General features: G+C 39.2%; 4 protein-coding genes across 9 annotated transcripts in view; 3 read left to right on the top strand and 1 right to left on the bottom strand.

Annotated features, from left to right (window-relative positions):
- The window catches only part of casp10 (caspase 10, apoptosis-related cysteine peptidase), a 13,044-nt gene extending 8,976 nt beyond the window's left edge, over positions 1–4,068 (top strand). Inside the window, exons 6-12 of one of the 2 annotated variants that reach the window (XM_015055162.1) lie at positions 128–170; positions 378–394; positions 491–521; positions 738–805; positions 2,062–2,179; positions 2,332–2,830; positions 3,164–4,068. In XM_015055162.1, coding sequence (XP_014910648.1) covers positions 128–170; positions 378–394; positions 491–521; positions 738–805; positions 2,062–2,179; positions 2,332–2,830; positions 3,164–3,344 — 957 coding nt within the window. In that variant the 3' untranslated portion in view covers positions 3,345–4,068. Of the gene's footprint in view, positions 1–127; positions 171–377; positions 395–487; positions 522–737; positions 806–2,061; positions 2,180–2,331; positions 2,831–3,163 lie in introns of both variants that reach the window. The other variant, XM_015055161.1, reaches the window with a different exon arrangement.
- A 227-nt stretch (positions 4,069–4,295) lies between these two features.
- prkra (protein kinase, interferon-inducible double stranded RNA dependent activator) lies at positions 4,296–9,164 on the top strand. Of its 2 annotated transcripts, none has more exons than XM_015055163.1 (9): positions 4,296–4,568; positions 5,412–5,491; positions 5,981–6,156; positions 6,930–7,011; positions 7,478–7,547; positions 7,683–7,800; positions 7,910–8,004; positions 8,175–8,337; positions 8,857–9,164. In XM_015055163.1, exons 2-9 carry the CDS (start codon positions 5,448–5,450, stop codon positions 9,012–9,014), a joined length of 906 nt encoding a protein of 301 aa, XP_014910649.1. In that variant the 5' UTR covers positions 4,296–4,568; positions 5,412–5,447; the 3' UTR covers positions 9,015–9,164. The 2 variants fall into 2 exon arrangements, with proteins under 2 accessions (XP_014910649.1, XP_014910650.1); XM_015055164.1 differs by lacking the exon at positions 4,296–4,568 and adding an exon at positions 4,575–4,683.
- A 4,352-nt stretch (positions 9,165–13,516) lies between these two features.
- Positions 13,517–53,175, bottom strand: osbpl6 (oxysterol binding protein-like 6). Of its 4 annotated transcripts, none has more exons than XM_015055157.1 (23): positions 52,815–53,175; positions 43,223–43,468; positions 35,339–35,461; positions 35,080–35,133; positions 33,459–33,572; positions 33,197–33,367; positions 30,408–30,549; positions 30,171–30,274; positions 28,585–28,677; positions 27,608–27,776; positions 25,908–26,038; positions 24,549–24,656; positions 23,994–24,125; positions 22,282–22,369; positions 20,754–21,007; positions 20,415–20,552; positions 20,099–20,162; positions 19,879–19,957; positions 19,073–19,217; positions 18,841–18,985; positions 18,603–18,729; positions 17,563–17,685; positions 13,517–14,702 (listed from the first exon to the last, which is right to left on the bottom strand). In XM_015055157.1, exons 2-23 carry the CDS (start codon positions 43,367–43,369, stop codon positions 14,591–14,593), a joined length of 2,763 nt encoding a protein of 920 aa, XP_014910643.1. In that variant the 5' UTR covers positions 43,370–43,468; positions 52,815–53,175; the 3' UTR covers positions 13,517–14,590. The 4 variants fall into 4 exon arrangements, with proteins under 4 accessions (XP_014910643.1, XP_014910642.1, XP_014910645.1 ...); XM_015055156.1 differs by having other exon boundaries at positions 30,408–30,552; positions 52,815–53,174; XM_015055159.1 differs by lacking the exon at positions 28,585–28,677.
- A 1,498-nt stretch (positions 53,176–54,673) lies between these two features.
- Positions 54,674–56,070, top strand: LOC106961421 (cytochrome c-b). The gene is made up of 3 exons (XM_015055150.1): positions 54,674–54,840; positions 55,326–55,502; positions 55,598–56,070. The coding sequence occupies exons 2-3, from the start codon at positions 55,331–55,333 to the stop codon at positions 55,741–55,743; spliced, it is 318 nt and encodes a 105-aa protein (XP_014910636.1). The 5' UTR covers positions 54,674–54,840; positions 55,326–55,330; the 3' UTR covers positions 55,744–56,070.
- The last annotated feature ends 565 nt before the right edge of the window (positions 56,071–56,635 follow it).

Here is a 56,635-nt window from a genome sequence, read left to right as displayed (position 1 = left end):
GAAAATCTTTCCATGATTGATTTATGTTAACTCAAAGTCTTTTTCTTAAGACATATATATATATATATATATATATATATATATATATATATATATAATTTTTTTTTTTTTTTTTTTCATTTATTAGAACCCGAAACCTTTCTACAGGAATGACTTCCGGGAAGATAAGAGTAAGTCATCTTATCATCTGGTTTATTTTCTAAATTGTTGCTATTACTTAATCATTTTGTGACACTTAAGTCAACAACAATTTAGATAATTTTGTTTTTTCTAAGATAAATGGCAGCAAGGCCATTTATCTAACTTATATCACATGGCAATTTTACTTTTTTTTAACCTTCCTATTTTGATCATAAATCTTTTTTTTTTTTTTTAAGGTCCACAACTTCCTCCGGTAAGTTACCAGAAAGCTTCTGAGTTACTAGACAGTAAATATATATCAATTTTTCTTTCATTCATTAAATTTTATTTCAATGTCATTTTTCAGCAGCCTTCCATAAATCCATCCAAGTCCCCAAATGGTATCTATTTATTTATTCATTCATTCTTTTTTTATATACATACAATCAGTTTTTCCAGTGCTACTTTATTAAAACTGATGCATTTTAATTAGTTTTCCTGAACTCTTATCTATCTATCTTATCTACTTCTATATCCTAGATATTAGCCAAGGTAGAAGACAGTTTCTAACAGTCTTTACTAACATTTACTTCTGTTCCACACTTTTTTCACAAAAGGGGAAATGGCTTCTTTGGATACAGTGAATCCAGAAAAGAACAACCCAGAGTCTCAGGAAAATGATGAGGTTTGAACATTTATTCTTCCTTTACCCTCTAAAATAAACGCTCAAACAGGGTCCTGGTCAATCTGGAGAGGGCTGAAGTTTGGTTAAAGTATTTTCCAAAGTTTACAATTTTATGTCCTGTCCTACAGTCTAAAATGTTACTTTCCTTACTTCCTTTCTCTTCGTCCTTCCATCACTCTGTGTTCAAAATCACAAGTTACCATACAGAGTGTTTACTGTTTCTTTAAAAAATGAGTGAAAGACCAGATGATGAGGTCATGACTTTGGAAATTTCTGATTTGGTGAGCTGAGAGGAGGCACCCCTATGGATGTATTTTAAGGAAACACCTTGAACACACTTTGGCACAATGGAAAAGTCAAAATATCAGGAAGAGAATTGTAGTCTGGTTGTCTGGTTCACCCTTGAGAGCAAATGTCTCATATAATTGTTGGTTGATCACTTATCTCCCAAAATTCAGGAAACTGGGGTTGATTTATTGGCCGGCCAATTGTTTTTGATGCTCCCCTAATTCAAACAGTTATGTGGAAGTAGAGACCTGATGGAAATGTCCAACCATCATAACGCTCAGGTTGATCTGTGCGTTTTGGCCCAAAATGCACAGATCAACCCCAGAACAAAAGCCAAAGATGTTGTGCAGTCGCTGATTGAAGCTGGTAAAAGTGTCATTATCCACAGTGAAATGTGACCTGTACTGACATGGGCTGAAAGGCCACTCGGCGAGAAGCTAAGACACATTACTCTAAAAGAAACATAAAAAAGTCAGATTTGCACTGGAGACATGTCCTGTATTCTGATGAAACTAAAGTGGAACTTTTTGGCCAAAATGACAATCGTTGCATTTGGAAGAAAAATGGGGATGCTTGTACCATCCTAACTGTGAAGTATGGAAATCCAAAACATTTGATTAAGTCATACCGTTCAAATGGAAAGCTACCAAATATGGATGAAATGCATGGAAACTTGTGATTTTGAAGACATTAAGAAATAAGTCTCAGACCTTCTCTTTTCGACGTTATTGTGACATTTTACAAATATAAATGCTTTAGGTAATTCAAAATGACTTAAAACAATAGATGTTTGGTCTGATTAAACTTCAGACTGTGAGAAAAAATGTGTTGCATATCTGTTTGCAGTTCTGTAATTTGATTACATTTGGGTTTTTTTTGTCTGTTGTTTTTTTTTTTTCAAATGTAAAATGTTGTACTGTAAAGTGCCTTGAAGTTAGTTTTTATTCTTTGTGGATTTCTCCTTGTAGGTTCTGTTTGATTACCCAATGACTGGGAACAGAGGGATCTGTTTGATAGTGGACAACTTTGATTTCTCTAAATCACGCCAGAATTTAAATAATAGAGAGGGAACCATGGTTGATAGAGGTAAGTTTATGGGTGATTACCTTCTAATGAAATCCCGTGTGTGTGTGTGTGTTTGTGTGTGTGTGTGTTTGTGTGTTTGTTTTCCCCCAGACTCTCCTCTGGGAGTAATCACTGTATTTACAATCATTTTCATCTATTTGTATTCCTTTCAGATGCTCTGAAAGAAGTGTTTGAATGGTTGGGCTATGATGTGTACATATACCTAGACCGTAATGCGGCTCAAATAAAAGATTTGTTTGCCTACATTGGCCAACGGGACCACAGCAGGTACGACAGCCTGGTGTGCTGTATTCTCAGTCATGGCATGGAGGGTGGAGTATATGGTGTAGATGGCAACTTTGTTGAGATCAAATTGCTGATAGAGTGCATCAATGGGGAGAAGTGCCCGTCTTTAATCGAAAAACCCAAGATGCTTTTCATCCAGGCCTGTCAAGGCTGCAAACAACAGTATCCAGTCAAACCAGACGGCATTGAAGACGAAACAACCCAAGTTTCTGCTGATGCGAAAGTTGTAGATCTGAGGAGCCCAGTCATCGCTGACTTGCTGGTGGGCATGTCCACGGTTCCTGATCACGTCTCCTTCAGAGATAAATTCTCTGGCACCTGGTATATACAGTCATTGTGCAAAAACCTCATCAAGTATGTGCCAAGGTTAGTAATGCATGTTGACATCTGCTGCTAATGATTTAGTGGTGGAGAGAACTCGCTTGCAAGTGCATTTCAAAACTATGATTGTAATTGAAAAGTTAATTTATTTTACTAATTTGATTCAAAAGAGAGAGTCATAGTTTATTATGTACACAGCGACGTGAAGTGCTCATTTCTGCTGTCATTTGTCAAGTCTCTAGAAAATAAACGTTTAACTTGAACAATTGAATTATCATTAGTGGTGATAACCACAGACAGTAACAGCTCTCACCCCAAGCTGTTCTTTGAGGACTTTTTACTTTTTAAATCTAACCGAAGACTCTCATGTTTTCCCAGGAGGGTTGACCTTGTCTCCATTCTCACAAAAGTGAACTTCGATGTTAGCAGCATGACCGATTACAGTCGGCTGAAAAAGCAAATGCCTCAGCCAGCCTTCTCTCTCCGAAAAAGGGTGGTCTTCCCTGTCCCTGAGAAACCCCCACCCAAAATTGGAGCGTCGACCAAAGACAATCCCTGAGAGACACTGGATTTTTTTTAATGCTTTTTTGTTTCACTGACAGTTTGCAATTTTAAATCAGATCCAGAGTTTTGAGGAATCAGGTTTATCCGTTCTTTTGTAGGGATCCCTTTTGAGTTATAGCTCTTCAAATGATATTAATAAAGTCCTACTCTCAACCTTTTATTCAGACTCTCAATATAAGCATTTTATCATATTTTCTGTGCTCTTGTAATCAGTTTAGATCTTGTGATTTGTATCTTTTATTTGTGTTTATCGTAATGTATATAAACTTCTTTTTTGTTTTATCATTTACAATACATTCTATTCTGTTTTTCAGCAACTTGTATAAAAATTAACATTATATTGAAAGTATCACAAAAAGCCAGCATATCAGTGCTACAACCTTATTCTTTAATTTTCTGTTTGTTCTTGGCTAGATCTCCTCCCATTTACCTCAGGGATGTTGCATTTTTATAAACTTTAGCTCCAAAGTGTGATTGGAGTTCCCCACCACAAATGTTTACACAATTACAGACATGATTTATTCTAACACAAGTACTTTTGCTAATTTAATACACTTTTTCATGGGCTATATTAGTAGACAAGGTTCCTGCTGCGTTTCTTGTGAATATTATGACGGTTCATTTGAATTATAAATGGCCATGTAAAGCATTCTAAAACATCTGTAGCACAATAAAAGAACTGAGCTAAATGAATGTGAAATAAAATGTTCTTAAAGAAAGTAGCCAGTTACTTTTTTTGGTGTCCATTAAAAAAAAAAAGAAATTATACAGCCGTAATGCTTTTTCTGCTTGTCTTCTGAATTTGTCATCACAAATAAACAAAAAAAAAAAAAGACAATAAATGGATCTCTGTTCATGCCTGACATGATTGTAAGGGCCTCATGAACCCTAGGTAAGTTTCAGTGGCACTAGTGGGATTTTCCCAAGGTTTGCTTTGAGGAAATGCGATTCCAACAAAACCAAGTCTCTACCTGCAGGGGGCGATACCCATTTTTCAAACCATTTTGTGGTTGCAGTTGACCCGGATGTTGATACGATTTGTATTTTCCCCCATACTGTTGGACTCCTTAGTTGTCAGCTATCATCGTCTGGCGATCTAACTAGTGATGTAAGAAAAATAAAAAACAAATGTCTAAGAAACAGCAGAGGGACCTTTAGGTTGTAGTTTCTCCTACAACATCGCTGCGCTGGCCCTTTAAGAAAGCCGGGGATCAAAGAGGTAGCGCAACCCGTCAGAAAGCCGCATCCTTTTTCAGTCTCAATGCTATTTTAGTGTTTTTAGTATACATTTTTTTTTCATTTAATCCCAATTAAATCCGGAAGCGTGCATGCATGTCAGTTACAGTTATTATTGTACTTTTGAAAACGTCCTAAATCTATCATATTAGGCTTTTCCTTTTTCGCTATTCATGGAAACCATTTTATTCGCTTTTCTGCGACATTCTCAACATTCTGGTTGTTGGTCGGGTTGTCCAGGCGCAGGTCACCGAGTAAAATGTAATCAATTTCGTGTGAGGGTATCGATATTTTCAACAAGCCCTAAAATACCCCCAACTCGTTGCTTTCATCGTCAAAAAAATGATTTCCCTCATCACTCCACCTGGACATCTCGCTGTATTAATATCCGTTTCTTTAGCAATGATCTGATCTGATTCCTAACAGTTACTTAGACGAAAGCGATGATGGCTGCAGGTTTTTCTTTGGAGGAAACTGCTGCAGACAATAAATCTTCCTGCTAACTAAACGGTGGCTGGTTTTCAGCTGGACACCTACAGCATTTTACAGCTTAGCCTGTAAAATTCTGAGTAGCTGTTCGCTGATCATTTTCAGCAAATGTTGCAGATATTAGCTTTTTTTTTTTTTTTTTCTTGTTGTCAAGTATGGGTTATAATGAGACTTTTCGCAATCAAGTATTTGGATGTGTTAACTTTGTGCAGTGTTCTTGATTATCATAATGTGACATGTCAGGTTCAAAAACTTACGGGCATTTCAAAGGCATTTATTGACGAGCTGAAACAGGACCATCAACAACTAAAATCCAATTTGTAATTCTGTTTCATAGTGCTTCTGATCAGCAGAACAAGCTTACACCATAAATATGTCTGAACAAGGATATCAGTCACCAGCTACTTCTGACAGACGGTGAGTGTTTTATTTTATTTTATTTTTTTTATTACTTTTAAACATGAACTTGTCTTACAAATTTAAAAGATCTAGGTTCTCAATTCAAAATAGTTTCTATGTTCGACTGTTTTCCTGCAAAGCCGTTTTTCATGACCTGGTTTATAGATAGTGTTTTGGAGAAGGATATGCATATGTGGCAGTCCCTGATAAGCAAGTAGCAACCAAGCCAACCAGCTGCACCTGCAGAAGGCCTCTCTCCAAACCATTAATGAAAAAAACAGCAAAACTAAATAGGCACTGACGTTGCCAAATCCCTTCCATGTGTAATAAGAAAATGGCAAAAATCATCACGAAGCAATATAGAGAAGCAGTATTAAGTTTTAACTCAGTTTCAGATCCCAAAACAAGACAACTGAGCTCTGCCGATGACTGCTTCTTCATTTTTATTTTTTTTCATTCATTTCTTGCAAAGTCAAAGCCGATGATTTTTGTTTCCGTGTTGAACAGCCTGAGCACACCAGAACCACAGAGGATGGGCTCCTGGAAGACACCCATACAAATCCTGTATGAATATGGCGTCGTTAGCGGAGACCTCCCCGTGTTTGTGATGGAGAAAGCAGAAGGAGAGGCTCACCAGCCCAGCTTCGTCTTCAGCGTGACAATAGGAGGCGTTAAATGTACAGGTGTGCAGCAGCAGTAAGCGCTTAGAGTGACTCGCCAACGTACCCTTATAGATTTGTTCATGTTGGGAATTAATGTAATTGACTAAAGCAGAAGTAATGCATAATTGTGAGGGAAATAAATGTATGGTTTTTAAGCTGATGCTGCAATTAGACCTTCAGGTTTTCAAAGTTAGGTGTGTACTTTCTATTAGATTTTTTTTTTTTAAATGAGTCTTCTTTTTTTTCCCAAGTTAATGACGTAACCAAGAATCAAGAACCAGGTCATATACTTTACATCATATTTTCCCCATATGGTTCTTGGGCATCAAAATAAAGTATTTAAACCCAGTATATCTGAATTAAGATATCGCGGATCACAAATTATGCTGTTAAGAATCAGTATTTATTACAGATATGTCCAGTGCAGTATTGAAAAGCTCTAAATAATTTTTTTAAACAAAGTGAAATTTATATAACCCTCTACTGTACTGTAATTTTTTTTTTTTTTATCCTAGTTTAAGGGACCTCAATCTATAAAAATAGTTGAATCTAGAAAAGGGATGGACATCATAGCATCCTGGGTAGTTGGAAAAATGTGAAACATTAATAAAAAGTAATAGAAGTGGAACTGCACACCAAGTAGAGCTTTCTACATAGAGAATGTTCTCACTGCAAAGTTTTCTTTTAGGCCTGTATTTTGGTCCTTAAAGGGTTGAAGTTGACATTATGTGAAACTGTGTTTTTAAATCTGTTCTGTCATTTGTGCAACATAATAAATGTTTCTGCTTTTACAGGTCAGGGACCCAGTAAAAAGGCAGCTAAGCAGCAGGCTGCAGAGGCCGCACTGAAAATTTTGAACATCGACTCTGAAAGTGGGTGAGTAGAGCTCGACAAACCGTGAACTAATTGATATTTATCTAAAGAATAAAGGGCTTTCCAACTGAAATAAACTTAAGAAAAAATGGAAATGAAATATACTTACTGGGTCTAGAATGTGGAATTAGCAAAATGTTTTGAAGTAAAATAAAGATTAGTATATTTGAATTGTGTTTTTACTGACTCATCTACAAACTATTAATCTGAGAACATTATTTTGCATCTATAGACTGTCGGATTTGTCGTTTACACAAAGTCTCAACACTTGATTTTCAAATCTGGTTTGTAAAACACTTGAAAATAAATTCATCTCTTACCGCAGTAGCTGATTCTCAGACTTAAAAATGTCGGTAAAGTCAAACCTTCAATTTCAGTACATTTATAAACCCAGTAATACGATTAATTAAACGTGGGGTGTTAATTTGTCGGACTGATGTCACGATGTCTGCGATGTTGCGTCCAACAGGGCCGTTCCTGGGAGGTCCAACACTAATGGCATCATAGCAGAACCAAACAACCCCGTGGGCCTGCTGCAGGTGTGCTTTTACAAGGATCTCAGATTTTTGCATGCATATGTCAATTTACGAATGTGTAAAAAACCTTGCGTGACTTATGATCTGAACATGATATTGAATTAACCATGGATTTTTTTTTTTTTTTTTTTGTTTCAGGCCTTGGCGTTGCAGAGAAGATGGCATGTTCCTGAGTACATTATTTTAACAGAGAGCGGCCCGCCGCACCGAAAAGAGTTCACAATAATCTGTAGACTGGAGTCGCTCACAGAACAGGGTGTGCTGTTTTTGCTGTTGTTTATTTCTATTTCAAACACAATTTAACTTTTTTTTTTTTTTTCACATGTTTGATGGGATTCTTCTGAGGTTTAGGTTTTACGTTGCAGGGGTTGGAAACACCAAAAAAGCAGCAAAAAAGGAAGCGGCAGAGAAAATGGTGGCGAAACTTCAGAGATTATCGGGATCCCCTGAGATCACATGGGTCTGCTATAGTTTTATTTATTTATATATATATATATATATATATATATATATATATATATATATATATATAATTTATTTTTTTTGTTTGTTTTGTTTTGACATACATGTTTGTCAAAATTGAAATCAATTTAAACTTTCTTTTTTTTTATTTGGACCTCATGTTTTTAGACTCCTAATCCGAGCGTTTGCTTTGAGAACATCAGGAACTCCTCAGCAGAGAAGATCTCTCTACTCAGGAGAAACCCTCTGAGCATTCCCAACACTGACTACATACAGATGCTGCTAGATCTCTCCAAAGAGCAAGGCTTTGAGGTCACATACTTTGACATAGGTGGGATATCTACATCTAAACTGGTCTATAAGAAAATCTCTTTAATTTCCTTCCATCTCTATCCCATTCCCTCTGACTTTATTCTTTATTCCCAGAATAAAAAAATATATAATTTCACGTTTTCCTAGAATGAAATGTTCTTTATTCTAGGAGTTCTTGAAGATGGAAAATCTATTTAATTTGAAAAACAGAAAAAATGAAATGTTCCCCGATCTCTCCTTTTTGAGCCAACAATTTTTATTCTATATACGCGAGTATGAGACAATCCCCATTGTCTAAGTGTGTCTATGTTTCTTTTCTTCCTCTCTTCATCATGTCTTTCCCTCCTTTCTTCCTTGCTTCCTTATGTAAATGCAACAGAGTTTGTTGTTAGGTGTGTCTAAATTTGAAAAAGTTAAAGCATATGAATACCTTTGCACGCCTTTGTGCACACAGTTTGATTCCAGGTAGCATCTGATGACTCCTGATGACAGAAGACACAATCGGCTCTCCTTTGTCAACGTGTCTGTTGTTTTGCAGATGAGCTGACGGTGAACGGTCAGTACCAGTGCCTGGCAGAGCTGTCCACCAATCCCGTCACCGTGTGCCACGGCACCGGCATCTCCTGCAGCAACGCCCACAACGACGCCGCGCACAGCGCCCTCCAGTACATGAAGATCATGGCTTCCAGCAAATAAAAATCCCACCAGCACCTGCAGAGTCTCTGCCTGACCCCCGTCATCTGTACTCATCTGTGTCACAGAGCAGCTCCACTTGATTTCTGCTGGTTTTATTGTAACTGATGAGGAGATTAAAAGATCCAAAACTTTTAGCATAAGCAGGTTTATTATGGTGCTTTTAAGAGGCTTCGACTATCCAGAATATTTAAGCAAATGTTAAGTAAGAGCAATGAATTAGTTTTTTAACTTACCTTGAACTAATCATGCTTTGCTCATTTATATTTTACACTGCTGGCGGTAACACTTTATTTGAAGGGGGTTGAATAAGACTGTCATGACACTGTCATGAACATGAATAAGCCTTCATGAATATTCATGACTGTTGTCATAAAGCGTCATTCGGTAAATTATGACACTTTTAATACAAAGTTGACATTATTCAAAATGTCTTTGTTATGACAACTTGACATTAACCAGGAAATCATTACTGTTTAAACTTTACCTTTAATAACATAAATTTACCTGATTTTTAAAGTGCAATCAGTAATACTTTTATAACAAATTTATATCAGTAATGATTTCTTGGTTAATGTCAAGTTGTCATAACAAAGACATTTTGTCATAATTTACCGAATGACGCTTTATGACAACAGTCATAAATATTCATGAAGGCTTATTCATGTTCATAACAGGTGTCATGTCATGTTTAAGACAGTGTCATGACAGTCTTATTCAACCCCCTTTCAAGTAAAGTGTTACCCTGCTGGCTCGGTTCTTTCACTTGATTTACAGTCAGGAGGCAAGTTACTTCAATTTCCAGTTATTTTTTATTTTTTACTGGCATCACAAAACATTATATATCAGGAGAAGTAATAGTTTGACTGCTAGAAATGTTATCCATTTAAATCCACCCTCAGTTTGTAAACAGAGGATCCAGAAAGTGTTCACAGTGCTTCACGTTTTCCACATTTTACGTTACAAACTTATTCCATATTGTTTTAATCTCCTTCCTCAAGACAATTCTTTTGATTTCATTCTTTGTGTTTGACCTCTGACCTGCACTGTTAACTGTGATAGACCTGCTTATGCTAACCAGCCTCTGTTTGTTTTGAAACCAGCAAATAAACCCAATCAAACTCCTGAGTTATGGTTCCTCACTGTCAGGCTGATGGTTGTTGATTGTTGCAGTTATTGCTGGAGATAATTCTCCGAGGAGCTGTCCGACAGGCGGCCGTCAATTTGTTTGGGCCACGCGTCTTCCAGTTCTGGTCCGTCTGTGGTCCACATGTGGATTCAGTTTTGATTTTTTTAGCTTAATACTAGTAGTAATGAAGAACGCCCAGTGTAGAAAACGATGAGATAGTTATTCACTGACCATACAGATGGTTTTTATTTCTAAACTTTTGGAAAATGCAACACATTTTTATGATAAATTTCAGTTTTTTTTGTTTTTTTTTGTGTTTTTTTATGGATTTAGTTCAGTAGCCAAACATATGAACTATTTTAAATGTGGTCAAGTGCTGAAGTTGAGACCAGATGGTTGCATACATTAGAAAACAAGGTTTTGTTTTCATTCTTCTTTTAAATAGAGAATCACTGTTTAAAGTTAAATTAGACTAAATTCATCCTTTTTTTTGTTTTTGCTCAGTTCAGATTACTTCAGTTATTTCTGTTTACTAAATGCTACAATGATGACATGCAAAAATATATTTCTCATCAGTTTCTTTGTGTTCAGAAGTTTACATACACTTTTTTAGTTCTTGGAAGAATGGCTTGTTGCTGAAATGTGCTATACATGTAGACTTACCTTGCCTCATCTGCTCTCAATTAGCGTTTTTTCCCCCCCCCCCTTTCATCTTGACTGAAAGCCTTCTGATGTTCAGTTTTGCCCCAAACCTTCAACCACAACTGCAGTTTCTCCAGGATGTAAAAACACACCCACTCCTCTGCTTGTCGTTTGCCATTTTATTAGAACAAGCACTATGCAGCAGCAGTGTACAGTGTCCATGGAAAGATATGTACTTAGTTAAAATTGCACTTTAGAAGGTATCCACTAGGGAGTAGATCTGAATAAAACCAAGCTGACTTTTAGTGCTTTGTGATCCGTGTCAGTCCACAAGGAGGATTGGGTCCAAGTTAGAAAATAATAATCTTTCTCTGTAAGGCATCAAAGACATTCATTGGCAAGCTAAAGTTGTCTAGACATGCAGGTGGAGCGATGGGTGTAGAAAGCTTCAGGTCATCTTTTTTTTTTTTCTCTCTCTCTCTCTCCTGATTCTATGATACAAGGACTACGAGAAGCACTGCTATGAGCTGCTGGGACTCGGTCACTGAAGCCGGCGGGGCGAAAGGAAATCAGGGGCGAAAGGAAATCGGCTTCAGTGGTGAAGAACGTCTTTAAAACCGCCAGCATGATGCAGTCGGAACAAAAATACATTAAATCTAAACTATTCTGTCCAGAGGGAAAGCCTCGGTGTGTGTAATCGTCTGCAGGTAGATGGAAAGTGTGACTTTCTTTAATGGCATACCTTCTTCTCGACGTGGTGTTCCTGTCAGGTGTGTGTGTGTGTGTGTGTGTGTGTGTGTGTGAGACGCATTGATAAATGCATTAAGGCACAGCAAGTGAAACTGAAGAGTTTTAGCATTGAGATTGTGATCCAGAATTTTTTTCTTCCTTCTTTTAAATAGAGAATCACATAGATGCAAAGCAGATCTACTTTTTTTTTTTTGTTTATAATCTTCACTCTGGCTTTATGTATATATATATATATATATATGTTCCTCCCTCATCTTGCAGTCCAGAAGTATAGGAAGTAGTTTAAATGTAGGACAGTGTGCGAGTTCTCAAATGTGTTGGAGGGCTATTTTAAAAGGATATTAGTTGGAAGAAGAAAATAAAAAATAGGGAGAGCTACTCAAAACCTTAAAGCTTCTCTGTTTTGCAGTAAATATACAAACTTTATATAACTATCTTGTTTTTTTTTTTTGTTTTGTTTTTTTGCAGAAGCAAAAGACGTAGCAGTAAGTTTTCTGGGGAATCCTACGTGAATCTAGTTAAAAAAAAATAGCCTGCTGCTCTTTTACGTGGCAACCTGTAGGTGTCGCTGCTGCTTCATAATTTATATAGTCTGCTGCCTCGGAGATTTAAAATAATAGCTTTAATAACTCATTAGAAGGGTCAGTAATTTGTTATCAAGGAAATAAACAAAAATGTGAAAAATTAGAAATTAAAGTGATTTGCATGTTAAAAGACTTCACAATCTCTACCACACTTGCTTCATCTTTTCTCAAACTGACACTGCAAAACATTTACACTGCCTCTCAAAATTATTCACACCCCTTAAATTTATTTCACATATTTTCACAGCCACAAAACTTAATGGCTTTCTAATGAGATTGTATGTGAAAGACCAACACAGTGTGAAGTAGGAGTATAAAGACGCCGTTTACATTTTCTACAAATACATATCTGAAAAGTGAGGCATGTATTTATATCCAGTCCCCTTTACTATGAGGCATCCTTATTAGCAGATGAAGTACACCTGCGTGTAATCTCATATAGATGGAGATGAATTCAGGGCAGACATGGAAGAAAACTTCCTAAAGGCAGCAAATGATTTGAGACTGGGGTATTCATGGATTACAGTGGCCCTGTCAAAGTCCAGATCTATATCCAAATGAGAATCTGAAGCAAGATTTGAAATATTTCAGTGTCTAGACATCTAAAGATGTTTAAGACATACTCCAAAAGACATGCAAGGGTTACTGAATAAGAATTTACACATTCTAGATTTTTATTAGCAAAAGTATATGCTTGTTCCCTTTTCTTTCCACTTCACAGCTATGCTCCACTATCGCCTAAAATCCCAACAAAACACATTTAGGTTTCGTGGTTGTGACTTGACAAAATGCGAAGGAGTTTGCGAAAATAAATACTCTTGCGGGGCAACGTATCGGCGCCACCTGCAGACAGGAAAAACTCATTTCTAATGTATTCTTGCAGCACATTCTGACCCTAAGCAAGTCTTTGAGGTTTTGTGTAATTTAGAAGAGTTGATTTCATGGAAAATAATAAATCATGACAATGTTTTAAGTATTCATCATCTCTTCTATTTATATTCTAAAGCTAACCCACCGTATTTTCCGTACTATAAGGCGCACCTAAAAACCTTCAATTTCCTCAAAAGCCGACAGGGCACCTTATAATCCGGTGCGTCTTATATGTGGACCAATATTGAGCCACAACAGGTCTAGCAACTACGGTAAGCTGCCGTCGACTTCATTTTCGCCCGCAGAAGAAGAAGCGCGCGGTGCATGCTGGGATAGTTGTCAGAACGCTGGTTTGTTAATAAAGTTTGACTGACCTATCTACCTACCGACCGTCTAAATCAGGTCATCTACAGGTCATTTATCACCACGTTCTTCACGAACATGCTGTGCGCAACCGGAGAAGGGTGACCATCGTCCGGCCACGCCCCGGCCCAGCTCTCCTCCCTGACCGGAGTCAGACTGTTTTGTTGACATTCTTTATGTCAACAAAGTGGCTTTAGACATTCATCCGGGGTGCTTCGACTAGGGTTGCCAAGGGACCAGCCCCTATACGTTTAAAGCTGGGGGAAGAGAGACAGAGACTGCGGCAGCAGCGTGTCGGTTGGTCTGTGTTACCCAGAAAGCAGTTGGGCACAATATCGCAACACCGGACACCGTGAGTGAAACAATGACTGGGGCAGCCGACTATATAAAGTACTCGGGGATTACCCATCCACATTTGTAGACTACGGAACAAATAGCGTCCCGTATAGGTTCAATACGGGATGGATGGCAACCCTAACTGTATCGTCTATTCTATGCGGTGCGCCTTATATATGAAAAAAGTTTTAAAATAGGCCATTCATTGAAGGTGCCTTATAGTGCGGAAAATACAGTACATGGTTTATATTGTTTACTCCTGTAAACGTGTTAGTAATGTGATCTCTCTTCACTGTTTCTGTTAATTGAGTGTGAGTCGATTCCCCAGAGAAGATTCTGCCACCTAACAGATTCATTAGTATTAAAAAACAAAAAATAAATAAAAATCTGCCAATTCAAATAATTCTTTCACACAAGATATTCTTTTTTATATATATATATATATAAAAATACTTCTTTTTTTTCTCTACAATATTTGATGATATAGTAAATACGACTTTATGCCGATGAAAGCTGCTCTCTAAGCATGCACATATCGGTAGGTATTCAAAATGTCTACTCCATAGACTAGTCTAAGCCAAACTGCTGTCTGGAAACGAAATGGCTTCAACTAAAAGGCGCCTAATCCTTCGACTCGTATGGGGGTCTTTTTAAGGCAAGGACAAACTGGGAAAGTCAGAAGAGCTGAGGAGAGATCTACGTAGTAGTGGCGACCCGGTTTCCACAAGCAGGATGAGGATGTTTCCACGGATGGGTGACCATGTAGCAGCCCCTCGACGTCGTTCTCAGCTCCGCAGTCCTTCTTGTCCATGCGCACAGGCGTCGCCGGGTGTTCCTGTCCAACACCCCGCTGTGCATAGGTAAGAGCTTCCTGGTCCGCAGCGATGGAGGCGGGGCTCCGTGTGCTACCACAGGCTGACGGTGGGCTCCATGTTGATGAAGCCGGGGTTTTTGCGGAGCTCCCAGTACATGTTGTTGGAGACCCACCTCTCCCTGTGGTTGGCGTCCACCACTTTTCTGCACAAAAAGGGCAAAAATTATGCATGATTTTTAGCATATTTTTTTTTAATAAGAGAATATTTTTCTAATGATTTCCTCATGATTTATTTTTGTTATATTTATATAAAGGAAGCACCCATTTATATACAAGAGTATAAAAGTGGTATTATTAGTAAAAAGATTAGCTAAACCTTGGATTTACACCTTTACACATCAACATTTCTTCATTGATTTTGCCTCTTTATGCATTACAAAGTTTTTGTACCTTTTTTTTAAAATAAGAAAGACACGCCTTGTAGTTGCCAGGTAACTTTTCTTCTCTTACTAGCAGGATTTCCAAAATGAAACCATCATAAAAATCTTTCAAATAATTGCTGTAGTTCAGTGGCATCCAAACATTTTTATGTTCCAATTTGAAGGAACATTAAAAAAAAAAAGGAGCATGCATTGTTATTTAGAAAACCAAAATGATTTGGTACTTAATTCTTATTTTTAGCAGACCAACAACAAACTAAACACGCAATATTTTAAAACACAAACAGGGTCTCTCACGTTGTCCATTTTAAAAGAAAAGGATAAAGTTTTGCAATTGTCTTTGTAATTTGTTGACCTTGAAACTGTTAATTGTATGTTCATCAGTAAGAACACAGAATATACCTACTGACTTTATCCAAGCTTTTTGCATGGGTAGGAGACTACGTCTCTTTACTATGAAATCAAAATTAAAGGAGAAGAACATGCTTTACCTCAAATTTTACTGAGATTCTAATTCAGCTATAAAAAATATATATTTTAAAAGTTTCTATTTTCTTTAACTGTGCGTGCAGTTAAAAAAAAAAAAAATCATTCCAAGGGCTGCAAATGGGCCCCAAGCTGCACTGTGGAAACTGTTCTCAGCTCAGTTGCAAAGCCACCAAAAGATGATTTCCAATTTATTTCTAATAAAAAGTAGAAACTAGCTCAGATTGTTCTCAATCTTAATGTTCACAGCTATCGCAAAAATAAGATCGTGTCATTTTAACGGGTGCAGACAGGACTTCAGATCATCAATCACATTTGAGTATCAAGCAAAGACAATCTGACTAAATACAAATAGCATTTATTTAAGGGGGACAAAAAGGAAGCAATTCATGCCCATTTGGTCCTTTGTTTCTAAGCAGACGCCTCCTTATCCTGAAAACTGCTAGTACAACCCGTAGCAGCAATTACTGCCAGCAAGTGTTTGCAATAACTTGCGATCTGAATACTTTTACGCATCAGCGCATGATGATTGTAACGGCAACAATCACCATGGCAGCCTGCGCTGAAACGTGGGACTCAGCAGGTGAACGTCAGATAATTATCTGCTTCTCTCTCCTGTTTACTACACACTTTGATTCAGCTTCAGCATCGAGGCAACAAGAAAAAAAAATCAGGTCTTTGTAGAACTGCCACAAGTTTCATCTGCTTATAGTGTTTTTTTTTTAATTTTTTTTATTTTAAATTCAATAACCATTTACGGTGATGTTTTATAAGAAGAGTGATGGTTCCTCAGTTATGCTTTTACCTAAAACAGCAGGTCTTGATCATTTTAGAACATGCATAAAACACTAAAGTTAGAAAATTACACAGCCACTAAACTCTATTTTACTTTAATTATCTCTCTTTCTAATTATTTAATTATGCCTCTCGCCAAATGACTGCAGGAGACAGACAGCAGCTCCTCCGCAACCCTGCTAAGTTTAAGCGGGAATAGATGACGACTTATCATTTTTATGCAAATTTTGAGATGAAAATGATGGTTATGTTGCTAATTTCCTCTATGAACTGAGTTATCACAGCAGGTTTTGGTGGCAAGTGATGAAGCTGAGCTCCTACTTGTTACCGCAGCAACATAGCGTCAAATATAAGATTCAGGTTGTCTACATATCCAACATGAATCACTGTGAGAAAAAGTTTGGTTAAGTTTGCTCTATAAACTGACAAGATTAGAATCACTGAGTTAGAAAATACTCTTTGCTCAGTGATTCTGTTAACTGAGTCTCTTTGCTGGACAGAAATTAACTCTGCGATTACTCGAATAACAGCTGACAAAAACTTTCTGTACTTCCCTATTCTATTTATAGATAATACTCTTGGCTGAGTGCTTCTAGGTTTGACTGTACATCTTTGCTGCACCAAAGGAATTGGTGCAGCTACTGTAACTTTCTGTACCCTCCATCTTTCCAGAGAAAGTGCTTCTGGCTCAGAGTTGAGCTGTGTCTCTGAAATATTGAGCCACTGACCAAGCAATTGCTGCCGCTACCTTTCTCTACTTTGTCATAGAAAGGACTTGATACTATGACACTACTTCTGCAATTAACTCTGTGCACTCGTTATTTTTTGTTTCCCATAGAAAACAATCCTGGAGCTTTTCTTGTGTTTTTTCTCGCTTCCTCCCTGCCCTCTGACCCCCCCTGGCGGTTGCAACAGACGGCTCCTCAAGCCCAGCCTGGTTCCACTGAAGTTTTTCTTCAGTTAAAATGATTTCACTCCACTGTCGCCACATGCTTAATCAGGAGGCGGGATTACAGCGATCAGAAGCAACTGACTGACCTTCTTTAGACCGATACCAGATGGCGCTTCATGATTAACTATTTTTGTCAGTAATGTGTAATAATTTGGCTTAAATTGTACTCTGAGATCATACGCTACATATAACTTTGTATCACTTTGTGTTGCAGGTTTCTGCATGAGTCACGTCTGTAATTGTTTAAAATGCGTCAGTGAACGGTCATGCATCACATGGGAGGCACTTCAGCGGCACGTTTTACAGGCCAAGTGTTTTGGATTACAAAGTCAATAAAATCAGCATCATCTGGGTGAAAAGGCGTGTTTTCAACATGAGGATTGTCCTTACTTAAAGAAGCGAGGCTCGTGTTTGATGTTGTTCTCCTCGTTCCACTTCCTCCGGGCTCTCTGGGCGTCTTCGATGCGCTGCTTCTCAGAGCCGGCCATCTCCACGTTTCCTTCCTCCAGATATCTGCGGCAGCAAAAAGACAGATAGCATACTAGGAACAAAAAAAAAAAAAACTCCTCCAGAGAACATGTTAAAGAACACCATTTAAAGCCATTGATTTTTTTTTTCTTTTCTCGATTTTGTCAAGTTTGCCATGTTTGCTGTTACAGCCGCAAGCACCAGTGTAGTTCATTGGACAGTTGTGCTCAATTGTGAAGTGGAAGGAAAAGGATGCATTGTTTTCAAGATTTGTCACACACAAAACTCTCAAAAGTAAAAAGTGGATTTATATTCGGCCCCTCTGACCTTTGGCTAACAATAACAGCTGTGGGTTTTGGGGGTACGTCTCTAAGTTTTGCCCCCGTTCTTCTTTGCAAAATAGCTGAAGCTCAGTCAGACTGGCGTTTCTGTTTATATCAATTTTGAAGTTACATCAAAGATTCCTAAATGGATTTAAGTCTAGATCCCACAGCATGATCATACCACCGCCTTGTTTCATCATGTGGATGATGACTTGTAGGAGTAAGTACTCTACCGCACGTAGCATACGGGACAAAATTATTCAACTGCAGTCTCACCTGAACAGAGATTCTTCTTCATGCTTTTAAACTTTGTGCTTTTCTTTCAAGCTTTTGTCTTGACACTCTTTCACACATCCAAGGTGTTGTGTTTGTTCATGTGTGTTCTCTGACAGGCCTACTGGGTCTTTATAACGCAGCTTTATTCATACGCACAGCTGGACCGGATCACTTCTGAAGACGATGTGTGAGCACAATTAAATGGCACTTTGTGTTGGTCTGTTGCATAAAATCCCAATAAATTATATTGGAGTTGGTGGTTGTAATATGACAAAAACGTTGAACTGCTATGAATAACTTTTGCAAGACGTCATTGATCTAAACACATTTCCTTAGCTGAGAATGGCTGTCGGGGGTCTGCACCTTTGATCGGGCCTGAATCGAGCATCTGTCCGCGGCAGGGCGTCTTTCAGCTCGGGGCACAGCTCATTCAGTTCGATGGCGAATCTGGTGAAGCCGTAGTACAGCTCGTAGTCTGTCGGCATGGAGCCTGAGGAGGAAAAGCGATCCGGGTTCCTTTTTAGCTCAGAGATCAGGATGAGATTGGCTTTTTATGCAGCCAGTATTAGTCGAGGTCCAGCTGCACGTGAAAGGATGGTACCTGGCCTCCAGACGCATTTGGCAGACGGCGGGATGCCGCAGTAAAGACCTTCGTGCCATTTCCCAAAAAGCCTGTGGATCACTTTTCCCTCTTGGTCCATCACAAATCCCTGGACCTCGTTTACGTTGGAGCTCCAGTAATTTCCCTACGAGAAACAGCCTCTGATAAATCAGCTAATAAAATCAAATCAGATACTTACAACGTCATAAAGAGATAATTTTTTTTTTCTTACCTTAACAAAGGTAAGTTTGCAAAGACAAGCGCTGCTCTTCGTGTTTCTGATGGTGATCTCCCCGTAATGTTCGATCCACCGCCGTCCACTGAGGATGTTGTGCACACAGGTGGTGACTTTGTTCCATTCATAATGATCTCCAAACCTGCAAAGAAACACACGCAGCTGACACAGCCAGGCAAAGACATTTGAAATTCACAGCATCACTCTTTTTCTGAGATGGGCACACGTGATGTCAGAAGTTTACATGCACTTATCGTTGGCATGAATATCAGATTTCTTTCAGGGCCTTAACTGATTTATTTGAACCCCGTCTTTCTCAGGATGCCCGGATCATACAACATTTTTTTTTTTAAACAAGAGTTAGGTGCAAAAATGTTAATTTGTTTTGGATTTTCTTTAATTCACATAAGGTTACAGTTATGTTTTTTTTTATTCCACAAATCAAAAACAATACTGAGCTGAAGCTTCTTCTGATTCAGCTCTATTTCGTTTGTAGACTTAAAGTAATAAAGTAAAAGGGTATTTTAATATTCAGTGTTCTAAAATCTGCTATTTCCAGTTTAATCTTTAATAGCAGCTTTGTTTGATAGATATGTTTACATGGATTTTATAGTCATTTTACATTATTATGCATGGTGCAGCTCATTAATTGCTCCAAGACCTGACCAGTTGAACCGAATCACAAAGACAGTTTACCATTTAGAACTCAGCGGGACGATGGATCTGAAAACCTGCTGGGTTGAAGTAATTAAACCACTTTCCGTTAAGAACAAACTGTTGCTAAGCGCTGGGGTGGAAGTTACCTGGGAATTGTGAGATTCACAGACCCGACTGGTAAAATCTCCATAGATTTTCCCCAGAATTTGTTTTTCCATCTCACATCTAGAAAACAAAACAGCAGACAAACATTGGAAATCGAGTCAGAAAAAGCTGTTATTAACAAGAGAGTTTAGTCCTGATGTTTCCTATCTGCTAAGCCAGACTCTCTCCCTGGAGCCTCTCGCTAATCAGGCAGAAGGTCACCTTGCCAGAAGGTGAAGTTCTTGGACTCGCAGTGGCAGGCGGAGACGGGAGGGTGGTGGCTCACCTGAGAGGAAGGATCGAACACAAAGAGTCACATTTCTCATAACATTCGCACTTATGTTTATATATTTATGTTCCATCAAGTTTTTTTTTTTTTTAGTTTTTTTTTTTTTTTTTAGAGAATAATGCAAATATAGGAATGTAATAAAGCAGGTCTAAAAAGACTTCATTTGGAACAAAGACACACATTTTACCACGTTGCTCCATCAAACACGCCTAAATGCATTTCGACATTAATCATCTTTGGCAGACTTACCTGCTCAGAGAAAAAGCAGAAGCCCTTGTCTTCCCGGATACATTCGTAAGTCTCTCCGAGCAGAGGGTTGAATGGCTTACTTCCTGCTCTGTAGTAAGTGGAGGAGTAGCCCGAGACGGCGAAAGCGGCGACGAGAACCTGTGATGGAGTCGGAGCGACAGGAAGGAGAAGGGATTGAGCGGCTCGTTGTAACGCCGGGGGATTCGAACCCGATCCGAAGGTTAAAAGCAATTAGCACCGGACGGACAAGCCCTCCAGTAACAGCTGAGTGAGATTTAAACGCAACACTTTCATTTGCAGGTTTGAGATCAGATGACCTCAAACTCTGTGCTTGTTTACCATGCGCTCAAAGGGATCCTCGGTCTCCGCAGCCTTGTCCAGCAGCTCGCTGTACTCCAGCTCCTCACACATGCGCTGCAGCGTGTTGAGCGGCTCGTTGAGCTCCACGGGCATGGACACTTTGGACAGGTCTTTGCCGATGTTGTTCCTCAGGATGTTCCACAGGTTGATGTTGCTGGTGTCCGGGCAGGGAGCCGGCAGACAGATGCGCCGCCCGTTACGGAAAGCGCTGCCAGCAAAGTCCCCGTTGGCCACTGAGGAAAACAAACAACAGTGCGAGTCTGATGATATTGAGAGGATAGTGACCAATGTTTAGCTAAAAATATTCCATGTTAAGAAATAGTTTCTGGTGGATTTTGTCTCTCCTTTGATTTGGGGTTTTATGTTTCAGATTATTAAAATCACACAGGTGATTTTACTTTTTTTTTTTTTTGTATATTCATTTATTTATATGCCAGACTGCTTGGTATGTAGATGGCATCTGATGGTCGTTAGGGATGTTTTTTTTTTTTTTTACATTTTCAACTTGTTGCTTTAACTCCAGATATAAAATGTGCACATTGTATGGCTTTACACCTCTCTGTGGAATGACATTCATTCTCTTGTCTTCCCCATTTTGAAGAATGGCTAATCTGTGGGCATCTGTGTCACTTCTGTTTCCTCAGACATACATAAGATTGCCAATGTGTGATAAATCATAAAGATTTTTAAAAAGTAAATTAGAAATTAAACTATTCTTTAGTGAAACTGACTTCATAAGATATGGTTGAGGTTCCATAAATAATCAGCACTATTATTTATTAAAAAAATAAAAAATAAAAATAAAAAGTTCCTTAAATATTTTTTCTTGCTGGCTTTGTAAAATAAAATGGTAACAAATTTACCAAAAACAAAATAAAGATGCAGCAGACACATAAGTTAAAAAGTTATAAATAATTTCTGGACACTAAATAATTAAAATAGCACTAACTGGTCTTTGTAATCAGCTGAAACAAGGAGTGAAACTGGAAGGTGAAGTAGTGAACTGGTCAGGATTGTACTACGATGGAGTGTTGTTTCCTGAGAGAATAGTGTCCTTTTTTCCCCCCCAGACTATTAAACAGATACTAAACGTTGGCGGCTCTAATAATGTATCAAACCCCTCGAAATATTATTGCCAATATGAGAACCTCATTTAGTAGGAACACAGAGTATTTTCTCTTTTCCTGCACGCTTTATTGCCTCCTCTCCTCCTCTGTGTGGGACGTGACAGAGACGAAGGAGGGAGATCCCTTCCCGACTGCTTCATAAAGCCCGAGAAAAGCCCTTGGCACAGAGCAGCACTGCAAAGTCAACTGCCTCTGCAACACTGATAAATGGTTTCGCCAGTGAAAGCGTGCGTCTGTCAGTTTGTGCGTGGCACTGAAGGGAGCGGCACAGCTTATGGGACATGTAGGAATTCCCTGCTTGACTCGTTTTCTTTTTTTTTTTTTTTTGGTCTCTCTTTCGAGACTGCGGATGCTGGTGGTGGCGCAGAAACCGGACCTACTTTGTCGGGAGACGTTGTCGGTCACGCTGGCGTTATCCTCAGAAATGTTATCGCTGACGTCGCTGACGTATGACTCATCGTCTGAGCCCTGCGAGAGGGACAGGTGGAGAGCGAGGAAAGAGGCGGTGCGTTACTGACTGATCAGAGCACGGTGCAGATTAGCCTTACACACAAAACGTAGTTTGCCTTTGGCTGAAAAACTGCAGCAGCAACTATATGTGTTACTGCGGTAATAGTAGTGGGAGACACTGCAGCATTTTCATACTATATGGGAACACAAAGAGGTCAGCGAAGGCATCAGAAAGGAGGGCATTGCAGCTACTTCCCAAGCAAAAGTATTTACACCCCCAATTTCTTTTTCATATTTTGTGACCTTGACATACACTTCAATATATTTAATTTGAATTATTTGTAACAGAGGAAAAACAAAGAGTCGAGTGGAAGATAAAAGATAAGTGTAGCATGCAGAGGGACTTATTTATGGTCCGTATATTAAACCCTGTGCATCCACTGCCTTAGGGTCATGGTTTATTTTATCATTAACATGAAAAGCCACCAAGAGCCTCATGGTAACTCTGGAGAAGCTGCAGAGAGCCACAGCTCAGGTGGGATAATCTGTTGCCTTAAAAACTACACTATAAGCCAAAACCGTTGGAAGCACAGTCAGATTTGTAGAAGGTCATTCTTTCAGTGGTATACACTAGAGCAAAAAAATAATGAATAAATAAATATGATTATGGCATAAAAAGCCACTTATTCTAATGCATTTTTACAGCAACTATCAGGCATTTAGCCGTGTTTAGATTTGTCCTCTCCAAATTGTTCAAGGAAAACTCGGCTACTCGCAGATATTCTTGTATCTGCATATTTAAAATACGAAGACGCAAGAAAATACAACTTCAGAAGCTGAAATATCAAGGAGCAATGCAACTTTGACGCGGTACTAAAAGCAACCAATCCAGGAACACTATTTATTATCCTTGCAGCTGATTGGTTGTACCTCCGAGAGTGACTGATTCTGCAGATTCCACTGAGCACATTAAAGCATATTAAGGTATAGTTTGTTGTTTTGAACTGCTAAAAAATAGGCAGCAATAAACAATTTTAGAGGAGATCTCAAGTATTTGGAAATGCCAGCCATTCATACTGGCGGTCCACTGTACCTCTGGTTTAGATTACAGCAATATGTACATCTATTTCACTACTTTTACACTGAAGTTGTGACTTCTGTACATCTTCCCAACCTTAAACGAAGCCCTTCTTTTCTTTGGTTAACATGTATTCAACAACTGGTAACATCAACGTACACTTAAGGGTAAATTAAAGAAAATGGCGAGTCGCTACAGCTAACGGTGGTTCTGCAAAACTCAAAGCCAAATTTTGCTTCCACTTCACAAATAAGCATCATCATCGCTGCTGTGTTGGTCATTTAAGTAAAATTCAAATAAAATACATAGACGTTGGTGGATATAGTGCAACAGTCTGCTTTTAAAAAAAGGGGGACAGAGAAGAAAAAGCTGTTTTAAAGTGTCTGAGCTTTAAACCTTCTGCTCAAAATCTAATTTTCAAGCTGCTCTCGTTAACCACCGTCTGATTACAGCTCTTTGGTTTTCCAGCACAAGAGCCAATTTAACCCATCTCTTAATTTACCCCAGTCACAACACACACCTGCCAGGCTCTAAACATCTTCACTCCCCCTTGTCTGTTTGTACCTCGTTCTCCGACGAGCTGGCCGACAGAAGCACTTCCTGCGCATCAAAGAACTCGGAGACAGACTCCGACATGGAGAGTCGGCTTTCATTAGAGGCCTGCTGAGTCAGAGGGATCCCCATCTGCTCCACGGCCTGCAGGCAAACACAAGCAAAAGCGGCGTTTGTTCACCCTTTCTCAACGTGACGACAGCCGAGCGGACCTGAGCAAACAGGAACAGAAGCAGCACCCGAGGGAGCAACGGCGAGCTCATATCACAACATGTGTTTCGTCGCCACGGGACGCGCTCCCCGTCCTTTTTGAATTAGTCATCTTTTCTATTAACCTTGGTGTCAGGGTTCTGCATCAAATGGTGTTCATTTAAGCTTACTCGCCAGGGTGCGTCGAAAAAAAAGCATAAATCTTTGGGACAGGAATCAATAACGCCACAGACAAACTCAATAAGCAAGCGCTGCAAGAACCTGGACGTCCCCTGGCAGATGTGATCTTATTGATATCGACACGGGAAACTGGCTCCGTCAGAGAGAGAGAGAGAGAGACCGACAGCGGTGACCTACCTCATCAGGCGTGGCGATGATGTTCACGCTGACAACTTGTTCCGTCAGGATAGATTCAGAGTGGATGCGGTTGAGGCGGCTTCGGAGCTCCGCGTTCTGGGCTAGAGCCTGAAAGATAAGAAGCGTGACGCAAACGTTTTCAGTAAAGACGCACCAATTAATCGATCGGCCAGATATCCAAATCAGACAAAGAGTCTAGAGCCGAGATGCCAAACTGTAACCCTCGATGGTCAGTGTCCTGCAGCTTTTAGGTTTGTCCTTGTGTAAACAAGACTAAATGAATAACTAAACTGTGTAGCTTACAGTCAATTTGGCCAGTTAGGATGTCAGGCTTTGTTGGTTTAGGTTTGAGACCCTTGATGTCGAGGCAACAAAAGCAGTGAAATGATAATTTAGGGATTTATCTATTTAAAAGCCATCAGCTGAGAAAAACTGAACATTTGAATATTAAAACTAAAAGACATAATTTATGTAGAAATCAATGTAAAACGACTCGTTTCTAAAATTTAGAATTGTACCTTTCAGATGATGACATAAGGGACAGAATCTGGAAATGTAGACGTTTTTCATGCTCAGTTTTCATTTTTCCATACAAGAGCGGATTTTTTTAAATTTTTTTTATTTAGCATTAATGCTTTGTGAAAAATGGATTAGGTCTCGTCCCTGGTTAGAGACAAGGCATCAAGAAGCAAACTATTGTGAGATGTAGCAAACGAGCCAAATGTGTTAAGTGGTTATTAAAATAAGTAAAAGAAGAAACGTGTGGTGAACTAAATATAGATCCTCCCATTGAAGCTCCAGGTACTAAAACTGCTGTATCTATGGCAACTACTAACCACAGATTATCAACCTCCCACAGAGCTTTGCTGGGAAATCCGACCTGCAGCCTGAGAGAGCCATGTCACATACTAACAGCCAATTAAGGAAATAACAGAGATAAAGCAGCGAGTGAAACATTTCACTAAAATTATGCCAACAGTTAGAAGGAGGAACAGTCCAATTAAATCGCTGGAGTAAAGAGACAGCCCTCAGGAGTTTGGTTAATGAACTGCGCTGCACATCTCCCTCCATCACCAATTAAACTGGGAAAAGATGATTGGGCTTTCATGACTCGCTCGACTCTGCTTTCATCTGCACAAGTCATCTTTTCCTAATTGTGCTGTCTGAGACTCTTAAGAACGCACATTGGGTTGTGTGATTTCTTCAAACGTAAATTGAGGTAACAAGAAAACAAAATATTTGTGTCATTTCCCATTCCAAAATGATGATCCTTTACGGCACAAAAGTAGCCACATTTGCCTGCAAAGAGTTCAGATTACAGGTGAGGAGGAGAAAAAATAAATAAAAAATGAAATATACCAGCGACAGAGACTTCCTGATAGAGATGATCTGGGATGACTGGTCAGACTGCTCCTGCTCAGAGAGAACCTGCTTGATCTTCTCTTTCTCTATGGCCACGGTGTTGAAGGCCGACTTCAGGAGAGAGTGGACTGTGGGGAAGCAAGAAAGAAGCAGAAAACTGTTCACAATCGGAGTAAGAAAGCACATCCTCCCTTGAGTTATTCGACATATTAAAAGATGGAAAAGTTTCGCAAAGGTTAAAACTCAATGCGTGCAAGTCTGCAAATGTACAGATTCACATCAAAGCTCATTCAAATTACATTAATTTCGCCATTTTGTTTCACCTTGCAGTAATGAAACTCGCAGACAGTGACATTGTCCGCAGTAAAACAGGACCAAAATGCATACCGGGACAAAGACCTTCATTCTGGAGACAAAATGCAGTCATGCAGATTAAAAAGATGAAGTTATATTGGCGGTTTTACAAAAAAAACTAACTTGGTTGCCACATTAGGTAGAACTGCATCTTCTACTGAGGTCTGTCTCTTTGCTTGTAGATGTTCTTTTGAATTGAGGATTCATGGATTCAAGGATTTTTTTATTGTCATACCACCTTGCTTGTTTGTGGTACGAAATTCAAACTCAGGTCCCAAATTAACTAATTTACTACACAGGAGCCCAATCTGCCTTTACACCGAGGTTCAGAATTAAAACACTTTTCTAACCTGCAGGGATCTTTTTTTAAATTTGCACCTGAGAGCAAAATTCCTAAATCTTTGTTCCCTCAACAAACTACAACACCAATATCATTGCTGCTTTTATTGAATTTCATCAATATTTAATGTGGAATGATCCCAATTTGTGCTGAGCTGCATCTGTGCTTTGACCTTTATTGTGCCATTTGTAGTTTGAAGTGCTTTCCAGACTTGCAGGACAAAATGTTTTATTATAGCAGGTACAGTTGTATTCAGTTACGCACTTGATCGGCCGGAGTGACAATAATTCATCAAAAAGCAATGGAAATGAACAAGCCCTCAGGTGATTCATATCACTCCGAGGTGCATCAGTCAACATGTTCACTGCTTCGAGATGATACATTTTTAAGCAGTAGATTACTGAAATGCAATTATAGCAACAAAAAAAAAGAGCAATGAAATGAAGAGGCATACATTTAGGCGACATGTTATTGTTTTTTTTTAACAAGCTTATGAAGCTAATGATTCATGTTTTCCTAAGCAGACAGGCTGAACCCAGATAATTTAAGTTATATATGTTTAAAGAAGAAGCACAAGTTGTGCAGTCTTGAAATTGAAGAGAGAACAAAATCAGTCACGCAAAAAGACGGCAAGAAAGCTGCTGCTGAAAGAATCAAGACGTTTGACTCAAGCCGAACAGCAAACATGTGGAAGAGGGCGATATTTTCAATCGACAAACATTCACGCAAACATTATGGGTTTATTAGAAACCTACAACATTGTCCCAAACGTGGCACTGTCACCATTATGATGAGTCAGAAGTTGACGGAAGGATTGATGGACCTAACTTGCTGAACTTTGCTTTGACGTATCACATCAAATCGCAACAAAAATAAACTGAAGTTTGTGGTTTTAATGTGAGAAAAAGTGTGGAAAAAGTCAAAGAGATGTAAATGTTGCTTTGCATTGTTTGCATAGGAATACCAATAAAACAAATTAACCGCTCAGCAGCCGCCTGCTTACCTTTCTGGGCAATGGTGCAGAATTCCTCCTGAAGTTTAAAGTAGTCGCTGGCATACTCCACACTGTCTGACAGGCGAGAAACTGGGGGCTGGTAGTCCCCGAGTTCAGCACACAGGTTTGGATTGGAGGAGTGGAGGCGGACAGGCGACATGCTGGCAGACAGAGGAACCTGGAGAGATCACAACCGCAGAGAACTACTGTCAGGAACACCACAGTGCTGCGCTTTTCTTTGTCTTACAATCAGAACCAGCTGCCAAGCCGGAAACCAAATGTTCATCTATTAAACTCAATCTGTTCAATTAATCTGACAAAAATATTTGTTTTTTATGTTTTTTCAGTGGAAGTTAAATCAAAGGAATATTCCTTTGAAAAAAAAAAAAATATTCTGTTTAGTGCGTCTTTTCTAATTATAAAAATCAAAGTGAAAGGTCAAAATAACAGAAATGTTTCGCCATCCTTTAGTTTTTTTTTTTTCTGGAAACATGCAAAAAGGGTTATTTACAGGATTTAACCTTAATTTTAGAGTTGACGTTAGGATTTTATGCAAAAAGTCGAAACCCTATTAGTTGTGTCAGCAAACAGCATATATATTTATACATTAAGCAAAAAAAAAAAAAAACAAAAGGGTGTATCAGCGAAAAGTGTTCAAGCCATGACATACAGGTTCCTGTGAGCGGCAGTGCAGACGAGCTATTTATTTTTATTATGGTGAGATAATTATTTCCTGATTAAAAGGAGAAAAATAAAAGAACAATATTTGGGTGTTAACTGGGTTAAAGTCTCACAATGAATCAGATACTGCGACTTTATGAGACATGATTGTTGTAGCATTTTGAAGCACGAGCTGCTCCTATTTTAGAAAATGCCTTAGACTTCTTCACAACACCCTCTCAGTTTTTGGGCATCCCTGATAAAGATGTGCAAAAAGCATTAAGCCTAACCCACTGATATTGTTTGCTAGTGTGCATGTGTGTTACCTGCAGTTGGAATTTCGCATCTTTGCCGACACTTTTTGTTCTCCATCTTCTGTTCAAGCGCTTTTCTTTCTTTGACAGTTCTACACAATTGGCCTTTGAGGCACATGTGGATCGAGCAGTGCAAAGGGAGGTTAACAGGACAAACACGTCACACAAAAGAAGCAAGAGTTAGCCGGACATAGACTGGAGTGAAATGGCATAAAAGAACAGCTTTTTTTTTTTCTTTTTTTCTTTTTTTAAAAAAAGAAAAAGAAAATTAGGCCGCAAACAAAACGATGGTGTGTTGTTTCATTTGTGAATTTGAGCCAAACACTTATAATACACAACAAATGAATAGATAATGATAGGTTATATGTGCTGGATGTGTCAGGTGACAGTGTAGCATGTGTGTTGCGAAATCTTATACACCTTTTAGTTTGGTTCACAAACTAAATGGATTAAAGCTTAAATACACAGTGGCTGCATACTTTAAATCTCACTCAGACTCTTTTCAGCAACAATCATGAATGCAATTCAATTGTTATAATCTTTTACTGTTGCTGGTTTCATATACTTCGTAAAATAATTCAGTTCACAACCAGTCAAGCGTCGCACGTTAATTTCTTAAACGGTTAACCGCCCACTGACGGCCATTGCCACAGGCATTGTTATTCTGTGTATGCAGCGCTGCAACGCAAAGGTCAGCAGCCACAGTGCAGCTGTGGAGCAACACACATGCCATGCAAATGGTGAGAGAGGAATGAAATGTCGGCAACTAATGGGACACATTTCTCACTCCAGCTAACAAAAGACCTAATCGTCTCCATTTTTACCTGAAGATTCCTCTCTGTCTGTATCTCATATATACACACATAACGCTGCTGGTGAGACGTACACTCATCAAGGGCATGAATAAATATATTTTTTTCAACGTAGAGATTTTAAAGGTGCAAATATTATTCAAAAGCTGAAACTTGGGACACATTTGGGAGTTCCAACAGGACAATGATCATCAGCAGCCATCAAAACTGGTTTTTGCAATTGATATAGCAGGTTTTTCGTAAGTTTTTAAAGGTATTTGTGCCAGGAAACCAAGCAATTTAAATAAGATTTACCTATGTGGATAAGAAGAATGATTATATGCAGCAATAATTATTTAAAGTTTATTTAATATATCACCATTTAACAGGTAAAAACCACAAGATGCTTCAGGAAAAAAAGAACAAAAATACACAAATTAATGAAAATCATAATAAGAGAAAAAAAAACACATCTAAAAATTATATTATTGCTATTTTTTTAGAACCAGTGTGTATGATTTCGACTCTGTGGTTAAGCTTGTCCACCTAATTCTGTTTTTAAAATAGCAGACACTATCTACTGTACAGCTGTTGCACCTTCACAGATAAACAGATTAAGTCTGTCTTTAAAAGCTCAAAATGAACAAGATCTTCATGCCAATGAATAACGTATGCAAACTTCTCACCAGCAGCAAACCTTCCAGTTGAAAAAAAAAAAAAAAAGTTTTAATGAAGTGCTGACTAGAATTTCATCCTCGACACCGCTATGCGTGTGTTTCTGTATTTGCTCTCGGCTGTGCGTTTTACCTGCATATCTGTGAAGTTGGGCGCTGACTGGGTCCTCTGCAGGATCTCCAGGCTCTGCAACAACCGGCTTAACTCGGTCAGGTTAGACTGGCAACGTGCGAGCTCTGGAAATGAAATTCACACCCACCAACTCATTACGTGTTATGGCACAGTCACATCCGAGATTGATTTAATCTACTGTTTTGTAAAATCTACTTTTTTGTGAAATCCCAAATTGTGGCCTTTCGTCTCGCTCACCCTCTGCACACTTGTCCATCTCCTCTGACTCTTGAAGCCAGGCGGCCACCCTGCTCTGACCGTTGCTGTAGGAGGCCTGCAGGCTGCTGTTGCTGCTGCTGCTGGGCGCCGCCGGCTGCCACGGCAAGCTGCTGGACTTGGCCTGCTGAGGTGAGGTGATGACAGACAGGGTCAGACGGGCTGATCTGTCCGAGGCACCGCGTCAGATTCTATTGCACACAAGTTAGGCCAGACCACTGGCTAGCTATGATACCCAGGAAATATTCTGGATAAAAGCAGAAGGGATTCACTTAGAGATTATTTTATAAGAAACAAGTTTAATATTAGATCAACTAAAGCAGTTTTATAAAAACAATGCAGCGAGATGGTGATTAAAATTAGATGTTTTTTTGTTGTTGTTTTTTTTTGGACTAAGAAGAAAAGCTCAGTTTTTCTGTGTAATTGATAACCTTTTAATTTATTTGGCCTAGTAATGAAGCATGTGGGGAAAAAAAATTGTTGGAAACCAGGAAATGAATCAACAAATTAAAATCCGTTTTAGTTTTTCAATTTGCTACTGGGTCGAAATTACATAAATCAGATTCAAAAATGCGTACTATGAATCACTCCACCATTAATCTGTTACAGGAAATACTCTGCACTTTACCGTCCGCCTCTGGTTTTGCCTGCACTTGTGTGCCAACATGACAAAAAAGAGGAAAACATAGGCAGTAAAGAAGGAAGGCAGTTTCCTTCCTCGGAAACAATATTTAAATAATGGGAAATTAAATCCATTTTCTTTCTTCTTTTTTCTCTGGGGAGAACAACCCAGGAAGCCAAACATAAACTAGAAGATGAGCTAAATGCTCTCAGTAGAGAGTTTCTTATGGTCAGACAAGATCAAGTTTGAGCTATTTGGATCAGTGATCGGGAGAGCTGAGGAGAAGCTCTTAAACCTATAGCCGCAGTTCCAAATGTAATACATGGTGGTGACAGCATCATGCTGAGGGCCTGTTTGGCTGCTAGTTGAAACTTGAGACAGAAAATGATGCCACACTCATCGAAACAGGTTTTGGAAAGCATAAACCAGGTTAACACTGAGCTTATGTAGTGCTCAGTGAACTGAATCTTGTTTAAAATGCAAGAATTATGTTTTTAACATGGACTCCACTCATTTTGGCGTCATCAAATATCTTGCAAAGAATCATACAAGAAGCTTGTTGATGGTAACAGTGTGGTCTAGGTGCAACTTGCAAGGGAGCATTTACCTAAATATTACTGCAGGTGTATCTGAGCTTGTATGTAAAAAAAAAAAAATGCTTCAGAATTACTTGTCGAGTTTCCTGCAGAGCACTTAAAACAAAGCAAACAAAACAAACACAACTTTGTGGGAAACAGACGCATCCAAATGAATTTTTGAAGGATTTTAGCAGCAGATTATGTTGGATTGTGGACGTAAGACTTGTTGTGAGCTAACTATTTTTATTGGAGTACGTTAATTTCACTCTTCTGGATGCGAAAGGTCTGTTTTTGTTCAAAAGGGCTCTGTGCTGTCAATTATATGAGACTTCATCCAGTGTATGTCCAGTGAACTGGACGTTATTTTGAATTTCGATGTGGTTTGATAAAACCACTTACTGCTTCTACAGTTATGATTGGCATCCGTCATTTTAATCTCAGGAATCCCAACTTTCCAATGATGTATAATATGTATATGTGCATGGAAAGGGCGTCGCAACACCCCCTCCCCCCCTTCCCCCCCAAAAAAAAAACAAAAAAAAAAAAAAACATATGTCCTACTGATGATCATGAAAACCCCACAATGGAGCATTAATGCTGATGACGAGAACATAAAAACGTATGACTGCTCATCAAAGTTGGATCAATTTTACACAGAACCCATCGGGAAACTGAACACCGACCCTACACTTTGTCCTCAACCAGCACTTCTACAAAAGCTGCTGTAGAAATGAGCTATTATACTGAGCTTGAATAAATGCTGCCACTCTGAACCCGTCTTTGTTCCAGGCTTCCAGCAGTGTTTGATGCAGCAGATAATTCTGACTCCAGGACCGAAGCCTTCCATTTGAGCCAATCTTCAGGGAGAGCTCATCGTGCTGCAGCCGGCTGCTCAGGATCCAAATCCTACTGATCACCTCTAATGGCCTCCATGTGACTCAGCAGCACTCCCAGGAGGAACTGCTCTGGCCCTGTGCTCACATTTACTCACACTTCAAGCGCTCTTACAGAGAATGGGCAACCCGTTTTGTTATCTTAATGGTCTGGATACAGTTTCATGTCTTGCTTTATTATGTTAGGCAGATATATGTCCATAATCCACAGGGTTTCTATGCATTTCCATGTTGAAATTCTGATAGTAATAATAATAATAATAAAAAAACTTCGCAGGGAATTTAAGGCAGAATTTTCTCCAGAGGTCAAGTTTTAAATATGAAACCAGCAAGAATCAAAAAATCGCCTTTGAGGAAAGAAGGATACAACTTATTGACATTAATGATGAACAAAATCTGGAAATAAAAATACTTTCCAGTGTTTATCCAGAACTGGAATGACTTTTGCAAATGATGCAAGTAATTCTCTCGTTGGTTTAGGAATTGTGATGAAGATATCAGAATAATGGCAGTGATTAAACCAAGGAGCCAATTTAGCCCCTGAACAGAACTTCCTCTTTTCACTTTCATCATGTGTTTACATACGTACAAAAAAAAAGAGTAGATAAATGTTAACATGTAAATGTTGTTTCCCCCATATTTTAGTTTTAACAGAGGAATAGAGGAATAGAAGCTCACCTTTGTTTCATTTACTACAATTGGGGAGGGTTGGGGCGTCTCCATGGCAGCCGGAGGAGGAAACGTTCGCATCGTGGGCTCCCGGGGAGAGCGCACTATCTCATTCTGTCGATAGAGTCGGTGGTGGCGCAGCTTCGACACCCAGGCGTCAAAGATGTCTTGAGACTTGACCTGGACAGGAAGCAGATGACCAACGCTGACCTCTGTCACTTACCCAGCTGCTGTTTTTCACCTTGATACAGTGAGTCATCTCGAGTGTTACCTTCAGATGATAAATATGCTCCTCGGTGTCCAGGTCGATGCGACGCGCCCTCTTTTTGATGGACATGACAGAGAGGCCGACGTCGATGCTGCCATGAAGCTTTCCCCTTTGAATCTGTGGACGTTTGGCAAAAACATCCAGGCCTCCTCATAATTTAAACACACCATCAGTATCTCTGACACAGATTTGGGACTCAAAGATTTATCTGAACAGTTCTTTTTATTTAAATGATCATATGAGAGACGACTTCAAAAACAAGCCTGGAGTCAATATGAGATTCATGACCAAGATTAGAGTTGGTCATGAAAAGCATCTTTCGTATTTAGTAAACCATCCTTTTGCTGGTACGACCTGTGGACAACATGACTGACTGCAAAACATCAGCTGGATTCATGAGGAATCTTAACCCATCGTGGTCAAAGGTCTCCAGTTCACTAACGCTCTTTTGTCTTCAATTATATAAAGGCTACAAGGGTTTATTTTTGATTTAAGGGCAACAGAATTGTTCAATAAAGTGCAAAGCGGAAGTCCTTCAGCCCCAATAAAACTTGGACTCTCAGTACCTGCCTGTTACTCAGTGCTCCACGTTTTTTACTGTGCGACAACAGTCTAAAGGGGAAAACAAAAAAGCACATGCCACATCTTGCCCACTGCACTTCGATGGTGACAAAACGTTGATGCTCTTAAGATTTCCAGGCTGCAAGCGCCTTTTTCAAATGCCACGATTTTAAAGATTTCAAGTCAGGGTAAAACTCCCTCCTCTTTATTACCTATTAACACATCTTCTGAAACCAAACCCTTGTGGACTTTGAGATATCCTTTGGATTATTGTTGTCTGAAGGCCTGAACACCCAAGCTTCAGCTTGACATTGGTTTACGATAAGATATTTCTCCCAGGATGTCCTGATGACACCTTCACATGTATCTCGAGTTAGATTCAGGGTCTCTGCCATCTTTTTGTACAGTTTTCCTTGTTTGTGCCAGGCAACGTTCTCTAAACATTTTGGACAGCCATCTTTCCAACATGCAGTAAAATGCAATTATTGAAGCCCTCGATTGGTTACATCACGAGTCCCTGAGAATGCATTCGATCTGTAAATCTGTGTGCAGTGATGAATTCAGGAGGTTGAATCATGAGTGCAGTAATCAGTGAAAGAAAGTTTTAGTGAAAGATTTGGTTATAATCCATGTAATATTAGTTTTATGTCGCTGCTTAAACAGCTCTCGTTTAATTTGCTTACCGCAAAGACTTAAAAGGCTTCAAATGTTGACAATAAACCTAAAGATTTCTAGGAGCAACTGTTTGGACAACACAGCTTATCTTCTTAGTATGTAAAATTTCTGTGGTTTCTGCACGCGTTACATTTTACGTTTTCCTAATAGGTTCATAACAAATGTTGATCGCGGTGTTGCCACTGCAGACACGAGAATCCAAAATGTGTGAGACTAAAATGTTTTTGTCACCATCATGCATCGCGTCTCCACTCTGTCGGACAGTTTTGCTTTTCGTGCAGACGCAACACGCTGCAGATGTCTCAGCTGACTCACTGTCTCTCCTAGCACAGGTCAGGGCCGGGCAGCTCTGTTTCTGCCTGCAGGGACGACGGTCAGGATTACTTACATCAATAGGGGTCTTGGAGTACTTCAGAATGCCGTTGTCCAGAACAAAGAAACGCTGCAGAATAAAAGGAAAAAAAAAAAAAAAACAAGAGTACCAATTTGTTGTTAAATAAGAAGAAAGCCATAAAAATGATAAAGAGAACGACTTCAAAGAAGCGCCCTTTTAATATTCAGCACACAGTTTGGTGATGGATGAATCTGAGAGTGCATTCTCTGTAGAAGAGAAAGCTTTTGTGTCTGGCCTGGCCCCTGGATCGTACCTTGTGCCACCCTTTCAGGGGCCATTTCCTTTTCTTCAACATAAAACCTTCATGTTTGTCGGGCCTCTGGACGTTGCTCTGACCGATTTTCAGTCCCTCGATTATTTCCCAGCTGTCTGCCTCCTGGAAGAGGAAGAAAAATACCACAGCCGTGTCAGAACTAATCCACTCACTCCTCTGGTGTGATACACAAACAGGACACGCGCAGGCTGTAATAAAAAGAAAATATGGCCTTGTCATAGGAAAAACAGGAACACGTGTAGTGCTTCTCTTAAGCCAGCTTTAAAATAACAAAACACAGTCCCCCTGTGCTCTCTCAGCATTTCCACCTCATTAGCTTTCTCCTGACTACGCTCTTTCAGCTCTGAGAGGGTCTGTAAATCAAAATGATGCCTCTGGGGGAGGAACGGTGGGCAGGTCATGCAGGGACAGGTGACATCCAACCTTTGTCCCTCAGGAGGAGACAGGCAGGAGGACAAGGTCACTGATTTGATAGCAGCAATATGACCAGTAACAGAGTAAGAAACATGATCCTGTTTTCTGTCTCTCTGCGGAACCATCAGTTTCACTAAAGAAAATGCTGTTGCTCTTCACGGACTAAAGGAAGAAAATAATTATGGGGGTCGCTGCCAATACATACCTGCAAATTAATGCAGTTAATAGTTTTTATTGGTCAGGATTGGTATCTCTATCGCTGTCATGTAATTTGAAACTTTCAAATATGTATTTCAACAGTACTTCTTTCCAGACATAAATGATGATGCAACAAAATTTCAGTGGATTCAAAAAATACACATTGGACATTTCAGGTTTGAATATATTGTAGTATATTGTAGATTCTGATATTCATGCAAATATACTGCATGCTGCATGCTTTTGTAAGCCAACATCACCGGCCCGGCATATTCCTGTCTTGGCATTTAATCTTTCTACTTATTAAATTTTGGCATAATTAATCTAAATCGGTTGGTTTCCTGACATGAATGATACTCAAGGACAGTTCAGAGGCCTGTGTTCAAGGTTTAACCTCACTGTAAAAAAAAAAAAAAGTCTGTATTTTACCTTAAATTAAAGACATTTTTGTTCTCCCAGTGTTTCTAGTTGGTGGTTTGAGTTGACGCAATGGATTTTGGAGACAGCTTGAAAGTGTTGATTTCGGAGCAGGGAAATCTTCCTTGATTGTCACTCCCCGAGACCATGCTGACATTAAACTGTTTCCACAATAAGTTGCCGTATCACCATCTAGTCATTGAACCTGGTGGTTCATGACATGTTCCTGAAAATGTGACCCAGGTCAGTTTCAGCAGAGGTAGCGCTTTGCTGGTACAACGATCCGAAACACATTACATTTGGTTCTGGAATGGATAAAGTAAGATTAAGTTGCCGGAATGGCCCAAACCTCAACGCTTTTAAAAATGTATGGACTCTGCTTAGAAGCCGGGTCAGTGCCAAGAAATCGTCCAACGTAAATGAGCCCGACCGATTCTGGTAAGAGTTGTTTAGTATCCAGTCTGTGTTTGGCTCTCTGCAATTTACTAAGGCACATTTAACCAAACATGAGAGTATGTATGCACATTTTTGAGTTTGTATGTATATTTCTGATCCTGTGTGAATTAGAGCGTCAGCAGTAAATTCACAACCTGTTTCTAAAAATGAATTAGAAACAACTGTTTGAAATTAGGGTTCCACGATATTAGAAAAAGACGCATCCGACGTGACGTTAATATTGAAAATCAAATAGTGAATTAATCAGTCTGCTCTCTTTTCAGCCATCATAATGTGTTAACACCTTTCTGTCAGCGATGGCATCTACAGTCGCTAAAATATATATCAATTATGTCTATAGCAAGCAGTCAAACTCCATGCAACTGGCCAAATAAACTATTGACAAGCAGAACACGAATGCATGATGCTAGAAAAATGTTAGCCTTTTAGATACTGCACTCAAGCACTTCTTTAAATTTGCAGTATTGCACATATTGATATCTCTGTAACAGCTGAAAATCAATTTATTTGTGCAATTTTACACAGGGGGTAAACATTACATACTAAAGAGAACTGGTCTAAGCATGGAGCCCTAAACACAAGAAAGCAGAGTAACAGTTCCTTGTCACGGCTTGTGGCTGAGACAGATGACCTGATAAAATTAACAAAGTACAGAAAAATGTAAGACACATTAAATGTCAAAGTGAATATTGTGATTAATAATGTACGTACTGTATTAAAAACCAAGTAATCAATGACCTTTTAAAGGATCTGAAGGCAAAAAAAAAAAAAAAAATCACACCAGAAGATGCAAATGAAGGAAAATTATAAAAGCAAATTGTTTTATTTTAGGTCAGCTTTAGCCAAATTGATCAAATCTTTAAATAAGATGCACTTAATGCATTTGATTAGATTTTGAATTCGACACTTGGATCAACAGCATTGCAGCTTCTGAAACAAAAAAGTCAACTTAGTATGCACAAGCTTCACTTCTCGAGCAACAAACAGCCTGTGGCTTCTCGCTGCACCATGTGACGCTACAACCTTCAAGATGTCTCGCCAGGCGTGCATGATGACACCTACCCTTGGTTTGCAGGACATTTAACAAAGGAGGACAACAGCTTGCTTAATCTAACAAGTCGGCAAACAGATCTGGGTGGTAATGAGGTCATATTCCTCCACTCACTGCGGGGGCAAATGCCTTGTGAAAATGGGGAAGTGGAGGACATGAAAATATACACCACCGCTACAAGTCAGCTGTTACCTGCAAAAAAGGTTATACTGCAATGCCTCTTCATTTAACACACAACAGCTGCAGCTTACTGTATACACGTAATGCCGTATAGGGCGACAATGAAACATTTGTCATGGAGGAAAGCCTCAGGCAAACTTCCCGTCTGTTATCAGACTTTTAAATGAGTCTGAACTGATAAATCAATGGTACACTATATAAAGAATTGCTTGTGTTGCAAATATTTAAATACACTGCCCTTCCCAAACCATTAAAAAGATCCACGGCACCGACTCCACGTAAATACCAAGGCACATGCTGACTACTGGCTTACATGGAAATGGGGCCCACAATAAGAGTTGCTGCTTTTGGTAGCGCAGCCCACAGAACTGAACTGAATTAAGCCAAAGTGATTTCCTGCACTCTGCCTCCGTTCATTGATCTCGCTGCAGAATAATTTACAGCTGAATGAGCTGGTCCCTCTTGGCAAGTTTACTCCTTTATTGGAGAATTTTTTGTGGCAGATTCCGTAAGAGGCCTCCTGCTTTTCAAAGTCAAGATCCTTAAGGAGATTAGCCTCACAAATTTGCTTGTTCACAGTCAGCAAATTTACGTACGTCTTCTTGACAAATTAGATATTCGAATCCCGAAAAACGGCTTCGTTCGAACCAGAAATTACACTGGGTAAAGGCGATAATCAGCTTAGTCAACGTACTCAATCTAGACGAGCCTTTTTCATGAGACAGGCCCTCAGAGTTTCACCGATGGCACACAGCCACAGCAGACCTTTGATGCAATGAATCAAACTGTTGCAGTTAAGGTTTCACTGAGCAGAGAAAAGGACAAACACTCTTTGGGGAGACCTCAGGCTAAATCAGCCCTATAAATATCAGTGCCACAGTCTGCTTCTGGAGACCACATTATGTCTCGGGCATAGACAGTGACGCACAAGCACAGTCTGTCAGTCAGTTTTTCCTAACATGTCGTGTGCATGCGCTCTAAGAAATATGATCTTTGATAAATGACTTGCTTGCCACAGTGAAAAAAAGCGATTAATGAATTACATGAGGCATTGACACCTTTAAATAGTTGTTTTTTTTTGTTTTTTTTCTAGAACAAGGAGCTTGGATAATTCGGCTTTGCGTTTTAAAAAGACTATATTTAATTTAGGCATATTTGAATTCAGCCCCGCCTCGTAATCCTCAACAACACCTTGTCTGCTGTGGATCACGTCACACACAGGCAGAATTCGGAAGAAAGACCAGCAGAAATCGTACTTTCTGCAGCAACTCGAGAAGTACAACGTTCCAAAGGTACTCCACTGGCCCTATTCGGTCTGTCCTCTCCATATCTGTGTGTGTGTGTCTGATTCAAGACAAGTCCATGACTTGTTCAGGAAGTGGCATCTAGGAATATTGTGCACAAATTAAATTCAAATTCAAAAACTGTGGTCCATGCTACAGTAAAAAACAATTATTTCTCAACAGAACAAGCATGCTCATATGTGGCACTCCTGTCCAAAAATTGGACAGTAGTTTTAAACTCCATAGTAGCAACCAAAAACTACAAATTCCATCACTTGCATAACAAAACAGAACCTGTAAAAAAAAAAAAAAAAAAAAAAAAAAAAAACTTGCACCCTATTCACGCCTCACACACCAACACAATCGCCAGTGAAAGATGATATCTCAGCAGCTACAAACCACATAGCAGTTGTTTTTGAGGGTGTATTTTCCCGCAGTATTTGGCTGGCTCAGCAGTAAAGCTTAGAGTAAGAGGCCTGGCTTCCACACAGAGAGGATGTGGACATCCTGAGAGAAGCACAGGCCTGCACACAGCGTAAACACACCAGATTCAGTTACACAAGTTTAAACGTATCGTCTGATGACTCGTAGGCTGGTGCAGCTCTGAGAAATATTCCCAGTATCTTTTTCCATTTGAAAAGAAAGCACTTTCTACCAAACTAGTGTAGCGAACATACAGATAGATTTAAAAAAAAAAAGAAAAAAAAAATCTGTTTATTGTCCTGATGCCTCCAAGCAAGATGTTTTAATGGTGCATTTCAGGAATTTTGGACCTAGGAATGTCTGTGTACTAGATGCATGTCCATGCGTTTGTGTGAAACTGCGCTTACTGCAGGTGGAGCACCTAATTGCTCCCACGAGGGCGTGAACAGCAGCCATCAGCAGCCGGTATGTTGACATGTATCGATTCAAGAATGAGGTCAGGATCCCATTAAGGCTTTCCCCAAACAAGAATGCATTGCTTTTGTTTTTCCACAAAAATCACTGAAGCCCAACAAAACAAAGGTCATTGGTGGAGCATCTAAAGCCATAAGAAAGGCCAACATAAAATTACAAAGCAGATGATATTTTGTATGGAATGCATAAAGTCAGAAAAAGATTATCCGTAGCTTCACACATAATGGATATACATGACATTCGCCATCAAAGCTCAAATGTAGCTTTATTTTCCTGATGCTGAAGCTAATATGAGCAGAAGGTTCAGAATGTGCTTGGGAAAAAAAAAAAAAGTGAAAACTGAATGAGCTCATCGTGAAGTTTTGTTGCAATTTCAGTTCTGCACAGACAGCTCAATTAACCTCACCACTTCAAATGTAACAAGGGTAGGCTCACTTACGCCGTCAATGTTTTAAATGTGAGGTACGACGATGTGGGTTTCTAGCAGATGAAACTCCTGCTTCAGATGAGAACGTCTCATTCACTTATTTCTCTCTTGCTCCTTTTCTCTGATTTATCAAGTGTGAGAGAACAGTCTGTGTGAGGGCCACGGGTCCCCTCACATACCCACCCAGTGAAACGGGAAGCGTGATGACCCACCACAAGAAACTACCGCTTACGTTGGTTTTAAGCACAAAGGCCTTCTAGCTCTACTTCTCTGATAACTCATACAGTAGGAAGTAATGTGTGGCAGATCACAGACAACAGCATACATGAAACAACCAATCACAGCCCAGCGTCCCAGCTGCAACACATTCCCAATCCTCCCTACAATAGATTTTATGACGACACAAATAATCTAGACCTACTGACTTAAATTATTTATATTTTATCTATTCATTTTATGACATGCAATTGTTATTCTATGAAGTATTTCCCTAAAACTAATTTAATATGCATAATGTATGTTAAGGTATGTTTTTTTTTCATCCTTTGGTTCTTCCTTTTTCCTTCCTTTGACTTCTTGAAGGTCTTGTTATTTTTACTAAATAAATTAAGAAGGGAATTTCTATTGTGGAATGTTAATGTTTATTGAGACACAACGCCAGCAGTACAGCAGGCCAGTTGTGTAATTGTGTAATCCATTGCCAAGTCTGATCGTTTGTCTCTTTATTTTGTAGTGTTTGGGACATCCAGTCATTGCAGTCTCTAAATGAACTAATGTTAAACTAATCATATCCTCATTTCAAGAGTTTAGCCTGTATTATTATGAACATCTGCTCTTTGTCTCCCCCTAATTTTTATCTGCAACTGATTTGGCAGCTTCCCACAAGTCAGATTTCCCCAAGACTTGGGATGGGGGAAAAAAAAAAAAAAGACCAATGTTTTAATTTTAAGATGACTGTTTTCAGAGAGGGAAGCTCTGCAGAGCAGCAAATCCTTTTTCTTTCTTTGGTAAGATTTGTCAAGTAAAACCCAAACACACAGGATCCAAAAAGAGAATGCAGCTTCATAGACGGTCTGCAAACCATCAAATTTCATTCAAGATTCTGATCCAACGGCTACAAAAGCATTACAATAGTTCAATAGAAGAGAATGGTTTTTCTTTTGTTGTTTTTTTTTTTAATTCTTTTTCAGCTTCCAGCTTGTCTAGTATCTGACTTCATCAATTAGGCTACTTTGGACAGGCTCTATGTAAACCTGGAAATGCGGAGAACCTTTTCATCAAAAGGTTGCAGCCAAGAAAGGGATAATGAGCTGGAGCGTCTGAATGGGTAACTGTCTGCTTCATCAAGCCGCAGGCTTTCAGCTAACTGTCCCAATTCCTCAGATCGGCTTTCTTTCTTCTGCTCTTGCGCAGACAAAACTGGCCGTCCACACCGGGCCTTGCAGAATGTGCCACATGTTCAGTGGGGCACCGAGCCTTCGCCTGTCTCTCATGAAATATTCACCAGCCAGTGCCGACGGAAAAGCAGTGATGTCAGAGATTCCAGTATGGGTGTCTCGTTTCCGTGCGGCCACAGTGACACAGCAGCTCCGAGAGGAGAGGAAGGACGGCCGGGGGCTTCGGATGACTTAACCCAGGGGTTAAGTTTGAGACACTGTTCTGTGAACTGTGACATAAGAGCGCAGCTCATTTGGTAGTCACTGCTCTTTCTCTGCTGATTAGTCTGCTAACTAGCACATATCTTGCAAAGGTTGGGCAGCAGGTTTATCTAATTGTGTTTAACCTTTCACGAGGAATGAATGCATAATGCTTAGCTGTTATGGTAACATCCATCTGTGTTTGTCGCATCTTGCTATTTCAGCATATGGCTGACTAATGATTAAAGGGAATTCTGGCACATATGAATACGCCTGCAGAAATGTCTGCATAGCTGCTTCTTTTACCTATGTATTTATTTGCCTTGGCTATGATTTCAATGTTTCAAAGTACTCGTGTAGAAACTGAAATTTATTTTAAGTTAAATTTTGCTCTTAAATTTGGGTGGGGGATTCAAACACTTAAATTTGTTCAACCATTCTACTGTAGCACCACTTTCTATAGCTTTTCTTAAAGGACTCCCCTTTAATTATCTCCATCCATCTTTCCATCAACTCTTCTTAGTTTGTCTTTTTCTGATATAGAAAAAAAAAAAATCCCAACTGCATGATGCTCCAATGGGCAGGTCTTCAGTTCAGCTTTGGTCTCATCTGTCGGCTAAACCTTCTTAAATGAACTCTGCACTTTTTAGATTTACAAACAGAATATGTAAAAAAACGAAATTGAAAAAAAAGTTTGTTTTGACGTGGCAAAACGTGAAACAGATAATTATTGATGTGAATACTTTTGCATAGCAACATGTTTTGGTCATAATTTACTATTTCCTTGATCCTTACTGACAGAGTCCCCCCAACATCCAAAGTACTCCAACATTCACTCCTGAGAATTTCATCGTTGCTCCAGCTTCACTCCCAGGAACCTGCTGAAGTTAGAAGATCCGTTACCTGCCGGCTGTCTCGCTGGGACGAGGAAGAGGAGGAGGCGCTCTTTTGAACCGGCACCGAGGTCTTGTTCACTGGCGTGGAGCTCCTCTCCTCGGTGCTCATGGTGCGGCCGTGGGGGCCTCGCTGGTACTGATGGTGCAGAGACATGCTGGCCACCGGTCAGCCCTGCGGAGCTTCCTCAGCACTGGGGCCCACAGGTCGGGCACATCCTCTGAGACGTCCTCACACTCACAGCCTGCTGCTCATCTGAAACACAAGGATCAGGGAGTCATATTCCACTCGCTCAACCCGCGCTGCAATGCAGAAGTGATTTTATAAAAAGAGTTTTAGAATTACCACATCTGAACGGCTCCGAGCCTCCTTTAATTCAGCGTGTTAATCTGAGAAACTGACTGACCCTCAGCATTTCTTTGAAGCCTGGCTTCCTCTTCTTCTTCTTCTTCGCACTTGTGTTGAGTGACTGGGGAAAGCTTATCCACTATGCTGTGAAATTACTGCCACTAAGGATTACTCAGCATGCGTTAAGCCGAGATATGATCATCAAAAAGCTCAACTGATCACTCTCTTTTATTATCAGTCAGTATTACTAATTGTTGTCCTAATTAACAATTTGGACTGTCAAGGATAAAAAATATAATCTCTTTCATTTCATCAAGAAAGGTTTTTCAGTTCAAAAGTGAACTGATAATCCCCAAGGAATATTTTTTGCAACTTTTTCATACATAAACATTTATCCTGTTTGGCCTGCACTGTTAGCCCTATTTCAAGTCAAATAGTTGCTCGTACTGTCGATATGAAAAGGCAAAGTATTTATATTAACTGTTTTTTACAACTTTACTTTTTTTGCCATTGTTTTCAACGTTATGGCCAAAGAGGTAGTGAGAAAAAGTATTATTTTATACAGTGTTGTACGTAAAAGAAAAAGATAAAAACTTAATTGTCCATAAAAATTGAAATTTGCATTACATCATCTGTAAGATGCCCCCCATAAAAATAACACGAATCAAGCAACATCATAAACATTCACGGCAGTTTAAAAAGAAAACTAATACGTGATCGGCAATAAAGTGTTCATTTATTCTTTTTCTGGTTCAGTAGTTTGATGGTGTTTGATGTCGTATTAAAATTCTGCTGTCCAAGCTGAACCGCTCATTAGTTAGTCTTATTTAGACCTGAGTCACTTTAATCCATTTTCTGAGTCAGGGATCTAACAGTGTGTACTGGGTCAAACCCATCCTGTTTATCAATCAACCCAGGACTGGATCATTACATTTGACCCGAAATGTAATGATCCAAAATGACCTGCATTGTTATTTTTAGCAGGTTTTAGGTCAGTGGTGTTCAAAGTGAAGAAAGGTATATGATTTCTGAAAGTTTTGTTGGTTAATCTCAACAACCAGAAAAGGACATGGAGTCACAATTTAGCATAAATTACAGATCCATTTTCTACAAAATGAGATCAATTTGTTTCATTGATTAAACAAAAAAACACAACAAAAATGTTTTTACGTTTTTATTTTAACATCTAGTTTTTCCCAAAGTTAAAATATTTAACACCGGTAAACATTAATATCAATTATTTTTTAAAATTTTGATAAATTACATTTCTACGCATTTTGGAGGGTTTCCGTATACAAAACCGATGGCTATTTGGATTCTGCAACAGAATGTGAAGTGAACTCCATTGTGCAGCTCGCATTATTCACAACCTTACTAAAAAGCAGCAAGTGCTAAAAAAAACTCATTAATGAACAAAAAAAAACACACCACATTTATCTATTAATCGCAATTGATTGTGTGATAATTAGTCGTGAGCCAAAATTTAATGATTGTAAAAGCTGTAGTTACATTGAGAACATAATTACCACTTCAGCGTGTTATTGACGTGATTATTAAGACCATTTAAGTTAACGATAAACCCTTTAAACATTTAATTAGATTGGAATATTTAAGAGAAAATACCAAACGAATAAGGACGTTAAACAACGCGCTGTAAGGCAGAGGCCTACCCAGAGCTCACAGGCAACCGACATCGATAACCTTTCAAACCTAAATGTGCTAAATGTGAGGTAATCTCCTGAAATAATTGTATCAGTTAACTTCAAAACATCTGGTTAAACACCGGCTCGGCTAGCAGCGGGGAGTGCCCGTTTTCATCATTAGTCATGGCACATGCTGACATCCATAACACTGCCTGCAGGGCTGCTGTGTAATTGCCTGAACTCTTGGCAACTCCACATGTACCTATTGAAAAACAAAAAGCACACATTTAAACCACCCCCTTTCTTTTCCTACAGAAAAGATTAAATATAATCACATTTGGTCTTTTAATTTAGAAAAATAGTACGCCTTTCTGTCACTGAATGATTATCAGGGTGCAGCACAGACATCTTCAGAAATAATATCTATTATTAGACTGGCTTTATCCACTGCACATTATAGTTATTGCTCAGATATGTACATATTTTTGTTCTTCATTTTGCTGCAACATGAAGCTAAAGACATATTCCAAAGTGTTTCCACTGATAGCTGTACTGTGTGTCAAACTAATAGGCAGTGATGAGTCTTGTCATCAGCAGCCTGTGTTCATCCAGTGGACAGATACTGGTGTACGCCGCTTCAGAGCACCCTGTGGTTTTAACTGCAGGATGTTTTGGTTAGGCTCTCCCGTGTGTGAGGAACCTCCCCTGAGTCCGCTCAGCAGCACTGAGCATGCTCACATGCGACTGTGCAGCTTTCTCATGCACTATAATCTATAATTCAGCTCCTGCGATAGCGTCATCATCCCCACTCTGCCTTGTCTTAAGCCAGCCAGGGTGTAAGCCACTGTAAGACAAGGCGCTAAGTCGGTTCACACAATGCGTTGCACTCTCAGCCTATTTAACACATCCGCTCTCCTTGACCTAGTAAGAAGCAGAAGTGGCATGTGCTTTCAATGTAAATGTCACTCTTCCGATGCATTATTAATCACAGTAAGTACAACCTATAGTTTGCAAGCAAAAATCAGTGTGTACTGTCAGTAAACGTTAATGACATTTAAGTTATGGCCACACGTCTTTCAGGATATGAAAAACAAAACTGGATGTGAAGCGACTGCAGCAACAGTGAAGTGAAAATACAATCAGACTATTTGTTTTCACTTCGGTTTTTCACTTTTAATGAACATTTCTAGGCTGAGGATTGACATATGCAAACCCTCTTTGTGACAATAATTTCAAACAGCCACTAATGATTAAAAAAAAAAAAGTAAACTGGAAAATGAAAGTGTTCGGTAAAAGTGTTGTTTTATTGCCACTTTATGAGGCAAACTAAAACAAACTTGTGCATAACTGAGCACTGGAAAGAAGAGGTGCCTTGTGTTCACAGCTTTTTCACACGTTGAGACGACCCCTGCTGAACCGATTGCTGTTATATGGACTTTCTCAGTTAATTAAAACGTGACGACCAACTAACCTCCCTCTGCTCTGCTCCGTAGGTTTGCACCACACCATACAATCTCCTCTAATGCAACACTTACATCACTGATCTGACTGATCTTCCCAGCACCGCACAACTTTAGCTTTTACTGTCGTTTGTGTTATATAAATCTATATATATATGACCTGTTATATGTGATGTGTCTCCCTATTTAACAACATGAAAAACAGAAAAGGGTGCATTCAGCCCCCTTACTCTTTTAACCATAGTTCAATCAGTGCTTTTTAATGCACATTTTGAAGTATTGTGTTAGATACTAATGCAACATCATTTTCCAGTACCGTTTACTGAAAATTCAAAATAACATCCTGAATTTCGCAAACAAAAGAAAAAATCATTTTTAAGCTTGCATGAGCCACTTTTTGGATTTAAAAAGGGGAGACGGACATATATCTGGTGAATAATGTGTTAGCCAAGGCTCCCATTCACATCTTTGTCTTTGCCTTACCAGAGGCATGAAAGTCCAAACTTAATTACCATTTTCTTTTTGTGCTATTTTAAAAGTTTGATGAAAATTGGATGGAAACTGTTATGTGCACTTGCTTAGTGTAGCTAGTGACACACTAAACAGGTTTAGCCAACATGGAAGGGATTCCACTTTGGTCATTTTGGTCTACATGAATGTGCATCGAAAAACGAACACTGTGCATGACCCTGAACATAGCAAGCCTACAGAAAACGTGTTTGTGGGGACACTTTTTTTTGTCAGGGAAGTTGCTCAGAGGCGTTGGGACGATAGATGGAGCTGCTAAACTCGTTAAACTCGTTGCCATCCAGGAGGGATACATGGTAGACGCTGCAAAAGACTTGAGGACATATGGAAGTTCTCCATCTCTCAGAACAGTTATCTAAACGGAGTCCAAACCTAAATCCAATTGAAAATCTTTATTAAGACAGAAAAATTGATGTACAAAGGCATTCTCCACCCAATTTGACTCCATCTAGAGCTGTTTTGTTTTCTTCTGTTGCAAAAATTATAAACTGAGGTTTTTGTGATCAAATGTGAAAACGTTAAAGGGACTTGACTACCTTTGCAAAGCACCGTACTTCAAGCCAATTTCTGGTTTAGCCTCAAATAGATATTCAGTTTTATTTACTGTAAATAGCAACATCACATGCTGAAGCTAATAAAATAAAACCTTTGTCATAAATTTGACAAGACGCCAAAGCTGCTCCATCCTCTGAAAGTTATGGTGGTGCCGGGAAGAGTCCGATCAGGACAGAATGAGTCATGAGCTTATTGTTCTAAATCCAGTCCTCATGAATATGGTCCACTCAGAATGAAGACAAGGCAGGTTGAATGAGTCAGCTATAAAAGCACCGCTAAACCACTTAGCTGAAACTTGAACATCTCTACGCCGACTGATTTTTGCAAGTTCATTTGGACGTCTCTGATTTTTAACACACCCAACTTTTGTACATTGTCCTGAAAAGGAAGAAAAAGCTTTCAAACTAGAAGAACATTGGCTCGCTTTTTATTGATTTTTAATGTTTTCAAGAGCTTTGTGTGAAGCTGACGTTTGCTGCATTTACAGCCATTGTTCTCCAATCAATAGTACTTATTCTGGTTGAAGATGAATGAGCGTCTGCTTGATGCAAGAGATGTCTTCCATGTGTGAAGATAATGACTGAACAGAAGTAAACGGTGTGCAAATCTCACAACAACATCCAGTCAGTTTACTGCCTAAACTCATTTCAGGAGCCAAATTTGGGTTAACAATGCAAATTAGAAATTGTAGGATTTAGGGTGATGTTACACCACTTGTTTAAAGCACCTAGCAATAGCATGTAACAGTATGAGGAAGTGATCCTTTGTGTTTGCATTTTCCAAAACACCTAAAGGTTGCAATGAGATTTTATAGACAAAAATGTCCTCAGAAACCAATGAAATGGTTCTTCTTCCACCAGATATGAACAACTGCGTTTCAGTCGGCTAGAGGTTTAATTGGGCTTCAATTCAATCTAATAACTTAATGTGATGTAGCTGCTCCTTCCTAAGGAAACAGGATGGATATAATAACTTAACTGTTGTTAACAGTGTTTATCTGTGCGTTCGCCCTCATGTTAGTGGAGCAAGACTTCCTGAGAGAAAGCGAGGAAGTGAAGTATTTTAAAACGAATGAGTCTTCTTGCAAAAGTGGGTGTGTATTGCATCAAACATGAAGGCAGGCAATACAGTACAGGACAAAGTAGAAAAGTGGGTCTGGCAATCTGATGTGATAGATTGGTGGGTTACAGGTACCAAGAACCTGGTTTCAATTTATTTTTACAGCTGTGACACATTTTCGTTTATTTCTGAACTTAATATGTCAGTCATTTAGTCTCCAAAGGTGGAACTATTTAAAAACAACTAGTGATGCATGAATTGACATATCAATATCAGGTATTAATATTGCTGGTATTAAGTACATATCATCTATACATTTCTCTACTCTTTCGACATTGTAAAAAAAAGACCACACTGCTCACCTTCCTTCTCTGCTTTAGTCAAACACCCCACAATCCTGCATTGCGTCTCTATCACTGTCGCACGACCAAAAACATACCACATGCCCAACCCTAACAGTATTTCAACTATGCATTGATCTGCAATGCAACATTTACCATTTCCCAGTTGCTAATGATTACGTGCGCTGGGAATGTAGCTCGATGTATCCCTGGACGCCCCAGCCATCAGTTGTCATGGCGATAGTTTCTGCCTCCTTTAGGGTCTGAACATCTTGCGATGCTCCACATCATACCTCTGTTGCTTGTTAAATGCAACATGAACACTGATGGCATTACTCATTACCAACATGTAACATGAAGACGCTCAGTGGTAACTCAGCTGCGATGGGAGTAGAATGACAGGCGTCCCTGTGTTTTCATCACATACAAGAAACACAACCTCCCAGTATTGACCAGAGCTCCAAAGTGAAACAAGTTTGCTGGTCCCACACTCTGTTGTATAATTAAAGTGGGCCAACAAAAGCAGCCTCGTGTCCTTATATTATATTACAGGGTATTAAAGGACAAGCCCTGTCTGACTTTACAACTGGCTAATAATACAAATCAATTGATTCTGACCTTTTACCTAAGTGTAGGATATTAGACTAAATAGATGTAGATTTTGTGTGACGTTTACTAGCAGTGATCAGCACATCTCTTTAAACTAGGCTTCCTTTTTTTTTTCTTTAAAACAGCACCAGCTGGACAGAGCCAGTTTGTCCCGGGCTGCACATATTACATCATCGAGGTAGAGCAAGGCATAACACATCGAAAGGCTTTTAAGGTACTACCTTATTTGTTCCCAACATAATAATAAAAAATGGGGAAAAAAAGGAGTTTGCATCTCATTTAAGGAATCATGTTAACAATTTTAGGTTCCACACTTTATAGTAGGACATGAAAAACCTGTCATACTTTTCAATTATAGGGTAAATATTAAAAAAACTAGATCCTATCTACCCTACATAGATGTTAATTAAATGGCAACGAGATGTGGCATCATTTTGCAATTCCTTGCAATTCCCTACTTCTTCTACGTAGAAAGAGACTCATACTGACCATAAGTCACTTTGTTAGTCAAATTTACCATTCCTAAAGTCCATCTCCATGAAGCAGAGTTGAAGAAACTGTTCATAACATACTTGTTGCACACTGCCAGTTAGCTGACTGAAAGGAGATGGCTACGTTTTATGCAAAGACTAATTCGGCTGTGATAACACAGATAGTTAAAGAAATTAAAGGAGCTTAACCAACCACTTTAATCTAGTTAACACTATTCTAAAATTACAGGTAGGAAGATAAAAACTGGTGATGAATCTATTTTGATTTAAATCCACATGTTATCAACAACTGACTATAAAACTGTAGCATTTTTTTCTCAAGGTCGTCACATTTTCATGCTGGTTCATAGTTTAAATTGAGGAGGTATGGTTATGCAACTGCAGCAATTACACTCCACCTACAGGAGACCCTTAGATGAAATTGGTTTTGACCAGGGGTCATAATCTGTCATATTCATAACAAGCTGCTTGCAATAGAAGAAACATCCAATTCTGATGCTGTTACTGAGTATTACAGCGACAGTCCAGGTTTCAGCCTCCCATCATCACAATATCTACTCCACAGGTTCAACATCTCAGTCACTAAATCACATTTCAGATGCATCAAGAGCATCGAAAGCTCATCCAGCTGGCAAAATATATTACTGGCAAGTAGTGTGAATGCATGGCACTTTAAATATAATATCCAACCACAAATGCATCTTAGCAGTCCTGAACAAATGCAACCGCAAACACATTGATATTGTGATTTGATATATAATGCAGATCGGCACTGGGCCACAAGCAGACTGACCCAAAATGGGTATCAGAATCAAAACTACACAAACTGGGTGTAATGTAGGGATGGAGGTGTGGAATTAGAGTTGTATCACAATCATTTTATTCATTTATTTTGATACTTATAGAAGTGATGATAAAAGTTTTAAACATTATTTAGCATCAATAGTATCTTTTGGCAATCTTCTGTCACGGCATACGCCTGCCATACTTTCAAATGCTGACATTTACCAATTCTCTAATGTAACAAACAGCAGAAAAAAAATTGGGGGTGGGAGAGGGACTTCCACCCATCATAAATTGGAGTTTATTGGAATCAAGTTGGAATTATTATCACATTCATTAGTTTTCCCACTAAAAAACAATATTCCCACTCCCTCAAACTGACCTACACCCCAACTGGATGACTGTTGGGGTGTAGATCATTACTCCCTCATTTGAGTAACATGTTGTAATTGGTATGGTTGGGTTACAAGAATCAAAGTGTACCAAGGTTTTAAAAAGTGACATTTTCAGAATGGCTAAAATGATCTATCAAACTGATCATCTGGTTTAAACTCCTATTAGTAGAAGCCAGCTGACACTGTTGGTCAGCTGGCTGAAAGAAGGCTCCTACATTAATCCCACGCTTATAAGAAATATCCGTCTGTCTCATAGGAAAATATGTAAGGTCTCAAACAACATACACAGACATTTGGCTGGAAATGAACAGAGCACCACCCACCACAGTCAGCACTATGTAGCTAGTTAAACAGCTGAAAACATCCTATTATAATATAAAATGAAATGAATAAATAAATGTTATAGATAGCTGCAACCGGTATGTTGCATACTTGTAGCAGGAGAAGCACCGATTGCTGGTTATTCTCCTGTGATGTTATTGAAAATAACATAACTTTCTACATTTTGTTCAACTTTTTCATGTAAATACAGCAGTGATTTTAATCAAGGTTATCATACTGTAAGATTCTCCCTATAATATAGATCTATGACTGTCTTATAGGCATGGAGGTAGCAGTCTAAACGGCATGGGAACACTTTCAGCTGGATGATTCCTCAGCAAGGGCTCAGTAATACATCAGAGACTCAATAATCAATGCAGATCAAAGCAGGATCCATTCAAAGGGAATGCTAGTTACAAACTACACAGAGCTTTTCATACCTCTCCTATCTTCTTGCATTTCTGTGGCTCATGACTAACTGCAGTGTCACTGGCTGACCTTCAGTTAAAAAAGGAGGCTGAGTGATAGTGTGGGATGAAACTTTTTTAAATTAGCTGCCATACAAACACCAAGCAACAGATTGAGTGGGGCTTTTTTGGGGGTGGCTATAATAATGGAAAATAATCATCTTTGCTGATTCATTAATAGTTGTGGAACGTGTGTGGGAAATAAAACACAGGACTCGGTTAAAAAAAAGGGGGTGAATATAAGAGTGACGCATCATCATTACATCATCAAAGTCATCAGTTGGTTGGTCGGCTGGTTACTCCAACATACAGCATCCATGTTTTTATGGATCCTTGATCGTGATGTTTGGATACATACTGCAGGAGTTGTAGCATCCCAGCAGCTGGCTATGTGGTCATGTCTGACCGGTCCGCGCTGATTCACTCAGGATGCAAATACAGAAGGATGAGGAGCTGTGCTCTCAGTCTGAGTGGCTAAATGGAGCACTAAAGCAGCAGCTCTTCATCACAATACCCGATGAAACTGTCACAAACCAACCAAACACAAGCAGTGCTGGTATTTAGGTTGCCACGGATCAGAGAGAAAAGCTTAGTGCCTTACCACAGATGCGCTGTGATGACCATGTCTTTACAGTTCTTGGCGCAGGAAACAATTGAGGGGGTCTTCCTTGACTGGGCAGAGATTCCCCGCTCCTCAGAGACAAAACCTGCTCACACCGGCCTCTCTGCGTGCATACCACACTTTTTTCACATCATAAAGCTCTCGTGCTTTACGGAAGCCAGAAACATTGTGGGAAGTCTAGAGAGAGAGAGAAAAAAGTGCTGTGTTAGTCCGTTTCCTTGAATGCGGGGCTGTGATGCTCAGCTCATCTCTCAACTGCACCCCGGTCGCTCCTCCCTGCAGCAAGATCGGCTTTAGGCGGGAAGAAATGCCCGGAGTGGATCGAACGCAGCCGGGCAGCGAGCGAGCACGAAAACACGGAGGTGGAGTCGTGAAAAAACTCGGATTGGGAGGAGGTAAGTTTTGTGAGGGGAAAAAAGTGGGGTCAGCGTCAGGCTGTTGAAATTTAACAAATTAAACTTCTGAAGCAGTTGCATTGAAATACTTTGGCTTGATTTTATTATTGGGCTGCATGGTGGCTTTATTGGTGAAAAAGATTTTTGGACTTTGTTGCAGCCAGTAGGCATCGGTCATGAAGGTGCTTGTACATTTTAAGCTCAAGCAACAACAACAAAAAAAAGTTCAGGAACTTGTAACGAAAAGAGATTATGCACAGACTAAAAATGGTGTGATGACTGAAATCTGAAGCAATTTGGTCAGAAGCCTGGCATTAGCAATATGAACCTTCTGCACATGGCATGCAGCTCAAGCAGATCATAACAATAATGCAGCCTTATCCATGAATATCTTTGAGATAGTTTAGTTTATAACCAAAAACATGAGCAAAGTAAAAAAAAAAAACATTAACAAGTAACCTAAAGTCTCAGGCACAGAATACCCCAACGCCTCAGAACACATCATTATTCATCTCAGACCTTTGAACAGAAAAAAAAAATGTGCCTCACGTTACATTTCTAAATATTATCCAAAGACTCTCCGACTGGCACCATCTCAAATGTCTTGCAAAAAAGTGAAACATTTTTTATTTTTGATTTTGATTTGTGTTTACTTAAAAAAAAAAAAAAAAAAACAGGAAAATGACTGAACCAGCATCAAATTTACAATCTAATATGACCTATTCAAATTCAGATAATTTTGATAAATAGAAGCTGTTAACCCAAACATTCATTTGTATAGCATGGTAGTGCAAACACCCACATTTTAGTTCCAAGCCAGGAAATATAAACAAGACCAACATTTGGCACTGAAGCTGAAATTGTCTTGTTGCCTGGCAGCAACTCTTAGCACATCTGCACAGCCAGAAGAAAGTAACTCAGATTCTTTGTCACAGTAGATTGCAGGTAAGTGCCTTCTGTTTGATGTGCTTGCAAAAAGAAAAACAAAGAGGTCAAAGCAACATTTCATTTTAAAGAGTACTGAGAATTTTCTTCTTGAGTTGATTTCAAAAAGTGTTTCAGATTATTGTTTTTGTTCTTTGATTAATGTACTAAACAGTGTTATTCTTTTCCCTGGTGATCTACACTAACTTTATCAAGTTGTCCTATATTTGGTTTTAGATCTGACTCCAAAACAAGTTTGAATTTCTTTATTTAATTCTTTCTTTTTCCGTCTTTCTCAATCTATCTGTATTCATTTGAGCTTAATGTCTATCACTGAGAAATGAGTTTATAACAAAAAAAACACTTTATGTCTTCCTTTCGTTGCGTGACGTTTTTTGATATCCTGTGGTGTTTCCCGGATCGCATTGACGCAGAAGAGTGATTTCTCAATGAGTTTTGACATATTTGACCTTGTTTTTTCTTCTTCTTCTTCTTCTTTTGACATTGACGCGGATGATGAAACGTCAGCTGACTGATGACGTGTAATTCTGACTAACTTTAAAATAAGGAAGCACGTTTTTTTTTCTCAACTCGACAGTCGACAAAACCGGTAGAAGGACAAAAGCCGGGTAGTTAGAGGTTACTCTCACGATACACCTGATTTGACACAACAAATTAACCGAAAGGTAAGACCACGATCCTGAAAAGTTGGGTTTAATGGTTGTTGGGTTTTCTGCTCCGCCTTGTCGAGTTTTCGACTTGAAAAAGCGAGTTAGATATGGGTTTGTCACTTCCTGCCTCCCACAACGTGGCCTGGTACCGGTCTGAGCCTTTTACCATTGAATCAAGTACATTTTAATCATAATGCTGAATTGCTTTCATATTACTTGGAGTTGAAATTAAGATCTTCGTCCTTTATGTTTTATCCCAATATGCTTAAATAATCGACAACAGCAACAAAACATTTTTGCTGTAGTGTTTGCTGAGAAAATGAGTAACTTAAATATCCAGAAACTCCATAGTTACTTCTTTTGTTTCATTTTAAGAGCACTTAGTTTCTGTTCGTTCTTTAAAAAAAAAAAAAAAAGTAGATTTTGTAACACGTTGGATGTCGCCCCCTAGTGGCATGTCTTGTTAAATAAAATCAAATGAAATGTGTTCTCCTTTCCAGAAATTATGAGCGGGGACATTGAAAAGGGAAAAAAGACCTTCGTCCAAAAGTGTGCCCAGTGTCACACTGTAGAAAAAGGCGGGAAGCATAAAACTGGACCCAACTTATGGGGCCTGTTTGGACGTCAGACAGGCCAGGCTGATGGCTACTCTTACACAGATGCCAACAAAAACAAAGGTAAATACTGTTTAATGTGAATAAGAATTAGTTTCTTAATCAGGGATCACGCTGTTTGACTTTGACTTTACTTTTGGACTTACTGTAATTTCCAGGAATTGTATGGAATGAAGAGACTCTGAATGTTTATCTGGAGAATCCAAAGAAATACATCCCTGGGACAAAGATGATCTTTGCTGGCATCAAGAAGAAGAACGAGCGCGCCGACCTCATCGCGTATCTCAAGTCATCCACTTCGTAAACGAGGATTTCCTCTGCACAGCTTTACCTGTCTTTGTGTCTGAAGTTAAGCAGCTCAGGAGACTCTTTCATTCCAAACTAAGGCAGAGCAGGAACCAACTAAACTGAAATCGAATGTCACATATGCTGAAACTGTTTATGAAATTGTGATAGCTGTTTTTACATATGATAACTTCCTGTTTTAACAGGTATATTTTTGTAATCTAAAATAATGAATAAGTTCTGTGCATGTAGAAGAAAATGAGTTGGACCTCCTCATGGTATATTTGTCTTAGTAATCATATTTATCATTTTGTAATTTACTTGAATAAAATTGACACTAAACATTTTCAGTTTTTTTTTTTTCCTTTAATAGTAATACAAATCTGTTTTGTGTTTAGTTAAAGGTAAATCAGTAACGTTTATATGAAGCAGAGATTGGGGCCTTTCTTGTAATTGTAGATCTTTTCATAGTCCTACAACAAGGACCAGGGTTGGGAATCACTGGTTTAGAGAGCTGCGTCTAAGCATCATAACCAAACTATTTTAACTGAAACCGGCTATTTTTAGCTGTAAATTGTGCACTTTGGAGGCATGTCATCTGCTAGCGAATCTCGCCACTGTGTTTTATCAAGTCCAAGGTAGTCATAGTCCTTTTTTAGGGCACTTTATGCTTCCCTCTGCTGATGAGCTTTATGGAGATACAGATTTTATTTTCTAGCTGAACTTGGCACCTGCTCACACGGTTCAAAGTATCTCTTCCTGTCAGGGTGTCACTGTGCTTGAACGGTCAGAAGACGGGGCTGACATAAACCCTACAGATATTCTGTGGAATATTATAAAGAGGGAGTCACCAGTCAACAATGCAGGCAAGCTAAATTAATTGTTGCAATTAAATGTTTTTGTTTTTAATT

This window comes from Poecilia latipinna, unplaced genomic scaffold, assembly GCF_001443285.1.
Source record: "Poecilia latipinna isolate Pla-1442-1.1 unplaced genomic scaffold, P_latipinna-1.0 Scaffold1299, whole genome shotgun sequence".
Lineage (NCBI taxonomy): Eukaryota > Metazoa > Chordata > Actinopteri > Cyprinodontiformes > Poeciliidae > Poecilia > Poecilia latipinna.
This window is presented reverse-complemented; position numbering and strand designations above follow the sequence as displayed.

Excerpts from the sequence above, each read along its gene's own strand:
- prkra (XM_015055163.1), top strand. The coding sequence starts at position 5,448 with ATGTCTGAACAAGGATATCAGTCACCAGCTACTTCTGACAGACG. Across the intron at positions 5,492-5,980 it reads CCAGCTACTTCTGACAGACG|CCTGAGCACACCAGAACCAC; the intron begins GTGAGTGTTTTA and ends CGTGTTGAACAG. Across the intron at positions 7,012-7,477 it reads AACATCGACTCTGAAAGTGG|GGCCGTTCCTGGGAGGTCCA; the intron begins GTGAGTAGAGCT and ends TGCGTCCAACAG.
- LOC106961421 (XM_015055150.1), top strand. The coding sequence starts at position 55,331 with ATGAGCGGGGACATTGAAAAGGGAAAAAAGACCTTCGTCCAAAAGTGT. Across the intron at positions 55,503-55,597 it reads AGATGCCAACAAAAACAAAG|GAATTGTATGGAATGAAGAG; the intron begins GTAAATACTGTT and ends TGTAATTTCCAG.
- osbpl6 (XM_015055156.1), bottom strand. The coding sequence starts at position 43,369 with ATGTCTCTGCACCATCAGTACCAGCGAGGCCCCCACGGCCGCACCATG. Across the intron at positions 17,686-18,602 it reads CGATTCAGGCCCGATCAAAG|ATATCTGGAGGAAGGAAACG; the intron begins GTGCAGACCCCC and ends TTGCTGCCGCAG. Across the intron at positions 14,703-17,562 it reads CACGAGCCTCGCTTCTTTAA|AAAAGTGGTGGACGCCAACC; the intron begins GTAAGGACAATC and ends CTTTTTGTGCAG.